Genomic DNA, 72,089 nt, shown 5'->3' on the forward strand with positions numbered 1-72,089 from the left:
GCGGCCCGGGGTAGGCCCGGACCCAAACCCGGGCCGCCCATGGGACGCGAGTCAATTTTACACTCTTATCAATGTAAATGTTAACATGTCAATGTGAATATTCACATTATCAACAGGCCGGGTCGGGCCCGCCTCGGGCCGCCCACGAGCCGTGGACGTGTTTCAAGCAGCCACAGGGCACGGGCTAATGTTACACTCTTATCAAAGTGAATGTTAACATGTCAATGTGAATATTCATGTTGTCAACGGCCCGAGCCCGCGTCGGCCCGGGGCCGGGCTTCGGGCAGCCCACGGGTCACGTGCTAATTTTACACTCTTATCAATGTTAATGTTAATATGTCAATGTGAATATTCACATTGTCAACGAGTCGGGCCGGGCCTGCCCTGGGCAACGGGCGGGCTTCGGGCCGCCCACGGGCCACGGGCCAATTTTACACTCCTATCAATGTGAATGTTAATTAGGGGTGTCCGCGGTTCGGTTTGGGACGGTTTGCGGTTCGGTTTGGACCCGCCCGCATCTATGCGGTTTGGGGAAAAGTCAACCCGCAACCGCCCGCAATGCGGTTTGCGGTTTGTGCGGATAGGGTTGGCGGATGTGCGGGCGGTTGCGGGCGGTTTGCGGATTGAATTTTTTTTCAAAAATTATTTTTAAACCCTTTTTTTTCCTCCCATTTTGTCAATCTTTATTTTGGACATTTTTCCTCATATTTTATAAAATGCTCCAACATTAATAATTAATGAATTAAAACTTATAAAAAACTTACAAAATAAAAAACACAACAAATTCAATTCGAAACCTAAACAAATCACTCAAAATCTACATTCATCATTAACTTACATTCATCCTACATTCATCATTCATAACCCAAATAAAAAAAATGCTACATTGAAAATTCTACATTCAATATTCATCATTCCTAACCTAAATACAAAAAAAAAAAAAAAAAAAAAAAAAAAAATTCTTCATTAACTTACATTCATCCAAAATGCAAAAAAAAATAAAAATTCATTAACTTACATTCATCCAAAACCAAAATGCAATTAAAAAAAAAAAAATTGTTGTTAAACTTCATTCAATACAAACCCATGAAATAAAATAAAAACATTTCAATTCCAATCCTTCATTCACATGTTGTCAAACTTCATTCGCATCCAATCCAACTTTCACAAATTCGAATTCCAATTCCAATTCCAATTCCATGCATTTGGTTGATGAACCCTACACAAAAACAAATTGAAAAAATATAAACTTTAATCTTCAATTAGAGTAAAAAATAAAAAGATAAACAAATGTCTATATATTTCATCTCAATATAGTAACAAAATGTATTGAGTATATGAAAAAATTACCAATGATCAAATGGATATTAGAGATCAATTATAGCATCAACATTATAGGTTGAAGTTGAAGATGAGCTCGACTCCAAAGTACCTAATTAGGAATCAACAAGAGAAGATTAATAAAACTTACATTAGAAAATAATTGGTGTAGATGCAAAACAGGTGTACCAAGCACAAACAAACATAAAGGCACTTAAGTAGCATCTTCGCAAGGCATTAACGCAAATAAAAAACACCCCTTGGATAAGCTTTGCAACTAGGTGGTCCTTGTAATAGAAGAGACATTTAGCAATACGCTTGTGCTTGTTTGGATGTATCATATCATAAATGATTAAAGTAAGTCATTAACAGTACAAGCAAATAATCACAATGTGGCGGGTATAGTTTAGTGGTGAAAGTGTGATTCGTTTTATTAACCCCCTTAATAAAGAAACACTTAGCTATGTTTGAAACCTGGATTTGATAAAGGAAAAGGAAAGAATCAGGGGAAACACGAAAAGGAGAAATAAAATCAGATAAAAAAATTGTTCACTTTTGTTTGGTTGGGATATAACATAAGAAGAAGATGAACATGCTTTTTATTAAAAAATAAATAAAAATAAAAATAAAATTATTTTTCTTATTTGGTTGTTTTCTATGAATTTAATTTCCTTTCTATTCCATTCCATCATCAAAAATCTAGATCAAAACTTATCAAGGTACATGAAATAGAGCAAGTCTTACTAATAAACATTTTTACTAAATAAAGATCATCAATCAAACTACTAAACGCACAAAAATGAAGTAAGTAATATGCTGTGATATAGAATCAGAAAAATATCCTAGAAAAATAATTGTAAGCAGAAAAAATCCAAACAAACAACCATGAGAGAAAAAAAAACCCATGAGATCTGGCAAGGTTAAAACTTGTTAACAAAGATCAAGTAACTTCAGCGAAATAAGAATGTTCAGAGACAGATAACGAATTGAATTGAGAAAGCGAGATGGATTAACCAAATTTAAATCCTAGAAGAAGCATAAATTCTGGATTTTTTTTTTTATTTTATATATTCCAAAACCAGTTCACAACTTTAGGTTTAGAGTCCTGAGATCAATCAAAACACAAAGAACAAGAACAAGAGCCGATCGGTATTTGAACAGACATTCCAGATAATCCCTATTTGAATTGATTCATGAACTGATAATCCCTATTTCTAAACAAACAAACACAAACAGAGATCGGGGCGAGAGAGAGAGAGAGAGAGAGAGAGAGAGAGAGGCTTACCTGTGAGAGAGAGCCGATCGGTGTAGATGCAAAACCAGAGAGTAGGAGACTGTGAGATGAGAGAGTGAGGGAGATGAGATATTGAGAGAGACAGATCAGAGAGAGACAAATCAGAGACAGACAGATCTCAATATGTTCAAAAAAAAACCAAAGATCGGGGAGAGAGAGACATAGACAGAGATCAGAGAGAGGGGCTTTACCTGTGTGCGATGAGGTCGATCGATCGGTCGATCTTGTGAGAGAGAGACTCGATCACTGAGTGCGCAGATCAAAATCGCGAGTGAGAATGAGAGAGAGACCGAGAGGAGGAGAGGAGATACAGTTCTCTGATGAGTGAGTGTGAGTGTGTGAGTTTGATTAGATTAGGGTTTGTCTTGTTTTGGACGATCAGATTTGAAGGAAAAAAAAAAGTGGTTATTTTGAACGGTTAGATCAGATCAGATTAAAAAAAAAAAAAAAAAAGAGTTTTATGCGGGCGGGTTGGGCGGGTGCGGGTCAAACCCGCAACCCGCCCGCAACCCGAAATTTACATAAAATCCAAACCGCACCCTACCCTAATGTGTTTGCGAAACCGCCCATATATGCGCGGTTCGGATCGGGTAGGGCGGTTTGGGCGGTTCGGATGACCCTATGCCCAGCCCTAATGTTAATATGTCAATGTTAATATTCACATTGTCAACGGGCCGAACCGGGCTCACCCCGGGCCGCCCATGGGACGCGAGTCAATTTTATACTCTTATTAATGTGAATGTTAATATGTCAATGTGAATATTCACATTGTCAACAGGCCGGGCCGGGCCGGGCCCGCCCCGGGCCGTCCACGGGCCATGGGCTAGTTTCGGGCAGCCACGGGGCGCGGGCTAATTTTATACTCTTATCAATGTGAATGTTAACATGCCAATGTGAATATTTGCATTATCAACGGGTCGGGCCGGGCCTGCCCAGGGCAACCCACGAGCTGCAGGCGGGTTTCGGGCTGGCCACCGGCCGCGGGCTAATTTTACACTCCTATCAATGTGAATGTTAACATGTCAATGTGAATATTCACATTGTCAACAGGTCGGGCCGGGCCCGCCCCGACTCAGGCCCGGGCCCGGCCTTCGGGCTGCCCACGGGTCATGGACCAATTTTACACTCTTGTCAATGCTAATGTTAATATGTCAATGTGAATATTCATATTGTAAACGGGCCGGCCCGGGCCCGCCCCGGGCGACGGGCTGGTTTCGGGCCGCCCACGGGCCGCAAGCCAATTTTACAGTCCTATCAATGTGAATGTTAACTTGTCAATGTAAGTATTCATATTATCAACGGGTCGGGTCGAGCTTATTTTTTTGGCTTGTGGGCCGGCCCGGCCCGACACGAATTTTTCCGGGCACCCACGAGGATCGACATGAGCCGGGCCCCTACACATTGACGATATAAATATTTATATTGACGATGTGAACATTCACATTAAGGGTATTTTGGTAATTATGTCACCCATAGGACTTATTGAAACATAAGAAAATAATGTGAACTAAATGGAACATAAGTAGATGAAAAGGGTATTTTGATCTTCTTATCTCAAATTAAACCTAATAAAATAGTTAAAAAGAATATGATTTTGATGGAATAAAACTCTTAAAAAATAAATTTATCAAAAAAACTCTCATGAAAACGTCAATGCTTATCTTGAGTGTGACGTGACTATTTTCCGTCTTTTTAGGCAAATTATACTTTATTTGCTGGCAAGTGACCTAACATCTTGACAAAAGGTGGATGCAGATAAATTGAACACGGCATGTTTGAAGAAGACTTTGGCACAACAATTTATTGTACACAAATTCAAGCTTAATAAATAGTTTATTGGCTTAAAATAAAGGGTTTAATTCCTCTTAAATTAAGAAAAATTATTTAGATTTGTAAGTGAAATCACGAATCTCGTTTTAATAATATAAATTATTTATTTTATTAAATTTTTCATGTACATAATCGACGGAAAAAATTAAGTTAAATCAATAATTAAAAACATTTTATTTTATTACATTTATTTTCAAAAACTAACTCGCCTATATTTTAAAAAAACAAGGGGCAAAGAACTTACTCTTATATTCTCATTTCAATTCATTTACAACTATTTAAGCATGTCTAAAAATTATCATATTTAAAATTTTTATTGTGAATTTTTTTTTTAAAAATAATATAAATCAATAAATAAAGAGGTCATCTTCAGCCATGGAAACAAGGTCAAGCCAGACAACATTATTCGCACATTCATAAGCATATCCGTTTGCATCAACCATCTCTTAATATCAAAAACTGTATAGTAAACAAGCAAAAGATGATAAGGGTTTTATGTTTATGAAATAACAATTAAGAAATATGAATGATGCCCTATTTAAGTTAGAGATGGCAATGAATAACTTATCTTGTGAGTATTTATGGAGACCCAATTCAAATACATGAATTTTTCTCTTTTTTCTTGTCCGTCAGGATAGGTAATATTCTTTAAATCTCCACTGGGAATAGGGTGAAGATGAGTATCCACTAATTTCCCCTTGTGTTTTTTTTTTTTTAAGGTACATCGGAAAATAATTTCTCCATATGTTTAGGGATGACAATAGGGGTTAATGGAGTGGATATTAATTCTCGTCTCCATTCCCCTATAATTATTTTTCCCCATTCTGCATTCCCCATAAATACTACCCTCCCCATCTCCTAATGGGTTTGGATTTTTCCCAAACTAACTTGACTTTCTTTCTTTTTTTCTTGTTTTTTTTAAGATTTAAAACCAAAGCTAAATATACATTCAATCTTATTTTATTTTATTTTATTTGGCTCAACAATAAAATCAAATACACATTAATTAACATTGTCACATTATTCTTGTCAAATTTTATATATATTTAGAATTTTTCTAAATATTGTTATTTCTAATTTGGTCGCCTCTAATTTATCTTCGTAATTGATTCTAGTCATCTTTATTCTGTTTAACCTTATCATCTCTTTTCCACTCTGTCAGTAGTCACGCACCTTTCGTCCCGCATCATGTGTAAGTCCTTAGGTTTAGGCAATTAACGGAAATAAGGATTCTTGAAAAGGGTATGAGTGAACACATTGTATGTGAAAATATGGTAAGTTAACCCAGAATTAAGATTTCTGACAATCTTTTATGAATTTAGAAATATGAGTCGATTATTCAGAAGCAACTCTTCAGTTAGCTCTAAATCTACAACATTAGCTCCTATACTTGATAACAATTTACTTATGAACGAAGAAGAACATTAATTTCAAGATGTTAAAATTGATTTAAGTTAGAATATCCCTAAAGTAAAGATTAAAGAAATCTACAAAACTAGTTTTTTACGATCAACCTTTAATGTAGATTTACAAGTCAAAAATGTTGAACAAGTTTATGCTTTAACTAAAATTAGAGAAACTTACCAGTTATTATCCAAACAGTCAATTAAAAAATATATCAAAGATGGTCATAACTCTATTCATCTAAGATTAATTCAAGTTAGAATCAAACCATTAACTCAACAAGGTAAAAATACTTCTGTTCTTTTATACTTAAGAGATGCACGATTTATTAATTATCATGATAGCCTAATGGGTATGATGGAATCAGGCCTTCATAAAGGACCTGTTTACTTTAATTTTTTTCCCGATTTTACTTTAGATCTTAGAGATCCTCATATATTAAAAACATTAACATTAAATATTCAATTTTCTGGCTCATTCACTAATATGTTAGCTAATGTTCATAATATTGCTTTGATTTATCGCATTTATTATAAATGTGTTAAAACCAATCTCAATGGTCAAGATTTAAATAAAAGTCCAAAAAATAAAACATTAGGTAGTACACATGAAACTAATATTTCAGTTCCGAAAATGATTTGTTGGAACGATATTACTTTTCCTGAAGACTGGGTTACAGTTAATGAAAATTAGTCCCAAAATTAACAATCTTCTACTAGTCAAGATATTCAAACTATTCAACAATTTAATGATGGTTCAGTTCATATACGCTTTAATCGCCTTCCTAGTCACTCATCCCGTCATAGTACTTCTAGTATCCCTACCGACTTAGAAGATGATGAAATACTTAACACATCTCTATTTACTCGCAAAGATAGGAAATTTCATCTTTGTGAACATTCAAATAGTAAATTAAAAGGAATAGATAATCCATCTACTTCCCAAATTAGTAAACCAGTTTATTCAACTCACACACATCTCCATGAAGATGAAACCACATCTCAGGATTCACCAACTCAGACTGATTTTGAAGTTGTTCCTCCTGTTAACCCACAATTATTAACCCTTAGTAAACCTTTTACTCTAGATCTTAATAAACTCCATACTGAATTTAAATTTAAAGCTAATAAATCTAAACGACAAACTTATAGAAATAATTATAATGAACACCAACAATCCAAGATTACTAAGAAATAGTATAAATTTATGAACAAAGTAAATACTGAAATTCACTTCTTTGATTATCTTGAAAATTATTATCAAAAGATAAATACTATTACAAAAACTAAATGGAAAACTTCCCCTAATACTTTTGAACACCAACAATCCAAGATTACTAAGAAATGGTATAAATTTATGAACAAAGTAAATACTGAAATTCACTTCTTTGATTATCTTGAAAATTATTATCAAAAGATAAATACCATTACAAAAACTAAATGGAAAACTTCCCCTAATACTTTTATTTCTTCCAGTCATCTCCCCCTAGAAACTATTCTTATTGAACATAAATGTGCTATTGTACATGCTTCTCTCTTTAAAAGTCCTGGTGATGAATCTGAAATCAAAAAAGTAATTGAACAAAATAATTATACCAATCAATATTTAAAATTATTGGTAAACAATTAGATAAAATAGAAACTTCTTTTGAGGATTGCTCCACTAGCCATACATCCACTAGTAAACCTTTAGACAAACCTCTTATTAATCTTCTTAGCACTAGAAAACGGTTAAGCCTAGTTACCCAAGACACTAATACTGTAGAAGCTATTGAACAATTATTTACTAAGATATCTACTACATCTAAAGAAAAATGAATTACTATCCTAACACAACAACCACCTGTTGAATTTAGTAGTGACTCCAACACATCCACAAATGAAATTGATAAATTAACCTAACAATTCCAGACTACTAATCTTAACCGAATCACACATCCCAAAGTTAATCCTACTACTCTTATAAAAAATTGGTATCCTAAACCTACACCTCCCGATCTTCAATTCGAAGAAACGAATATTAGCAATTAATTTTTTGTTTCAGCTAATAAATTATATGAATGGAATATAGATGGTCTTAGTGAAAATCAAATTCTTCAAAAATTAAATCATATGTCTATGTTTGCAAATAGTTACTTTAGTAATTATCCTGATTACACTCAACTTGAAAATAGTCTCTTTACTTACCTCTGGTTTTATTGATATGCTCAAATCTTGGTGGGATAAATATCTCACTTCAGATCTATGTGAATCTATACAATATGCAGTCAAATTAGATGAAAATGATATCCCAATCTTTGATGAAGATATAGGATCATGTAAACCCGATGGTATTAATACTTTAATATTTACTATAATCAAACATTTTATTGGCACACCTTCTAATGTCCGTTCTCGCATTCATGATCAACTTAATAATTTAACTTGTCCTACTTTAAGGGATTTTCGATGGTATAAAGGTGTTTTTACCTCTAGAGTCGTGCTTAGAGATGACTGTACTAAGTCATTTTGGAAAGAAAAATTCATTAATGGATTGCCCAATCTTTTTGCCCATAAAATTCGAGATGTTCTTAGTCAACCTACTAGTATTATAGAATATGATAATTTAACTTATTGTGATATAATTAGTACCATTCAAAAAGAAAGATTAAAAATGTGCATAGACATGAAACTTAATCAAAAAGCTACTAAGGATAAACACAAAACTAAATATGAATTAGAAAATTTATGCGAACAATATGCTTTACCTCCTATTGCACCATCACAACGCAAACATAATAGTAAGAGATCTTCACACAAATACCCTGCTAAATATAAGAAGAAATATTCACCTACCAAATCACCTGATAAGTATTATGCTAAACCAAAAAGAAATATCACACGCAAACTAATCACTTTAAAAATAAGTCAAAATCTACCCAAGATGTTACTTGTTACAATTATGAAAAAAAAGGTTATTATTCTAATAAATGTAAAGTTAAAGAAAAACTTAAGAATAAGCTTAACCAACTACAAATTACTGAAGAATATTAAAGTCAAATATTCGACATATTTAAACTAACTAATACCCCAAATCAATCTCCTGATCATTCTAGTCCATCATCCAGTGACACCACTCCCTTGAGTGATACTTCTACTTATTACTCTCCTAGTGAGAATACTGACGGAGAGATTGAATTAGGATGTAATGATACTTGCTGTAAACAAATCAATATTTTTAGTAAATCACAACAATAAGAAGATTCTTTAATTGAATCAATTAGTAAATTAGAAAATCCTGAATTAAAAAGAAAATACACTGATAAGTTAAAATCTTTACTAATAAATAAAGATAAAAAACCTCAACAAGATAAACCAATTATTAATCTCACTACTTTAGAAAAATTCTGAAAATATAAGCATAAAGAAATCACTTTACTAGATTTACAAAATGAGATTAACCAAATTAAACTGACCATTCAAGAATTAAAAGCTAAAGACAAATCATTGGAAGAAGAAATTGCAATATTAAAAATCAATCAAAATCTTAATAATTTCCAAAATAATAATGATACTTCCTCTGGTGAATCTAGCTCTAGTCCTGATCCTAGCCACGTCATCTTTGATAATCAATCAACTAAATCTTATAATGATAATCACAATGATAGTCATCATTTAAATATTATTAATAGAATTCATATTAAAAAATGAAATTTGAAAGTCAAACTAATTATTAATGATTTTAAAATAGAAGTCATAACCCTTATTGATACCGGCGCTGATTTAATCCCTACAAAATATTATCATAAAAGTAGTGAACAATTAAGTTCTGCTAATGGAAGTCAAATACATATTAAATATAAATTACTCAAAGTACATATTTGTCAAAATAATGTTTCTTTTAAAACATCCTTTGTTCTAGTCCAAAATATGACCGACAAAGTCATCCTAGGAACTCCGTTTATTTTTTTACTATATTCATTTACCACTACTAACCATAGAATAACCGCACAAGCTTTTGGTCCAGCAGTGACTTTTAAAGTCTTGTCTCCTCCTGAAATTAAAGAATTAAATCAATTAAAAAAATATTCTATATCCCAATTTATTAATCGATTAACCAAACAATTCAAATTTCTTAAAGAAGAAGTAAAATACAAAAAAATTGAAACTTAATTGACTAATTCAATTCTTATATCCAAAATTGATAAATTTAAAAACCAATTAAAAAATATTATTTGTTCCACTTTACCTAGTGCTTTCTGGCATAGGAAAAAAACATGTAGTTACACTCCCTTATATTAAAAATTTTAATGAAAGACAAATTCTTATTAAGTCTCGACACTACAACATGTTCTTAGTTTAGTGACACTTGAAAGTGCCACAAAACTATTGGTTTAATGACATTTTTCAGTCTTGTGGCATTTTGAAGAAGTGCCATTTGTATCCATGCCACGGTAGATACTAGTAAGTGCCACTACACCATCATGGCTAAAAACTGTCAATGACATTTTGATGTCATGGTAGATATTATTTGTGGCACTATCAAACGTCATTAAAAAAAGAGTTAGTGACACTTATAAGTGTCATTACACCATCAAGACTAAAACCTTTCAGTAACACTTTAATGTCATGGTAGGCACTATTCGTGACGCTATCAAGTGCCATTCGTGACGATAATTGGTTGTAGAACAATTTGATCCGCTCTTGCGGAGACTTGAACCGCCAACCCCTCCCGCACCATAAACCTTATACACCACACTCTTCCCACTACACCTCTATAGCACTACATGATTATATATGCAACATATATTATTTATATAATACATACATCCATATTAATATAAAAGTATATGTATAAACATAATTATTTTATTGAACATAATTTATGTAAAATAAACTATTTACTAACAAAATAAAAAAGACCACTTTTGGCTACTAATTGTTTTTTAGTTGCTAAAAAACTTAACTTTTGCCGACCAAAATCGGATTTGGTCACCGAAGATGCACTTTCAGCTACCAAAATTTTGGTTGCCAAAAAATTTAATTCCCGCCTTAGGATTTTAGTTCTCCCGCACTAAAAATGACCACTTTTGGAGACTAAACTTATTTTTTAGTCGCCAATTGTAGACTTTTGGCTACTAAAATTTTTTTAATCACCAAAAAGCATTACTTTTGGCTACTAAAATTTTTTTAGTCAGTAAAACCCATATAATTAGCGACCAAACTTATTTTTGGTTGCCAATTGTAGACTTTTGGCTACTAAATTTTTTAGTCACTAAAACCCATATAATCAGCGACCAAACTTAGTTTTAGTCGCCAATTGTAGACTTTTGGCTACTAATGCTGTTTTGGTCAGGAAATTTAGTCGCCGAATGTGCTTTTTCCTGTAGTGTATATTGAGTTTAATTTATTTATTTTTAATCATTTACTACATTTTAAAAATTTAGAAAATATATTGGCATTTTTTGTTTTTTAAAAAAATGCCACTATAAACTTGGAAAGTTTTTGGCTTAGTGACATTTCTCAAAATGCTATAAAATATTTGTTTATGACACTTTTCACCTAAATGCCATAAAAAGTAATTTGCACCTACGTAGTGTCCTGACATTTTTTAAAAAATGCCATTGCTACTAAAGTTTAGTGGCATCTGTTGGTAAATGTCACGAACATAATTTTTTGTGTCATTATTTCATAAAATGCCATAAAATTGATGTGACATTTCTTTATTGAAATGCCACTAGAGCCTTATATGTTTGTGGTTCTGTGACATTTTTCTAAAATATTTAATGCAAATTTTTATTTTTGTGGCATTTTCTAAAAACTTGCCACTAGTGTAGTGTCACTAAAGTGTAAATTTGTTGTAGTGACATTTTTGTTGTAGTGAAGTGACACTTTTTTTAATTGAAATGCCACTAGAGCTTTGTATGTTTGTGGCTCTATGACATTTTTCTAAAAAATGCCACCAAATATTCTTTTTGTGACATTTTTTAAGAATATGCCACTAGTATGGTGTTACCAAAATGTGTTTTTGTTGTAGTGCGACCTATTCAAATGAATCATGAATTAGTGAAAATGTGCCAAAAAAAAAAAAAAAAGAAATTAATGAATTTTAGACATAAGTTAGCCTTGGAAGTAAATTGAAAAAAATTGAAAGATAAAGGACTAAAATGAAGAGAGAAAAAAAAAACTTTAAAGGTTAGATTTGAAAAATAGGAAAATATAGAGGCAAAAGTACAGTTTACTCAAATTTATGAGATGGACCGACATTTATTGAGCATTGAAATTAATACAGCAAAGGCTGAAATTTCAAGCCCCTCCTCAGTCGGGGTGATTCTGTCTGTATCTAAATAGTGTTGGCTTATTTTTCCTACGAAGGAAAATATCATAAATGCGAGCGTGCCAGCAAGGATTGAAAAATCCTTACAGATTAAATTCAAGCCAATTATCAAGCGATTGTGTTGACAGTTCTTTTGCCTCAACGAAGAGGACTTCAAAATTGTCAAGTGTAGAGAAAAGAAAAAGTAAAAGAAGAAAAAGGGGCGGAGAAAGATGATTGAGTGAACAATCGAAGTAATAATTACTTACCTCTACTCCTATGCTTCGAAAAGAAAGTGCATAAAATGCTTCGAAATGGAAATGTTGAAAATAAATGCTTCAAAATATAAATCTATGTTAAACTACTCCTAAGATAAGGAAAATGACAAGAAATATTGAAATCAACTGTCTTTGATTTAAGTTCTGGATCCTTTACAATGTAGCCATTAATGACTATTTATAGAAGAAAAAATACAGCAATAACTACTTAGTAACTACCCATTTCTTCCATCTTCATTCTTGTCTTGCCATGTGTCCTTCCACTCATCCACTTTGTCCTCCCACTCATCCACTTTGTCCTTCATATTCTCCATTATCTCTATAACTTCTTTTAACTTCCAAATGAATAAGAGGATGCCACGTGTCCTGCAATTATATAAATAATAAATAATAATAAAAATTGCAGATTTATGGTGTTAACAAATAGTAACTAACCATGTTGAATTAAAATTTTAAAATTTTAATTTTTGTTATATTTTAATGTAAATTTTCTAATAAAGATAATACATATTAAATTTTAAAATAATTTTTGTTTCTAAAATTTTAATTCTTGTTATATTTTAATGTAAATTTTCTAATAAAGATAATACATATTAAATTTTAAAATAATTTTTGTTTCTTTTCATATTCAAGTTTTTTTTTATTTTCTTTTCCAAATTTTAATTATTTTTTCATTTTTTTTAATTTAAAATTCCATTCAGGGCCGGCCCTGAAAATTTCAGGGGCCCTAGGCGAGCTTATAAATTTGGGCCCCTTGTACATACGCCCAAGAAAAAAAAAATATTTGCTAGTGGCCACTCAAGTTTGCTTGAGTAAATTTGGGCCCTTTGTTTGTTTTTTCAATTGGACTAATTTTTTTTATTTTTTTTTAATATAGGCCTGCAACATGTTTTTATTTGAGCCTTTTATAATGGGCTGTTTTATTTTGAAGGGCTTCTATTTTAGTGGGTTGTTTTGTTTTTGAGTGCTTCTAACAATAATTGGACTTTATTTAAAACTTGATAGTATAATGGATCTTCAAAATTTGAGATCCTATTTTCGGCCATATTTTGGGGGCCCTAGGCACATGCCTTACTCGCCTTAGACCAGGGCCGGCCCTGATTCCATTCTATCTCACCAAAACTCACAATTACTATCATTATTATTGTTTATTATTATTATTATTATTAGGGTGGCCATGACACCTACAGATTATAAAATTGATAACTTCCTCACCAATCACTTTTAACAAAGAGCTTGGGACTTCGTCCATCCACAGCCGTTTATCTTGAATAGCAAACCTACCACCAAAAAAAAAAAAAAAAAAAACAACGAAAATAACCATAATTTGCGGCATACCAACCAAGTTTTAACGTTTGACGTTCAGTCAAAGACCTTTGTTTTTCGAAGACTACATTTGTAGCAGTCCATGCACGTAGTTTCCTTTCTAAGGCCCGTTTGTTTGGGAAGTTAAAGGGGAATTGAGATGGGTAGTAAGGTGAGACCTATTAATATTGTATTTATTTTAAGAAAGGGGGAGGGGATTGGTAGTGAGTTCCTGATTAGGATAGGCCTTCCCAAGAGGATTCGGATGGGCCTCCAGGACTTGATATTAGAAAAATAGTCCGGTAGACTAGAAATTTTTATTTTTTATTTTTTTATTTTTTACATGTCGAGTATTTTTTTTGAACATTAATGTTTAATTTTTTGTATTTTTTGTTAAGTAAAAATCATTATTTTATTTTTATTTTTAAATTTTTTTTACATGTTTGGCATTTTTTTTTAATACATTAATCTTTAATATTTTTTGTATTTTTTTATTTGTTTTATTATTTTATATTTATTTTATATAAAAATAATTTAACAATCCCTACACTAACAACTATCATCAAAACAAACACAATTTTACTTAATCCTCTCACTAATAATCCCTTCACTATCAATCACTTTCATTCCACCTCTGAAAATAAACGGGACCTAAAGGAAAACATTGGATAAAAGCCATCATAAAAGTCCAGAAAATTTTAGATACTCGTTCAACTCTACTGATGTATATTGCGTGATAAAAAAAATTTCTAAATTAAAAAATAATTTGTTCGAGTTTTTAAAATATTCAATCTCAGTTTATTAAGTATTAGACGAGTTTAAAAAATCGAGTTTGAACTCTACCCGTCAAATATTTAAAAAAACTTAGGTTATGTTTGGTTTCATTTTCTGAATTTTTTAAAATTTTTTGGAAAAAATAAAAATTAATTTGACAAAAAGTAAAGAGTAAAAATATTTTTTTAATCTTTCAAATTACTTTTGCCCTTCAAAAAGATAAAATTATATAAAAATGACCGTGCTTTTGATTTTTCATATTTTTTTGATGAAATTGATTTTTAGTTATTTAGAAAAAAATTCAAAATAATTTTCTGAATATCAAACCAAACATAGCCTTAGGCCTCGTTTAGGAACATGCTATTTTCGTAATTTTTTATTTTTTATGAAAAAATGTGTAAAAAAATAAAGAGAGTGATGTGATAATTTATAGTTATTTTTAACTTTTTAACTATTGAAAGCTGACTTGAATTAACTTAAGTACATAAATGAGTTGAGCTCGAGCTCGAGGTCGAGCTCGATCTCGATCTCGATCTTGAGCTCGAGCTCGATCTCGATCTCGATCTTGAGCTTGAATTCAAAGAAAAATTAAATTTGTACTTAAAAAAAAGAAAAGAAAAAAGAAGTGAATATTATGATCCCAAGTGTTGATATGTTAGGCCATTGAAAGTTGTCATATTTAAATAGAGGACTTACGTATAGATTTTAATAGGTGAATTTATTATCTAATAAGTTCTATAATAATTAATGACATTTTTCATCAAATACTATTAAAAAATATCACTAATTGTTAAGTTTGTCAAAAAAAAATGTCACTAATTATAATTTTAGCGACAATTTAAAAAAATCGCTATAAAAAAAGTCACTGATTAAAATTTGTCACAAAAAATGTCACTAATTATAAATTTTAGCGAGAGTTAAAAAAAATTGTCACAAAATATACTAATTCTCAACTATCAGCGATAGTTTAAAAAACTCATTATAGAAAAATATCACTAATTGTAAATTTTAGTGATAATTTATAAAAATCGTGATAAACAAAGTTATTAATTGTCAATTTTTAGAGACATGCAAAAAATCGTCGCGAAAAATTATGTTTAACGACCATTTTACAATAAGATTTTATGAGAATTAAGTTCAATTATTAAGACCTATTGATAACTTATCTATATAATTAAATATGGATAACATAAGCCATGCTAGCTAGGCATATTATTCAAAAGAATAATGCTTTATGAATTAATTAGTATACTAATTAATGTACCAATTACTGATGAGGCACAATTTAAAAGATTTTTGGTATTTGTAATGTGATTAATGAGTCGGGTTAATAATAATATCATAACTAGTGTTAGTACACTAGTTAGAACACTAATTAGTACATGCAATACCACTTTTATTCAAAATTCTATTTTGTTTACCAGTTCACAAAATTACACTATGCTTGGTTATCATTTTTCAAAAACACTTTTCAGAAAATTCTACTTTTTTATTTTCCGTATTTTTTTGTTTTTACTGAATTTTTTAAATATTTTGAGCAATTTTTTTTTAATTTTTAAACATGCCTAACATACACATACCTAAAAAGTAAAAAAAAAAATTGAAAAAAACCTTTTAAAAATTCACTAAATACCAAAAATATAAAAAAATACGAGAATTCAGTACATTTTTTGTATTTTTATGTATTTATTAATTTTAAAAAATATTTTTTCATAAATTTTTTTCTTTTTAGATACATCTAAGTAAGGTGCATCTAAATAAGTAAAAAAAAGTTTAAAATTTTAAAAATATTCACTAAAAACAAAAAAACACAAAAACCAAAAAACTCAGTTTTCAAAAAACCTAATTCAAAAAACTCAAACCCAACACATAGGCTAAAAAAACACAAGTGATTTTAGGCTCCGTTTGGGAAGAAAAAAGCCAGGCTTTTTTGGCTAAAATAGCCACAAAAAACAAAATAGGCTATTTTAGTTACAAAAAACAAAACATCAGATCCAACACATAATCATTACAATTTTATTTCACAAAAAAAGCCAAAAAAGTCAAAAAGTCAAAAAACACTTTCCAAACCGGGTTAAAATAGCTAAAAAGTCAAAAAATTAACCCACTTTCCAAACGTAGGCTTAGGATTCTGAACTAAAAAAACATAAAATAGAGATTAGAAAACAACATTTTTTATGTTTCTTGAAATTGATTCTTTTTAATTGAATTTTATTTTTTATTTTTTGAAAATTATTTCCTTAAAACACAAATCTAATAAATATTTAATTGTTAGGGGCGAAGCCGCCGGCAGTAATCCACTTAAACTTTTTTTTATTTTTATTTTTATATTTTTTTCAGTAGTGATACATCTCCTTGATATAATATTTTCATTTTGACCTCTAATGAGATGGAAGCGAGAAAAAAAATAGAAAAAAATAGAGAGAGGAGTATGGGTCCTCCCTTCACATAGGGGGTGGATTAAAGATACTCAATTAGAGCTCCTAAGCATTTTTTTTTCTCGTGCTATTAAATTTATTAGGTAAATTACATTTTGTCCCCTTTATATTTGTCTTTTTTTACTTTGATCCTTAATTTTTTTTTTTTTGGGACAAATTACAAATAGATGGAATAGTCATAACATAATTACACTACAGACAAGAATATTTTTAGGTTCAACTTTGACTAATAAGAAAGACTTGCACCACTATGAAAATGTAATTATTTATATACAGCTTCACTGAAATACAATTTTTTTTTTCACTTTCACTTTTCACGTTCTAAATTTTTTTCAATTTACTTCTAAAACTAGTTTATGTTCAAAATTAGACCAAGGCTTCGTAAAACTAGTTTATGTTCAGAATTATACTAGTCCCATTTGGGAAGATGGTTTTGGCTATTTTAGCCATAAAAGACAAAATAGGCTATTTTAGCCACAACAAACAAAACATCACATCCAACCCATAATCATTACACTCTTTTCTCACAAAAAAAGTCAAAAAAGTCAAAAAGTCATTCCCAAACCAAGTTTTTTAGCCCAGGTTAAAATAGCAAAAAAGTCAAAAAGCCAACCCACTTCCCAAATGACACCTAAGGCTTCGTTTGGCAATATACTTTTTGACTAAATTAGCCACAAAAAGATAAAATAGGCTAAAAATTAATAAGACAAAATATCACATTCAAATGATAATCATATCACTTTTTTTCTCACAAAAGTCAAAAAAACTAACCCAAACAAACTTTTAGTTCAAAGCTAAAATAGTTAAAAAGTCAACTAAAAAAATCTATTGCCAAACTACAACTGAAAAAGTCATGTTTGTTGCCACATGACATAAAAAATATATATTATTTTATTAAGATTTGAATTTATGTTAGAAGTGTGAGTTATATATAATAAAAAAAAATTATATCACATGACTGTTTATGTGTCATTTTCTTTTTAATTTTAGACATTCGTTAGTTTTTGAAGTAGGGTTTGGCTTCTCTCCAGTCTGTGATCGAACGGTTGTGCTCGTGGAGGCCCACTATAGGTCCCGTTTTAATAATCTGAATCATTCAATGTGTAGAACTCGTCGAGTACTATATATGTGTAAACATACGTGTAAACAATCACGTTGATTGAATATCGATAGCTATGTGATCAAATCAGTTTTGTATAAAAAAAAATGTACAGTGAAAAAATAAACGATTGACAAAAATCTGATCCGATGAAATAACTATCGATATTCGATCAACGCGATTTTTTATAAGTATATAGTACTCGACAAGTCCTACACATTAAACGGTTCAAATTATGGAAACGACACCTGTAGTAGGCCCTACAGGTCCAACAACGCCCTCTAGTCTGATCATGGACTGGAGGAAAGCTAATCCTTTTAAAGTAAATTGAAAAAAAAAAAAATTTTGAAAGATGAAGGGTCAAAATGGGGAGGAAAAAAAAAATTAAAATCAAAGTAGAAAATATAGGGGGAGCAAAGTATAATTTACACAAATTTATGAGATGGGCCGATATTTATTGAGCATTGAAATTAAAACAGCTAAGGCTGAAGTTTCAAGCCCTTCTCAGTTCAGTCCAAATTTTACACTTGGACGTTCCAAATTGATCCACGTAAGTGTTAGTAAGTCAAGTTTCAGTCCATTTTACAAGCAATAACATATGGGCCGAAGTCATACATTTTCTCTTCAAACCCCATTGGGCTTGTGACTAACGGGCTCTGATTGGGCTATCCAACCTCTTTAATACAATGTGACCAAGTTGGGCGGGGTTTGAAAATGGACTTGCACTGAATCATTTCGAACTTCCATCAACTTAGGGGTTGTTTGGGATATTCTAAATAAGTGCACTTTTTAACTTTTTATGAAATATAGGTTGGATTTGAAGTGATGTGGTAAAGATGTGATATGACTTAAATAGGATAGTGACTTTTTGATTTTTAACTTTTTTTGAACATCCCAAACTTAGCCTTAATCCAAACTCCATTTATTTAAGTGATTAAAATTGTTTATTTTGTAAAGTTGGTTAAAAAATTATCTATGTAAAAAGTTAACTAGATATTGGTAATTATATGATCAGATATTAATAACTATTTATTTATTTAAAGACAAATGTGGATTGATATTTAATTTTTTAGTTGAATGATTTTATCAACTAACTTTATAAAATGAACAATTTCAAACATAATGAATGGTGACCACACCTCCTAGAAAAAAAGATGAGTGTAGAAATATTTTTTGGTTGTTTAAAAGTCCTAATATGTAATATCTAGTCTTAAAAAAAATTTAAAAATAAAATATAAAGAATCTTTGTATATGTGACTTACATATATATAAGCCTGGTGAAAAAGATAGATGGCATCATTAAAAAAAAATAATAAAAGGAAAAATTAATTGAGGAAAAATGTTAGAGATCTCAAAATTTCTATTAATTTTTTTTTATCAAACACTCACTTAGTGTGGGTCTTACATCCATATGAGTGTTTTGTAGATTTTTTTTTATATTTCTAGTATACGGGAAAGAAATAAACCTTCTCGTATAATCCTGTTGATCAAGTCTGCGCTCCTCCGTACGACGTCGCTTTACTTCCTGAAAACACAAACGTGGGCTAGCCGGCGGGTGTGTGCCGGATACCTCTCCGATGCCTAAGTTAGCAAAATAGACAAATAGACAAAAGCTCTGTGTATTCGAGAATCAAAGTTGTGTTATCTCTCCATAGGTGATGTTGTGAGCTTTTATAGGTTCCGTGTGGCACAATCCTAGTAAGACTCTTACTCCTCCATGTAGAGTCCTCCTAGGAATCACATTCCTGAAAGATAATGCTTATCTTTCAACATCCCCTCACTGTTTAAACCAAGTGAGATGGTTTTACCTCGGTTGGATGTCAATACGATCGAGATAACATGGCCATGCTAAAGATGCAGATTGGTCCGAGCTCCACCTAGCACGGTTCTTCCTTTCACTGCGTGTACCTCGGTTTAACATGTTCCAACCAGGCTGTTGAGATCATGCTTAACCACACCGAGCTAGGACCGAACTAATCCATAGCATGGTTCTGAGAAAAGCTCAACATACTGGCTCTATATGGTTTGACCGAACTAACTGTTACCGCGCCGACCGTGGCAACCGAGCTAATCCCAAAGCTCTTTCGGACCGGGCTATCTGCAAGGCTCTTCTGGACTGGACTAATTTACAAGGCCCTTTTACTCAGTCCTTCTTACCGTGGCCCACAGAATGGCCCATTACCCAGCTTGGTCCAATTTATATATAAATTACCCTCTCATCTAGCATTGCTCTAATAATAATTTTGTCCATTGGTTGGTGAACAAAATAAAACTCTATCGGGTGGCTTAATAAAGAAATAATAGTGGACAAATCTTTAATAGAATATCTAATTCAAAACTAATAAATATTAGGTGGAGAGGCTCAAATTATATTAATTAATTTTGGATGGCTTAGAAAGATAATATGGAATAAGTTTCTAGCACTTGCTTGCACAAAGAGATGAGATACGAGAGAAATGAACTAAGGTGGAGATTTGATTCACAAAACACCATATAAAATGTAGTTTTCATACCAATTATTAAGAGCATTCAACTAAAAACTAATTAAATTAGGTGGAGAGCTCCTTACATCATGATTAAACAAGTTGAATTCTTTACATTGTATTTGAATAATAAATTTAAATAAAAATTTTAAAATTTAATAATTTATATTTTATTCATATTATTCATATTATTTCTTTTTTTATTGTTGTTTTAAAAGACAATAATATAAGACGAATCTATAACAAAGTCTTTTTAATAGAAGTGATGTGAGCACTAAGAATATTTGGCACCAATTCTCCACATATGTATATCACATGATACCACAAAATCTCAACTTATGTTAAATCCCTACAATTTCATTTTTGACTTTATCCGCATAAATCTTAAGCCGCCTCACTTATTTTATAAAGCTTGTTCCATTATTAATAATAACAATACTTGTCAAGTTATTTATTTACATAAAGCCAAAAGCCGCCCACCCCCTATATAAACCTCACTACCTCCTAGTACCAAAAATAAACTCAAAACACATCATAACTTCATATTATTATCATTCCACCAACATGGGCTACTTAGCAAATGCCCTTCCTCTCCTTCTCCTCTTGAGCCTCTTCATCACCACTGATGCAGCTGTCTTCACAATCAGCAACAACTGCCCCTACACGGTCTGGGCAGCTGCCACACCAGGTGGCGGTGTCCAACTTGACCCCGGCCAAGCATGGACCATAAACGTGGCTCCAGGCACAGCCATGGCCCGCATTTGGGGTAGGACCAATTGCAACTTCGATGGTAGCGGTAGCGGTAGTTGCGAAACCGGTGACTGTGGTGGTGTCCTCCAATGCACCGGTTGGGGAGTCCCACCCAACACTCTAGCCGAATATGCCCTAAATCAATTTGATAACCTAGATTTCTTCGACATCTCTCTAGTTGATGGATTTAATATTCCTATCCAGTTTAGTCCCACCAGGGACCCTATTGATCAATGCCATCCGATTTCATGCACGGCCGACATTAACGGGCAATGCCCGGATGTGTTGAGAGCCCCGGGTGGGTGCAATAATCCTTGCACAGTTTTCCAGACACCGGAATATTGTTGTACCAATGGGCCGTGTGAGCCAACAAATTATTCAATATTTTTCAAGAACAACTGTCCAGACGCATATAGTTATCCTGACGATAATGCATCAAGCACATTTACTTGCCCCGGTGGGACTACTGACTATGATGTTGTGTTTTGCCCATTAGGTTCTCCACATTTCTCTTTGGCAATGAATGGAAACAGTAATAATGTAGAGTGAGAGACTCAAGAGTTCAAACTAGGTAAAATAAATGTGTGTATGAACCTCTAATTTAATAATAACTAGAGAGAGAAAGACTCTAGTTGTGTACTGGTGTATGGTTTACTTGTTTGAAAATTATTATTAAGAAATTAATAGAATTAAATGTTATCTTATCATATATTAAACGATGAAAAAGACAGATGATATATAATAGTTATCGGCATAAAAATACATTATTTGCACATTATTTTGATGAGTTTTTTTCCTTTTTTATTATTTTTATTTTTTTTATTTATGCGTTGGTACAATGAATTCAATCACTTTGAAATATCAAAAGACCAAAAACAAAAAATAAAAAATTATCCTAACACAATACAGTCCCGTTTTGTAGCTCGAATTTCATTTGGCTCGAGTGGCCTGACTGCCTAAAACGACGTCGTTTTTTTTTTTTTTTTTTTTTTTTTTAAAGAAGAAGAAGACGGAGGAGGAGGATGAGGAGGAGAAGAAGAGAAGAGAAGAGGGAGCTGAGAGCATATCATCATCATCATCATCAACATATCATCATCAACAACAACAACAACAAATAGAACAGAGAGAGAGACAAATAGATCTATACACATCATCATTAACACAGAGAGAAAAAGAGATAGATCTATACACACACAGAGAACAGAGAGAAAGAGAGAGATCTATGCACAGAGAGAGAGAGAGATCGATACACATACACACACAGAGAAATACATACACAGATCTGTTGATGATGGCGCCGGTGATGGTAGTGATGGCGTCTCGCCTTTTCTCTCTTCCTCTTCTTTTCTTCTCCTTCTCTCTTCCTCTTTTCTCCTTCTCTCTCTCTTTTTTGTCTCTCTGTATTCGAAAAGCAAGAAAAAGAAGGAAAAAAAAAAAAAAAAAGAAATCCAAAATGACATCGTTTTAGATTTCGAACCAATTCGAGCCACCGAATTTCGAACTACAAAGGATTATTCACATTCTAAGGGCTGGTTTGGGGTGTCCTAAAAAAGTGCACTTTTTATCTTTTTGGACTAAAAAAGTTGAGAAAAAAATATGAAGGTTCGGGTTAACTTTTTGACTTTTTATAGAAAAATGTGTATTAAAAAATTGTATAAAAAAAGTGTGTAAGAGATGATTAGAGAGGGGTGGGCCCCAGCCGTACAACCGGCTGAGTGAATTGGGATTGGAAATTATTGGCTAATTTTTGTACAAAGCACTGGACAGTTTTGTTTGGCCCGTGGGGGTCATCACGGGTCCCATTTTAATAATCTGAACCGTTCAATGTGTGTAACTCGTCGAACACTATGTACCTATAAAAAATCACGTTTATCGGATATCGATAGCTAGGGGTGGGCAACGGTTTATCCGAACCGCTCAAACCGCCCAATCCGCCCAACCCGCATATAAATGGGCGGTTTCGCAAACATAATGCGGGCGGATGCGGTTTGAAATATGACAAATTTGCGGGTTACGGGCGGGTCGCGGTTTAAACCCGCAACCCGCAAAAACCGCCCGCACTTTAATTGTTATTATTATTATTATTTTTTATATACCAACTTTGTAACTTTTACAGGAGCACCATTATATTCTCTATGACACTAGGATCCTTATTTTTAAGTATTTCTCAACTTTCTTAATGCCGTAGAATTATCAAGTCCTAAACTTGGTTTCTTATATGATTTTCATTGATGATTCATCCACTTTTTCCTAATAAAATTTTCCTTCTAATGGTCGATAGAACTTATAGTTTGATTATTGATTACTGAACTGGCAATTATAATTGAGTACAACCTTTAATGCATTGATATACATTTTTTTCATGGCAAAAATGCTAGTGTAGGGTCTCTTTGTTTTGGGTACTTTCATTTAATGCATTGATATTCAATTTTTATTTGTAAACTCATCAAAAAATTGTTATCACAAATATATAAAATGAATCTGATGCCTAAATTCGCTGGGAAAAAAAAACTCGAAAATTAATTTTTAAAGAAAAAACTGTAAACCGCAAACCGCCCGCAACCGCCCGCACATTTGCAAACCCTATCCGCACAAACCGCAAACCGCACTGCGGGCGGTTGCGGGTTGACTTTTTCCCAAACCGCATAGATGCGGGCGGGTCAAAACCGAACCGCAAACCGCATAAAACCGATCCGCGAACACCCCTATCGATAGCTATCTGATCAGATTTATTTATTTTTCAATCATTAATTATAACACCATCCATTTGTTGTACATAACTGATTTGATCATATAGTTATCGATATCCGATCAATGTAATTTTTTGCAGACATATAGTACTTGACGATTTCTACACATTAAACGGTTCAGATTATCAAAACGGGACCCGTGATGACCTCCATGGGATGAACAACGGTGTGTGTAAAAACCACACCCAATCATTTCTTTTTCCTCCACTGCCGCACACAACACTGCCGCACACATCAATTCGGTGAATAGTGATTTTGAAGAAAATTGATTTTTTAATTTTTTTTTTTGGTGAATAGTGATATCTTTTTGGATTTTTTGGTGAATAGTGATATCTTTTTGAATTTTGAAGTAATTTTTTGACTTTTTGGCTTATATAGGATAAGCCAAACCAGCCCTAAATATGTCAATTTTAATCTTGAGCAGTGTGACTATTTTTCCGTCTTTTTAGGCAATTATACTTATTTGTTGGAACAAAGATCTTCTAGAGTTTTTTTTTTTCTAAAATTTCTTAGAGTGGTGTGTTGTATGATTGAGATTTAATGACAAGTCACATCAATTTTTTAGCATTAAATCTCACCCATACAACACACCACTTTAAAAAATTTTAAAAAAAAAAAACTCTAAAAGATCCTTGGTGATTTGGTGACGAGTGACCAAACTTCTTGACAAAAGGTAAATGTAGATTTAAATTGAACACGGCATGTTTGAAGAAGACTTTGGCACAACAATTTCTTGCACACAAATTCAAGCAACTAAATAATTAGTTTATTGGCTTAAAATAAAGGGTTTAAGCTTGGGAGAATTATTTAGGCTTGTAAGTTAAATCAGGGTCCTATTTCAATAATATATATTATTTATTTTGTTAAATTTTTCATGTATATAATCAATGAAAAAAATTGAATTAAACCAATAATTATAAATATTTTTTTTTATTGTATGTCTTCAAAATTTAGCTCGCCTATTTAAAAAAAAACCAACGGGTGAAGGACTCTCTTATGTTCTCATTTCAATTCATTTACAACTATTTAAGTATGTCTAAAATTATCATATTTTAAATTTTTCACACGATCTAATAATTGTAATTTTTTTTTTAAATAATATAAATCAATAAACAAAGAGGTCATCTTCAGCCATGGAAACAAGGTCTTGCCAGATGGTAGCTAATTCTTCAACATTATTCGCACATTCAAAAGCATATCCGCTTGCATCAACCATCTCCTAATATCGAAAAAGATAGAATAAACAAACAAAAGATGATAAGGGTTTTATGTTTATGAAATAACAAATAGGAAATATGAATGATGCTCTATTTAAGTCTCTTCCTTGACCCAAAGAGGGCAAAAAACAACAATAACAACAACAATAAAGTTGTGACATTGAATATATGCATTTTTGAATGTCAATAATTTACAGTCTAATAAACTTAAATAAATCTTATTGCCAAATGGTATGATCTAAGCTATGTCCACTTCGTCACGATATCGACTTTCCTTAAAATAAGTTTTGTTAAGAGAATAAGAGTGCATTGTGAGCAAGCCCTAAGAAAAGTCAAAAGGGTGTGTAGTATATCAGTTGCTCCTCCCCCATAAGCGAAGGCGAGCGAGTAGAAAAAAAGAAGCCATCCTCATCAACTAGCTAATTGTCAAATTTTATACAAATTGGAGTGCTAATACGAGAAAAGCTACTGCTAACTTTTGTGAATAGATGTATAATAGGCTCATCGAGTAAAAATTCAACATTCTGACACATAATATTATCATTCAATAATAAACTACTACTTAAGATTAATGAACCCTACTATTTAAATATATGATTACCTCCAATACAATCTAATAACCAACACATTTACATAACAAAGTTTACTGTACTCGCATAATAATTCATTATTGAAATTACATGAATGTCACCATTACATTTAATCACTCTCCCTATTCGCCCTCAATTAAACCATTCACTAACCCTTAGTCTCTCAAGTCCGATTATATATCATCTAATTAAGCATCCTATGAAGATCTTATTGCCGAAATTTCGCATCATAAATCAGTAAGTTCAAATCACAGAGATTAAAGATCATCTCTTTCTTTCATTTCACTTCATTGAATCACAATTGATTTGAATTAATTGATCACATCATGTGGTCTCTCAATTTTTTTGGGTTGTTAGTCTTTTTGCTATTTTTAAAAGACAAGGAAAAAATCAATTGTGATCATCACACAAACCACACTTCTCGAGAGAGGCACCCAAGTCCAACTACCGAACAAATACTGAGTGCAATGGTGACATCATCCTAACCATCCTACATGCTGTCACCGATCAATCAAAAATTATCAAACGACACCCTCTCATCCCTTGGTGGGCTCGAATTTTATGGCACAAGTCGATGATAAATATTAAAAGATACATTCACTCGGTGATTATGTTTAGTCATCTACGCAAAATACAGTGTCTAAAGATAAGCAGTACTCACTCACAGTTATGTTTCAGGAGTTCACTTTTGTTTCATGTTCCTGGTTTCTATCCAAGCTAGGTTGCTGAGGTGCATTACTGCTACAAGTTGGTAAGCCGACATTTCCGGGGGGAAGGATCATAGGATTCGCTGGCACCTGTGGTACAGACATCGGTGTCCCTGTTGCATCAAAATCAGATGAAATATCGCTTTGGAAAAAGTTGGGAAAGGTGAACTCTGGAAGTGCCAAGCAAGAATGTGTCTGAGTACGAGAGGTGTCATCTTCTTGGTGCTCAAAGTAACCCTGTATAGAAAAATTGTCCTCAATGGGTATTGCCCCTGTAAGTGTCTTGAATGCGAATTCTAAGCATGGATCGGACCAAGAATCTGCAAATGGATAGAGGAGCTGTGATTCTAGGTTTTCCTCATCTTTTTTCTCAGTTTCCTGCCTCACCAGTTGGTCTTCTGCAACAGTTTGGTCCTCCAGCGGTTGCTTGGTTCTGTTTGACAGCTCGATATTTGATGGAGCTTCTGTGCAGGTTAAAGCATGGTGTGCGATCTCCATCTCTGAAAGAGTCTCAAACGGCGGAGAGATGACATGAGGCACATTATGAGGGACAGCAGGAGATGGGTTGGCTTCACTTTCACCAGGCTTTCTGGCTGCAACTCTAAGATTGTGTTCACTTAATGCCAAGTTGACTTGCATCTCGGGTTTGGACCCCGCTAGTCGTTTTGAAGACCTACAAGGCAAACTACTTGCTTTTCTCTTCTTGGACTTGCTGGAGTCGATCTTCATTTTTCTGTTCTTATTCTCTCCCATGCAATTCTCTGCCAATTTTGCCTCTTGCAATATCTCAGTAGAGGGAGTGGAAATATTCCCATTTTCACTATCACCTCGATTACCATTAGACCCTTCAGTTCTTGGCAGTGGTGAGCTGCTAGGATGATTAATTTCCTTCATTTCAGCACACCCTACAATCGCATTATCAATTGAATTCTTCACTTCCAAAATCCCAGCAGTAGTAGTCGCTGTAATCATGGCATCAGCTGATACACTCATGCATTGCCTTTTCTGCAAACTTTCAGCATCTGCTGTTTCTAAGTTGCTTGTTGTGACACTGTTTTCCAGACCCTGAATCACAAGATTATCCTCGATGGGAATTGCCCCTGTAAGAGTCTTAAATGCAAATTCTAGACATGGATCCGACCAAGAATCCCCAAATGGATAGAGGATCTGTGATTCTATATTTTCCTCATCTTTCTTTTCAGTTTCCTGCCTCATTGGTTGGTCTTCTGGAACGTCTTGGACCTCCATAGGCTTGTCACTTCTGGTTGACAGCTCAACATTTAATGGAGGTTCTGTGCCTGTGAAAGCATGTTGTGCAATCTCTGTATCAGAAACAGTCTCAAATGGCTGAGAGCCACTAGGAGCCACATCATCAAGTGCCCTTGGAAATGGTTTGGCTTCACTTACACCAGAATTTCTAGCTGCAGCTCTAAGAACATGTTCGCTTAATGCCAAGTTGACCACCATCTCGGGTTTGTGCCCTGCAAGTCGTTTCGAAGATCTACAAGGCAAACTACGTGCTTCTTTTTTCTTGGAATTGCTGCAGTCAATCTTCATTTTGCTGTTCCTATTCTCTCCCATGCTATTCTCTGCCAAATTATTCTCTCGCACCATCTCATATGAGGGAGTGGAAATAGTCCCATTTTCGGCACAATCCCTCTTGCCTTGTTTACTCTCTTCAGTCCTTGGCAGAGTTGAGCCGCTTGGATCATTATATTCCTTCATTTTAGCACACTCTTCAATCATATTATTAAGCGGATGCCTCACTTCCAGAATCGTAGCTGTAGAAGTAGACATAATTATAGTATCAGTAGATACACTCGTGCATTGCCTTTTCTGCAAGTCCTCAACATATGCTGTTTCTAAATTGCTTGTGACTCTGTTTTCCATACCCTGAATCGCAAAATTATCCTCGATGGGAATTGCCCCTGTAAGAGTCTTAATTGCAAATTCTAGGCATGGATCAGCCCAAGAATCCCCAAATGGATAGAGAAGCTGTGATTCTATATTTTCATCTTTCTTCTCAGTATCCTGCCTCCCTGGTTGGTGTTCTGGAAAAGCTTGGTCCTCTAGAGGCTTCTTGCTCTTTGACAGCTCAACATTTGATTGAGTTTCTTTGCCTGTGACAGCATGATGTGCATTCTGTGTATCTGAAAGAGTCTTGAATGGCAGAGGGGCATTATGAGCCACATTGTCAAGGTCCCCCAGAGAAGGTTTGACTTCACTTTCACCAGACTTTCTGGCTTCAGCTCTAAGAATGTGTTCACTCAATGCCAAGTTGACCTCCATCTCGGGTTTGGACCCTGCAAGTCGTTTCGAAGACCTACAAGGCAAACTACGTGCATCTTTTTTCTTGGATTTGCTGTAGTCAATCTGCACTTTTCTGTTCCTATTCTCTCCCATGCCATTCTCTGGCAATTTCTCTTCTCGAACCATCCCAGTTGAGGGAGTGGGAACAGTCCCATTTTCGGCACAAACCCTCTGGCCTCGTTTTCTCTTGGAGCCTTCAGTTCTTGGCAGAGGATCATTACGTACTTTCAATTTAGCACTCCCTTCAATTGCATTATCAACCGAATGCTTTCCTTTCAGAATCTCAGTTGTGGAAGTTGAAGTATTCATAGAATCATCAGATACACTCGTGCATTGCCTTTTCTGTAAGACCTCAGCATTTGTCGTTTCTAAGCTTCTTGCAACACTGTTTTCCAAACTCTGAATCGCCAGATTTTCCTTGCTGAGAATTGACCCTGTAAGAGTCTTAACTACAAAATCTAGTGATGGGTCTGACCAAGAATCCCCAAATGGAGAGAGCAGCTGTGATTCTATATTTTCCTCATCTTTCTTATCAGTTTCCTGCTTCACTGATTGGTTATCTGGAACAATTTGGTCCTCCAGAGGCATCTTGCTTCTGTTTGACAGCTCAACATTTGATGGAAAGCTATGAGACAAATTATCAGGAGGAGATGGTTTGGCTTCACTTTCACCAGACTTTCTAGCTGCAGCTCTAAGAACTTGTTCACTTAATTCCAAGTTGACTGCCACCTCGGGTTTGAGCCCTGCAAGTCGTTTTGAAGACCTAAAACGCGAATTAACTGTTTTGTTCTTGGATTTGCTGTAGTCAATCTGCACTTTTGTGTTCCTATTCTCTCCCATATCATTCTCTGCCAATTTCTCCTCTCGTGCCATCTCAGTCGAGGAAGTCAAAACAGTTCCATTTTCAGCACAAGCCCTCTCACCTCGTTTTCTCTGAGAACCTTCTGACTTTGGCGGTAGTGAGCTGATAGGATCATTACTTTTCTTCATTTCAACATTCTCTTCTGTCGCATTATCAAGTGAATGCTTCCCCACCAGAATCTCAGTTGCAGGAGCTGAAGTAATCGTGGCATCAGCAGATACACCCAAACCTGCAGCAGGAATTTTACCTGAGAAACATGGTGTAATTGTTTTGGCTACTCAATCATGCCTTTGACTTGTTCTGAATTAGACACAGCTAATCACAACCAGAGATACAAGTATATCACTCATCGATCTCTCACCTGAAAATAGTTGTCGTCTGGTTGTATGGTGCCCTAAGTCCTGCATGCTAGGCGCAGATGGAACCTGTTGATCAACAAAAACAGGAAAAGAGAGATATTCTCATGCAGTCAGAACTTCTCATACATCATAATGCCTCAATGATACTAGAAAGCAAAACTGAATTATAAATAGGTGGCAACATACATCTAATAATGGTTCAGTACATGAAAAATCAGGCCATATAAATGAATATTTGGTTCTCAAAAAAAAAAAAAAAAAAAAAATGCGATCAAGTTCAGAAAATTGAGGATAAGATGTTGCCCTTGTGGAGGTTAAAACAGTATCAGGTAACAATGGCGCAAGGAGATTAAGTCTTAAATAGGGGAAATTCTCTCATCTTCTGGCCACTTCATATGCAGAAAGCAAGTGTGTTTATAGCTGACCACCATCAGGGAACCCACTAACAGACCTTGTTTTGGTTAAGCATTTTACAACCTAAAAAAATTAATATTACAATGAGAGTCAAAACACATATTCGAAAGTACACACAACCCCAAAGGGCACCCTCTCATCAGCAGAGAAACAGAGATGAAAACAAGTCTAGCCTGACAGAGAAGTTTTGTTGGAGGTGACTATGGGCATACCAAATTTTACAACAATTCTGAATTTCACCAGAAATGCATACATTCACTGACATTGTATTCCTTTAGTTTAACTAGCACTTCCAGAAATGTGTTACATGATGGAAAACACCAATCACCAGTCATAGTTTTGATTGCAAGTAGTTAAGGTTCTGAAAAGCGGTCGCGGTCGTTGTAACGGTGGCGGTGGCGCGGTTGCGGGGTGTAAAGGCCGTAGCGTAACGGTTGCGGTAACCGGAACCGTGAATTTTTTTATTTTTCGCATAATTTGAAAAAAAACTTACCGATACGCATATTTTTTTCCCATGATCATATTTATTGGGTTAAAAATAAATATTGATCAATTTTTATAAATTTTTAAGTATGATCCAATATATTTCATATTTTTAAATCACTGTAAACTCAGTTTTTTACATTTTATTTTAATAATTAATGACTTTATATTATACAAAAAATCAATCACTAACTATTATATATAAGATAAACAATGACAAAAGTAAGATAATAAATAAGAGTCTAAATATATATATATATATATATGTACATATTTTAACAAAGCCAAATAGATAATGACCACACTTATTATTATTATTATTATTATTATTATTATTGTTATTATTTTCAAACAATATATAGATAGACACGCATAAACAAAATGATTGAGTAATAGCAGCTAGATAGAATAGCATAGGTCTTACAGCTTCAACAAATCAATAACATGTTCTTCATTTTCCCTCCTCTCTCTCTATCTCTTGCTCCTCTATTTTCTCTCTTTATCTTCCCTCTTCTCTCTATCCCTCTTCCTCCATTTTCAGCTTTTTTTTGTGTGTTTTTTCAAAAGAAACAGTTTGAAACCGTTACATAACGGGGCGTAACAGGCCGTTACGGCTATTACGGCGCCGTTACGGCAATTACGGCGCCGTTACGGCAATTACGGCACCGTTACGACCACTATGGCAGCCGCTACGGCTGACACACTTGTGAATCTCAATCACACTACAAAAGCGGCCGTAACGGGTGGCGGTAACCTCCAAAACCGTTACATAACGGCGTTACGTAACGGTTGCGGCCGCTTTTTAAAACCTTGCAAGTAGTACATCTGAGAAATCAAGACTAAAAGCTGAAAAGAATCAACAAATATAGAGCAATGACAAAAAAAAAACTATTAACTGAAGTACCAAGCAAGATGTACACTTACAGAAGTCTCTTCATTTAAAAATTCCAGCTCGCCCCTCTTCTTTGGTTTGATAGCACACCTATTTAAGTCTCCAGTTTCCAGATAGCGCAAAGCATCTTTCACGGAGAGGAATGCATATCCACTTACAGGATCCGTGTAATACTGTAGTAATTAGATCACCAACAAGATTCACTTATAGTTTCAAATTTTGGAAGGACTGAGTATAGAACTCAAAAATGCCAATTAATTGCAAATACAACCAAATAAAGTTTTGTGAAGATGCATTATCTATAACAACACGTTGTGCATGTATGGAGGAAGGGAGGGATGGAGAGAGGAAACAAGCAATACTAAAATAAAACTGGATCAAAGTATGGAAGAAGAAATTTGTTACCGAGTCTTTTCTGATCCCATTTCCCTTCTTTTCAATTTTGATTTCTTTTATCCACCCTGGAGGTAGCCCATCAGGTGCAACTCTCTCAATCACAACCTGGATATCACTTGAAGAGTCAGAGTTAGATATCTAACTAAGCAAACTAAATAATATGCAATCTATCAAAATTATCTTGGGTGTATGGAGCCAACCTTTTTTACAGACTGTTTGCTAGAAACTATTTGCTTTTGTTCAGATGCTAAACTCGTACCCTTCAGAGTTTTCATTTGAGACTCCTCTAGTGTCAGAGAGGTTTTGCCTCCAGTTAATTCATCCATGTTAGGCTGTAAGGAAAGCACATTTAATAGAAATTTTGATAAATGTGTTAACCCCATTTCATAGAAATTATGAATTTCCTCAAACATTATGAAGCATTAATTCCATAATTGTCAAAATCAAGAGCCGATTTTCTCAGTTAGCTACTTTATTAGTAATTTCTAGTATATATAAACACAAGACGGTAGATTTCGTAAAGGTAATACCAAAATATGCTTTCTTTTTACCCATTGCATGCAAATATAAAAAAAGCGTTTGGTGAATTGGACTGATCTTGCTAATTATTAAAACTTGAGTGTTTAATCTAACACCCTATGAAGCAGGGTTACTCCAAAAATGTTGCCGTATTCGTACCGGGTACTAGTACTCGTACCGATATGGTTGCATGCGTACCGAGTACTCAAAATACATATCGGGTACTTTTTATACATTCTTTAACAATTGGGTACTCCTTGAGTACTTCATAGGTACATCGGGAGTACACCAAGCTATGGGACATTGGTGGGGATACGTTTAATTTATTAGAAAGTTCTTATTTACTTGAAATTGCAAATCCTTTATTTGATGCGCTAGATATGAAAAATATATTATTCAATGATGAAATTGATGGAAGTGAAAACTAAAGTTTTAAGATTTTAAACTTTATTTTGTAATTTTTACTATTTAATGGCATGAAGTATTGGTTTGATAAACATTTTGGGCTAAATAATCACAAAATGACCAAAAAAAATTACAAAATCATAAAATGCCAAAACACTTGAGTTGGGATGCAAAATTACCAAACTGACCCATATACAAACAAGAAGTCAAAAAAGCATCATTTCCAAGTGGAGGGCAATTTTGTCATTTTAATGCAAAAAAGCCAAACAAGAAAACCAAACAAACAAAAAAGTCTCAGGCTAAAAAAGTCAAAAAAACCAAAAAGCCAACTAAAAAAATCATTACCAAACGAACCCTAAAATAGTTTATAGACTTTGCTTTGGTATTATTATTGTTGAATTATCATTTCTTTTTTGGTATTGTAATTTCTCCTTTTAATTTTGGTATTGAACTTTGATTTGTAGAATGGATCTCAAAGTATACGTTATAAAAATAAAAAATTTATTGACGTATCCCAGCCGTACTCGTATCCTATTTTTTTTTAGGTCTTGTGTATTGGCGTACCCGTATCGTACCCATACGGGCATCCGTACCCGCACCCGTGTTTCATAACACCTCGTAATATCACTTAGCAGTACATGATTTTCTTAGAATCGAGATTGGACCTCATAAATAAATATTAACTCGCTATTAAAATTGAATATTTGATATGTAATACAAATATAATGCTATAAATCCACATATGCATGATGTCAAAAAACTATAACTTGAAGATATTGTGAACAAACATTGTTAACAGGGCCAATTTCCATTTTCTTTTGTTGGGATGTGCGGCTGTTACGCTTTGCAGTTCTGAGATATTCAGACACCTCTGGCTTCGAATAGAATTTGGATCCAGTCAGTGGATCAATATAGCACTGCAATAAACTAGAAATAATAAGAAAATCAAGAAATTTTTTTCAATACCAATGCAAGGCGTATCAAAGATGCCTCTTGCCAAATAACATGTAAATTTGCATTAAAAGGACAACAATTATTTTTCCACAACATCCCTCAAGATTTTGCAAAGTACACACATCTATGTTACGTATCATATATCATGCATGCCTCTTGTTAAATAACATGTAAATTTTCACTTGTTATTCCATTTGATACCCATATGCAGAGTACAAACATAAGTAGTACATCACAACAATGTAGTTCACCATTATAAATTGTTGGTCGACCTGAAAGCCTTTGGCTCATTATCTTTATAGATGTTTCAAGTTGATTAGATCACATAAGTATAAGAAATGGACATACCTAACCAGGACCAGTAAGACATGAAACATAAACAAGAATAAAACAAGAAACGAAATCAAGCACACAAGAATTAAGTAATGTATGTGCTGCCTTTATGTGTGTTCCCTTCAGTGTACAAACAAAGCAGCTCACCACATGAACAACATAAGGGGTATAACTATATAAGGGAAATTATGAGAAAAATAAATAAGTCTCCTCACAAGTTTTGGTAAATCACAATATCAAAAATCAAGCACTATAGTCATCCTCCTCAAACCGTGAAACGTTCAATGAAAGAATTCTTGGTGAAACACCCACTTAAGGGATAATTTTCAATGTTCTTAAAAAGCCTAAAACACTCATTCATAGCTAAAGAAAACTACTTTTTAACGTAAGAAGCATTGTAACTTTCACCAATATGAATTTACAGTTGTCAACCCAAAATGCACACTCGCACATTTTATGCCCATGTCAATGTGAAGGTAGCATACTACTATGCCAGAGCGCATTGGAAGTTGCAGGTACAACACACAAATATAACCGTCTGCATCCTCTATTTCCAAATCAGTAACCATTGTAGATTTCAAATTCTCCAAAAAAAGCAACCCAATATTAACTAAATTAATGTATTAAAAACCAAAGAAAAATAGAAAATGGCAACAAAACATGGAGACAAGTATCAAAAACATTACAAGATTTGTTTCTTGAGGTACCTTGTATGTTCTACCAATCCGTGGACCTCTGTTTCGAGTTTTCAACTCCATGATCCACCCAGGAGGTAACCATTCAGGAATTTCATTTGTTTCCGTTGCCAGCTGCCAACAGTGGATATAACCAAGCAAATAAAACGCAGAAATATATGTGGGAGAAAGAATCAAAGCAATAAACAATGTTCAGATTTCAAACTTACAGGCATTGGTTTGCTTTTCGAACACCTATTGTTATGCTTACTTTTTTGTTGAAGTTGGCCACGGCAAGGATTTCCCGTCTCCAAATAGCGAATGATTTCTTGTTTAGAATAAAACTTTTTTCCAGTTTCCATGTTTGAGTAGTACTACAAGACCAAATACCGAATACAATAACTTCCAGTTCAGAAATATACAGTAGTAGCAAACCATCCATGTAAGTGCAACAAGATTTATATAAGATTTCCAAATCTTTTTAAGCAATCCATTACATGTTAGTACTGAACAGCAAAAACGAATGCACAATAGAATCAATATCACAGGTTGCGACGCAATTGGGGGAGAAAATGTAAAAAAATAAATCAGAGGGTGAGAAAAGAAAAGAGATGATTGTGTTTTCTCACTATCATGTTTGGATGGGTGGAAAAGTAAAGCATGTGAGAAAGGAATATGAGTGAGATTTCTTTTTCTTCCTTTGTATTTTAAAGGGTAATCTCGGTATTATAAATATTTTACAACCAACCAACTTGTTTCTCATTTTTGGTTGAGAAATGAAATAGGAGAATCCTCTTTCTCACCATTTTTCACTTAACTCATATACTAAAGATGAGAAAAGAGTTCACTTTCTCATCCTTTCTCACCAAATCACTCCATCCAAACGGAGTGTAATCCATGTTATATCATTCTGGTTTAACATACAATAATCCAAAATTTTCATAAAAAAAGAACCCAAATTTCTTCAATTATACATTGCATTAACTAAATCAATCTTGTATTTATGTGTTTCTGAACTCAAATCCATACATTTCCCTAGCATGCAGCTCGTGTCCACTACTTCAATCACCACACACCACTTTAAACAAACAAACAAACAAATCAACTTAATTCACAATATTCAGATCAATCTAGTCAAATCCTCAACCACCAATCGCAATAACTTCAATTTATGCAATTTCAACTAAAAACCCTAAAAGTTCGATATGTACGAATACCTTGAGCTTTCGGCCGTTCTTGACTTCGACATGCTCGGTCCAGCCGGGGGGAAGACAGTCCATCGACTTTCCGGCCACCATTTTGCCGGAATCTGACGGCTCCGGCGGCGAAGAACCGGAAAAGGTGACACCTTTTTCGACTAACAGCCCTATCTGATCTCAATTTGTATATAGAAACACGTGTATGTATGGATCGTTTGCTCTCTCTGACACGAATTTGTTAGATTGTAGTTGGAAAATGGAAGTGGATCGTTGAAAATTTGGGGATTTATTTTTTCACGTTGGGAACATGGAGGGTTTCGATGAAATTAGGAGAGAGTATAAGAAAAGAACACGTGTTTTCTACTTGCAATTTGCCAAGTGAAATGCCCATACATACATAAGCATAGGGGTAGATTCTCTTTGTTGCCCTCCTTTATTCTTTGTGCAAAATTAGTGATAGTGCCCTGTTTGGTTTAGTCCAAAAATTTGATGACTCCCATGTAAATAAATTATGTTTATTTTAGAATAATGTTATGAGATTGGAAAGTAAGGAGTGGGTGTTTTAATTGAAAATGAGAAGGGTATGATGTTAACTTATTTTGTATAAAAATTATATGCGTAAATTTGTTATTTGTATATCATCTATGAGATTGTGAATTCTCACCAAGAACATTTATTGGGTTTTATAATCTAGTCTTATGAGATTATAAATCAAGGGGTTTGATGGCAGGAAATTATCTTAGCTATTATACTTAAGTTATTAGGTTCAATTCTTTTTAAGATCAGTTATTTGTGCGACGGTACATAAAGTTGGTAAAATGAATCTTCTAAGTCCGAGTGAATTGTACCTAATTTAAAAAATGTAGATTCGATTTCCCGTCTATAGAGCTGCAAATAAATAGAGCTATTCGTAAATAGGTGCGAGCTTGACTCAATAAAAGTTCGTTCAAATTCGGTTCGTTAATTTTTTTTTGCGTTCGATCTTCAGCTTGTTAAATTTTTTAATAAATAAATCCAAATATTCTAAAATTTTGCTCGTTTAGTATTTATTATATATATATATTAAATAATGTAAAAATATGTATAAAAAATAAGATAAATATGTTATTTATATATTTAAAAAATATAAATGTAAATAATAGTTAATTATAGATAGTATATTTATATAATAGTGGTAGTAGATATTATTATTTTAGTAAAATATTGACTTTTTTTTTTTAGAATATTATATATAATTGTACAATCAAAATTGTAATTGTAATTTTAGTATCATACGCAAGTATGAATTTATAAATTTTTTGGCTCATTAAAACTCGTCAATATGTTTGAACTCGAGTCAAGTCTAAGCCACCTTAGCTCAAACTTGGTTCATTAAATTTTATTGAGCTCGATCTTAAACTCGAGTTCGTTAAAATCTTAATAAATAAGTTCAAATATACTACAACTCGATTCGTTTACAACCTTACACTTATATGCCGGTTCACGATTTATTGTTACATGATTAAATGGCCATGTTATGTGGCATCCAAAATGTCATTTGAAGCTTTGGTTCAGTAGTTAAGGTCCAACCCATAAATCACCTCTCTATGATTAGGCCCATGAGATTAGAGATGAAAACACCATCATACACATACTTTACAAAAATAGAAAATTAACATTTATTATATTGAGAATTTTACATAAATTGAAGTATTTAATCCTTGCTGAATTATTGCTAAAAAATGTAAGTGTTATATGTTTAATTTCAATTTTCTGAATTTAATTTTTTAAAAATTAATTTTTTTATTTTTTGTGTCTTTTTTATTTTAATGAATATTTTTATAATTTTAAGTAATTTTTTTTACTTTTTTAAATATACTTTACTTAGATGTATCTAAAGAGTAAAATATTTTAAAAATCAATAAATACACCAAAATACAAAAAAATATTGAATTATCATATTTTTTTTTGTATTTTTGATATTTAGTGAATTTTCTAAAGTTTTTTTCACAAATACTATACTTTTTAAGTGTATTTATATTAGGTGTATTTAAAAAATTTTAAAAATTACTTAGAATATTAAAAAAATTCAGTAAAAATAAAAAAATACAGAAAATAAAAAAAAATTAATTTTCTAAAAAATGTATCTTGAAAATCTAAATCAAACAAACTGAATATAAATTTATATTAAAATTGTGAGGGACTTGTATTTCTTTCAAATCTCTTGGGAGATTAGTGTAATTATGAAATTTTAATTTGCAACAAACTAAATCAGGCAGCCCTATATACAAGGAAAATTATACATATGTCCAATCTGGATTTGAGCCCCTCTCTCATCTTTCTTCATTCTTGAAGGACTTAGAGAGAGTAGGAACCCAAATCTATTGGGCAAGGTTTGTTTGTGCTCCCTTTTTTTTTTAGTTCTGTTTTCCATACATGGTTCAAGTGTTTATTGCGTGTATATATATCATGCTCTTGATGGATTATGCTTTGCCTAAAATCGATTTGATCGTAATTACGCCGAGGGTTTGGTTTGTGATCAATTGTGCTTTGTAAAAAAATTCAGAAATTTGTTTGGATACTCGGAATTCAGAGAGAACATGTATGGAATTTTCGATCGGTATTGTATGCTCTGCATTTTGATTGAGAATTACTGATTTCTATATGTGATTGCTACTTGTTTTGGGTTAATTTTGCTGTGATGTTCTCAAATCAATTGCTTCTTTTTATTCAGACAATTGTGCTATTTTCCAATTGTTTCAATGGAAAGTATTTAGGGCTCAAGATGATTAATTTTTTTTTTTTTTTTTGGTTTCAACAGCAAGAATATATCAAACCCTAAAAAAAAATCAAATGGGTGACATTACAGACTCACACCTGCAACTGATAATAAGTTACTGGAACTATAGCCAAGAACTCGGCAACTTATGATACCCAGTTGATACAAGAGCAAGTGAATGTAAAAGAACACAAAAAGTAAATGTAAAAGAACTAGCCTTCCAATTTATTATTGTTGATAGATTGGAGGAAGAAATGAAGAAATCAAGGCTGTTTCATTGTGGTGTATGATGGGAACTACATGGGGCAAGATGGTTTGTTGAAACATATATGCAAGCTAGTGGTACATACTTATAATGTTATATTGTGAATTTAAGGGTTTGATCCCTCTCCATTTGGTGGCTTTTATGAGTTGTGACTTTAACTTATCTCTTACACTTGGATGAAGTTAGTTTAAAGAGTCTTTAGCCGTTCATGGTTTACAAGTCAGTTGGATTTTGCATTAGACACATAATCATAGATCACATTTGTAATCTAAGCTACAATTTGGTTGTCATTTTAGATGTACTTGCGTAGTTTTGAGAGCAAAAAATAAAAAAATTTCTTTTTCCCAGATTAAAAATTATTATTTTTAAAGTGCTGTAGATGTCCCTTCTTACAAGATGAAAAAAAGTTTTAGTATTATATTGAGCATGCCTGTTTCTGTCTTTCTTAGCTTCTTCTAAAATTCTGTCACCAAAGTTTTCCTTAAGTATTCTCTTCTCCATAAGCCTCATGCTTTAGTAACTGCACATCATGATCATGGGTATAATGTGAATATTTTGTAGATTCGAATGGAATTTATGCTGTGCCTATTTTATTTATTTATTTATTTTTATGGAAAACAAATAGTGGAGAGATTTATTTATGGAAACAATGATGCTGCATACACTGGGATTGAAATTACTGGATGTTATAAATTTTTCATCAAATGAGCTGTATGTATGTTTTATTTAGCCTATTTCTGGGGATAGTACCCTAAAAATTAAAGCAAAAGCTTCCAGTTACAAATTTTTTGAGGAAGTGAAGAACCGTGGCCATTGGCAGATAGCAATTAAGAATCATCATACATACTAGTATTAGCAATGCATCCTTCCAGTATGGTTTTATGTGGTTTATTTAGAATGATGTTGCCATGGAACCATACTTGCTGCAAATACAAATGCATCTGCAATTATGTTGTATGTAATATCTATGACATTAATGTTCATTCCTTCTTAGTGATTCATATGTAGACATGATTATTCTAGTTTTATAGTCATGAGGGGAGACTGAGTATTACTAATGCCCACATTTCTCATCGGGGACTTGGAAACTTTTTGTTTTTTGGTTGCCATTTTAAGTTATTGAGGTTTGATATCAAATAAACATTGTTTTGTTCAGATGGCATCATTGCATGAAAGTTTAAATAAATTTAAGAAGCAGCAGGAGAAGTGCCAGTCTACCCTTTCAAGCATTGCAGCCAAAGCAGGATCTTCTAAGGCAACAACGAATCACAGGGCTGCATCTGCAGGCACATCTTCTTCAACCAATACAAAACCACCAGCCCCAGCAGTCAAATTTTCAAATGATACAGAGAGACTTCAACACATTAATAGCATACGTAAAGGCCCTGTAGGAGCTCAGATTAAACGTGTTATAGACTTACTGTTTGAGGTACAAACCCAACCTTCCCTTTCTTGCTTTTCCTTTCCTTTATTGGATAATTTTATTTTCTCGAGAGCAAATCACTGTTTAATTTTTATAGTCTTTCCATAATCTCAACGGCTAATGACATTGGACTATTAGTCATGCATGGTTTACTGCCATTAAGAGTGTGCATGAAACATTATGTCTCGTGGGTCATGGCTACTGAGCTAGTCCGGTTCTCTGGAAATGAGCAAAGGAGACAATTTATATTATGCAGAAGATGTAGATGAAAATCTCTTATCTTGTGACCCAAAATGAAATATCACTTCTTACTTCTTAGCAATTAAGCACACTAGAAGAACATTTCTATCTTGCTCTTTGGAAGTAAGATGAACATAAGGGGCTTGGTTTACTTGTACTATTGTTCAATAATATTGTACTATTAAAAATAGCATATGCACTGAATGTTGAAACATTAGAGTTATTAATCTAAGTTGAATGAGAATTTTCTTGTGAGTTGAAGTTATTGGCTGTTACTTAGTAGAGGTCTCACCTTGTTTTGCTTAATTGTTATCACCACCATTAATCCATGTGCATGCCCAGACATGGTCCATTGTTTTATGTTATAGGTAGGAATTTATGTGGGGATGAGGGCCAATTGTTCTTATTGAAGTGCATTTCTCGGTCAGCTTTTATTTCAGAGGCAAATACTAATCATTTTTGCCTACTTCCAAGTTAATTAAGATTTTAAATATGTAGTGTCATTTTAAGGCATGTTATGTATATAGCATAATAATTATCATCCCATATGCTCAGTGAATCATAATCAGTGAATCATAATACCAAATATCTATATTTTTTTAAATACTTAAATATTTTTGACATCTATTGGTTTTGACACCTTCTGTAGAAATTTTTTTTTTTTCTTTTTTTTCTGCCTCATTATCTAATTGCATTGAAATCTATTAATTGAGCAGTTTTTGCAGTCTTGGCTTCTTTTACCTTTGGGTAATTTTGCATACTAGGTATTTTACAGTGTTCCACACGCATGCTTAAGCTTCTCACGCGTGGTTATGTAATGCATTCTATTTTTAAAATGTTGACTTACATATGATCGAAACTCATCAAAATTTTCTGCAAAATAAATTAATGGAAGTCCATCAGCCTTTATTTGTTTATCTTGATCTTGGTTTAAAGATGTTTTTGCTTTCAGTTCAATAACTTCAGCCTCCATCACTTCAACATCATTTCAAAGTCTGGATATCTCTTCTTTTCCCTTTTGTAGGTGCTCTTTCATACCACTTCTTATGAGCATTCTGCCTCTTTGTGAGAACATTCACGGATACGTTGTAACTAAATCTATCACGGGGGGATGGATAAGTAGAAAGTGCTTGAAAATATTGATTTTATACAAGTTCTTTCCTGCGAAGTCGAAAATTTCTATATTTACCTTTGATGTTTTGGACATGTTAGATGAAAACTATCAGTTTCATCAATAAGGAGGCAAAGTGCTTAGTCACATAACATAACAGTTGTTAGCAATGATATTGGCTAAGAGGAAACTGGTTATGGTTCCCAACACTGACAAGTCTGACACAACTTGTTACACTGATTTCTCTGGGGCTCTTTACATATTGAACATTATTTATCTCTCAAGATTTTTCATCCAGCTGGGGGTTGGATAATGTGAGATTTCTTTGGGTAGATCTACAGTGTTCAAATATAGAGGTTATGTTATAGACTTAGCAAAAAAATATAGAGGTTGTAGAAGTTTTATAGTTCCTCCAATACTTCTTATGCTGTGAGCCTTGAACTTATTCCTGCTGCTGATACTTGCTGCACAACCCACCTACCCCTGCAGGATGCCAGTGTGCGAGGCAGGGGCATGTGGGAAGTCATTGGTTGATTTGTCCTCTCATTTTTTGTAGGCTCACTTGAAAGGGATTAATTACACCTTAATTATTTATGTTTCTTGTTCTGCAGACAAGGCAAGCCTTTACACCAGAGCAAATAAATGAAGCATGTTATGTTGACATTAATTCCAACAAGGCTGTCTTTGACAGTTTGAGGAATAACCCAAAAGTGAACTATGATGGGAGGTGCTTCGCTTACAAGGTAAATCCTAATCTTTTCACCTGGAACCCTGGCAGACAATTGAACTTCTCTGTCTTCCCCAAGAGTTCATAGATTGTTACAGGTGCCTGCCCAAAAAGCTTCGAAAAAAAGTTGTCTTTGTGCTGAGAATTTACTTGGTCTTTATTTGATTACAGTCCAAACATGCTCTGAAGGACAAGAATCAACTACTTATCCTAATACGTAAATTTCCAGAGGGCATTGCTGTTATTGATCTCAAGGATGCATACCCAACTGTCATGGAGGATCTACAGGTTTGTGTTACCGCCTAAAATAATAACCAAATACTTGCATGGACTTTGCATTATAACCTTCAATTTTCGTTTTTCTTGGAGTTTTAGAGCAAAATTTGTATTTTTTTCATAGGCTTTGAAAGCTGCTGGTCAAATCTGGCTGTTGTCGAACTTCGACTCGCAAGAGGACATAGCCTATCCAAATGACCCTCGAGTGCCAATCAAGGTTGATGACGACCTGAAACTGCTATTCCGGGGAATTGAACTACCACGTGATATGATTGACATTGAGAAGGATCTTCAAAAGAATGGGATGAAGCCCGCCACAAACACTGCAAAGAGGAGGGCCATGGCTCAGGTTCACGGCATTGGTTCCAAGTCCAAGACCAAGAAGAAGAAGAATGAAATCAGCAAGAGGACTAAACTGACCAATTCCCACCTTCCAGAGCTATTCAAGAAACTTAGTGCTCCTGATTCTTGATGGTGGATCAAGCTGTTTGGGACTCACCATGACGCATATGTAATCTTGTTTGGCCAGGATGCTTTTTTGCACAAATGGCCCGGGGTTTTCTAGATTTGTGCTTGATGTAGATAGAAAGCATCATAGCACTTCAGATTGAACCCTCTTCATCCACATGAAGATAGGGTTATTCTTATATTTCTCTACTATATTAAAGAGCTCTTCAGAATGGGTAGAGTCTGTAGCCGGGCTCCTTATTGTGGGTGTGATAGTGATTTCAGTTGCTAGAAATCATGCAATTTAAGGTGTGGAGTATGTGATCAAATTTTCTATTTTGTTGTTGAGACCTGTGACATATTAAAGCCACAATTCTAACGTCATTTATTTGGATAACTGGCTTTGCTCTGACTAATCCCCGAGGCTTTGTATTTAAGATTCTTTGTGACTTCATTGTATTAATTTCAGGCTATTCCTAAATTGAGAGTCATTTTGCATATGCTTATTATATGTGGTTGGGATTAAGTTCTTCACGGCTAAGCCGTAACAAAAATGCTAGAGGTCCCAAAAATTTTACCAAAAGTTTTACCAAATGTCTCACATGGGTGTGGGACCCACATGAGACCCACATTGTGTGGGTCTCACACCCATGTGAGACATTTGGTAAAACTTTTGGTAGAATATTTGGGGTCTCTAGTATTACTCAAGCCGTAAAGCCTTTGTATTACGGCACCCAATCCTGTTTTGCCACGTTTATCATTTTGGTCTAATATTCTCGTATGATCTCAAGCTGTAAAGCACTGGATACATACCCTTCAATTTTCCCATTCCTCATTCTTCCTCTCCGTGTCCAGCATGTTTGAAGACGCAAGATGAATACATAAGTCTAACGAACCGTTATTGGTTCACATCACAAAATGTAACCAATTGTTAACTTACAATCATTAAATAAACTTCAGATCAACTGTGAAGATTAGTTTTGGAATTTATACAATATTTTTTCTACACTATACCCTTCTAGTGGTCACTGGCACTCAGCAGACCTACCACCGGCATCTACCTTGACCCCCTTCCTATATCCCTCACCAAACCCTTCATATTTCTACATCCTTTAGGAAGTTGAATCTGTTAGATCTAAGTTCCTTGTGTTTTTGAGTTACAACTGGTTGAAAAAAAAAAAATTGGTGACGTGTCAGGCAAGCAGTGGCACTCCGTAAAACCACTCCTTTACGGGTAGACTGTGTATACTCTTATGTGGTTAGGTCAGGTGTATAACTTATTTTCATATTTACTGCCCTTGTGAAATTGACAAAGGAAAAGAGAGGACAATAAAAAAAGAACATACGCTCTCTAAGGTCATTGCCTGGTAGGACTGCAGGTTTCTTTGAACTTTCTTTTCTTAAATCCTCAGTTAATCTAAGATTTCTGTGCAACTTTTCAAAAGTTGGCTTGACATTTGTTGTTGTTCTTGTCGAAACTGATCAACAATTCCCCAAAGTTTCTTTAGAATACAAGAAACTACATATGAACTTAAACGGGAATTTTGAAAATATTGTGAAGGCTTAACCAAAACCAGTTATTGGAATTTTTTCTTTTTTTTTGAATTAAAACCATTTTTTCAATCTTATCAGTAGTTCTATCTTTTTTCTTCAGGAAGAGATTATTAATGATTGGCGTCTGAAATAGCTTTGAATTTTTGAAAGTTGCTTTTTCATTCATTTAATAGATTTCCATGACTTATGAGTGTATGTCTTCTAGCTCCTTTTACGCTAAAGGTAACAAACATACTATACATTACATTATATATATATTTTTGGATGGAAATACAAGAATCTTATATTCTGCATGAATTGATGGCATTGGTTTTGAAAAGGGCAATCCTGCTCTGGGCAGGTCTGCTTTTGTGAGACAATCAGGGCAGGTAAAGCAACAACAATTTTAACAAAATCTTTTTCCCTTCATGTTTTCTTTCTTTATTTAAAACCATTATATATACAATTTTTTATTTATTTATTTATTTATTTCAGTGGAATTGCTTTTCCATCTTTTCTATAGTGGGTATAAACCAAAAAATGTAAATGTAAATGTTTATGTCACCTTGTGCCATTAGGTAGTCGATATTTAGGGATTGTTTGAGATGTTTTAAATACTCTCTCCGTCCCAAAATATTGGTTCCTTTTGGGAAATTTAACTTTTTTTGGTAGTACAATTATTGCATTTGAAAAAAGTTGATTTTCCAAAATTACCCTTTTGATAGTACATTTTTTGAGAATATCAATGTCATAATTGTACTTTTTATATTGTTCATTAATTTAAAAGAAGGGCAAAATAAAAAATTTACATTGTTTTTGTACTTGATTTTTGAAGAAGGACTAATATTTTGGGACAATGAAAAATGAAATAAGGGACTAATATTTTGGGACGGAGGGAGTAAGTGTATTTTTTGATTTTTTACGAAATATGAGTTGGGTTTAAAGTGATATGGTAGATGGGTGATGTGACTTAAATAAGATGATGTGTCTTAAATATGACGGTGACTATTTGACTTTTTAACTTTTTTAAGAAATACCAAACCTAACCTTAGTTTGGAGTTAGAGGTTGATAGTTAGACTGATTCTTTTTTTGTTTTTTTAATCGGACTAAATGACATAATAGTCAAATTGGCCAGATGGTTCGCCAAGTCAACAAAAGGATCATATGAAAGGTTGTTTTTCTTTTGTTTATTTAGTCAGTTGCCCATGTTGTTATGTTAGATCTTGTGGGAAAGCAACATGGTTTTTTAACTTTTGAATGATTCAAAACATTCTAATAATAAATCTCATACTAAGTTGAGTCGTCTCCACCCTCACCCCCTCCTCACTACGCGTTCGGATACATATTAAAAAATTAAAAATGAATTGATTCATTGGATCAAAGCTAATTTTTTGGAATATGGTTTGCAACAAACCATTGAGGTGATCTCTCTTGCTGATCTGTCTGCATTTATGCTACTGCACTTGTCAGACCGACTTGCCAGCCTTAATTCTTCCATATTTTCCTATTGAGGCACTGAAAGTTGAGTAAAAAGATTAAAGTTGTTTATGCATTTTGGTATTGCTTGCATGCGTACATTTCAAGTCCTCATGCCCCCTTTTGAATTGCTATCTTCCTATTAGGTCATTGAAAGGAAATAGGGGAATTCTATACACCCAGAAAGAGAAGAAAAAAAAAAAAAAAGACTAGCTAGAAACATATGCAGTGAGTCCCACCTTTATTTGGTTTTATTCCAATGTATGACGGAGAATTTTCTGAAGATTTTCTATATACCAAAAAAGTATATAGAATAAATCAATGAAATCATGAGGAATCCCAGATACCTAATGAAGATAAGTGATACAAAACACAGAAAAGAACAAATGCATAAGAAAGATAAATCACTTGCACATAAAAAGAACACAAGATTTACATTATTCATCCCAAATTAGGGTTACTTCTACAACTACTACGATTTTTATTATGATCAAAAAATTTATAAAAAATTACAGAGATAGCAGCCTCTCACAATAAATACATTGAAAATTAAGACAACGGATTACAAGTGTGAAAACATCAAAATACCCTTACTTTAAAATTCAGATAAGGATCAAGCCTACCGAATCCCCTCCCACAATCAAGTAATTAATGTCTATCACTACTTATCAAAGTCCAAACAACCAACAGTAATAATGGTTTGTGCAAAATAATCATTATTTGTTTTCTTGTTTGTGCATTTTGGTAATGCTTGCATGGGTACATTTCAAGTCTGTCTTTCAAGAAAGTTACATCTGGGGAATCCTTCCAAAATGCATTGTCGACTGCTCTCAGGGATAGAAAAACTAAGCCTATATGCTACCATTAGTACACTGTTTCTATATATTTTGCAACTTTTTTGAAGTTAACAGAAATAAATAGCCAAAATTATGCCCCCACCATTCAGCCTAGTAGCATCAAAATAATAGACTACTGTATTATTTTTTTTTTTTAAATTTAATTTGCTTTATTATACTACTTTGCGATCCACTACATTTCTTTACGTGTTTACCTTTTAGTCGGTGTCTAAACCCAATTTGATTGGTCATTGGTTGTACTTCAATGCCATTTTTTTTTTTTTTTTGATGCTTTTTTTTTGGGGGGCAAAAACTCCCTGATTTTCATAAACTTCTGACCTTTTTGTTCTGACTTTTTTGTTTTGTATTTTAGGAAGATAGTTAAAAATTAATTTTTTTTTTTTTTTTGACTGTTTTAGTTTTTTTTAGTATTTTATGTAAGAAAGTGATATAACTCAAAATGGATTAAAAGTTAATTTTTGATTTTTAACCAACGTTCCCAAATGACTGGGGTCTTTTGGGAAGTTGCCAAAAAAATCAACTTTTTAACTTTTTTAAGTAAAACAGTCATATTTTTTACCCAAAACAACCCAACTTTTTGTTAAAAAAGTTAAAAAAACTAAAAAGTCAGTTTTTTACTAACTTTTAAAACACCACTTAAGGCCTCGTTTGGGAACAGACTAATTTAGTAATTTTTTGGCTATTTGACTAAAATATGAGCTAAAAAAAATTAGTATGTTTGGGATGACTTTTTGATTTTTTACGAAAAGATGTACAAAAAGTATAGAAAAAATAGAATCTTTGATTTTTTGGTATGAATTGTTAGCTTTTTGACTAATTTAATAATTTTTTGACTTTTTAGCTAAAAAGTTCAGTTGCCAAAGGAATCCTTAGTGCAAAATTTTACTATTCATCTTCATCCAATCATATGGCCAAATTTTTTTTTTTTTAAATGTGGGAATCTTTAACCACCTGATTCTCTGAACGTGATCGGAAAGAGAAACTCCGGCGACATAGATAATTAACTTCTTGTTTTCAGACAACTGAGTGTATAAATATATATATATATATATATATATTACTCTTAATTATTCAATCTAAGTACAATTATAATTTTTCAACTCACTAAAAACTGATATTCTATTTCAGCTGTGTATCAATTATACATCCTTTTAACTAACAAAGAGAGAGAGAAAAAAAATATTTATAAAAAAAGAAAAAGAAAAAAGAACAAGAAAAAGAAAGAGAAAGAAAGAACAATAGCAAAATTTACACTATAATCTGCAAAACTCAGTATGACTAGAACTGATCATATAATCTTGAAGAAGCTTAATTTAATTGTGAAGTGGGTTGGGTCCCCCTGGAACGGTTCGGTGCGACACTTGGTAAACTGGGTCAGCTTCATTATTTCTTGATTCCTCAGGAGCTTCTGCAGAGAAATGCTGCGAAAACTTAAAATTGAATTTGTCTGTGGATGATTCTTCAGTGGTGATTCTGTGGATGTGGCGGCCATTTGAAATCTGGCTGATCGCAAGCATCATCACGATCAGAATAGGAACGCCGGGATGTTGAATTCGCATATCGCTCTGTTTGGTTTCGTTTTCAGAACCTGTTTTATGAGGAAGAAAAAAAAATACTAAAAACTAGTTTTCTGCTGAGAATAGAAGCAGAGAAAGCAGTTTCATTTGAGTTTGTTTTGTTGGGGGAGTGCTTATATGGGTACCCAAGTAAGCTGTGGTCAGGATGAGAGCCAAAAGTCTCGGGTCTTGGTGCAGTGAAATGACCGAAACGTCCTTTTGTTTTTGTGAAATTTGCAGCAATGTCGGCATTTTGGCTACCTAAAATGCCCAAACTTATATCTATGTCAATTATTTGGTAGTGATTTTTAGCTTTATGTGGTGTGTACCTAATTTATCTTTGCAATTGTTCTGTTGGTTTTGATCATTGGTATGCAGGTCATTTCTTGAGGTTCATAGATTAGGGGTGCTCGCGATTCGGTTGCGGTTAGGGAACCATCAATCCGCCATCCGTCCACCGAATTGACAGATTGCAAAAAAATCAATTCGCATTTGCCTGTCGGATTAACATATGCGAATTGAGGATTGACGGATGGATGCGAATCAATTTGGAAGTTTAAATTTTTACAAATTTTGAACATAATACAATTTATGATTTTTTTTTTTTTAAATAACAATTCAACTCAACATAACCAAAAGGTTATCAAGTAAATACATATAAGAAAATTATACATTATCAAAACTATTTCATTACCTTTTTTTCTATTAAAAAACTATTTAAGTTGATTTTTTTTTAAATGACTATTAAGCCTTATATTTTCCACACAAAAATATCAAATATCAACATTTGTTCTTTGATAAAAAAAATTTCAAATTGAAAATAAATTGAAAACACAACAGAATATCTAAACCCTTTTTAATTGAAAACAAAAACAAAATATTTAAACAAATTGCAAATACAAAGTTTTACAAATTATTAGAGGTGCTTGCAGTTTGGCGGTTCGGTTGCGGTCAAAGGAATTTCAAATTTACCATCTGTCCAAAACTAGGCGGATTGAAAAAAATCAATCTGCAACCGTTCACTCGTCATCACACTTCCGTCCAAAATGCGGACAATTGGTTCGATTCGATTGATTTAGGTGGATCAAAATATCCACTAAACACCTCAACCATATATGCTGTCATCAACTTTCCAAAGATTTTATGATTGATGAAAGCATAACTAGTTTCGCCTTTGTTTATGAAGACTGACAATGATTTGTACCAAACTTTTCTAAGTTGAGGATCACCTACCTCTCAATTGAAGTGCATAATGGAGGAGATTGGAAGTGTGTATTGTAGAGTTCATATGTAAAATGAATTTGGACCATATCGATGTTCCTAGGTCATTTTTTGTATTTATAGTATTATTGATTTCAAATCTTCTTTCTATTAAGCTTGAGAGAGCTGCTCGTGGGATAGAGAGAAAATTTCAAATGGAATAAAGAAGAATGTTAGGATAGCGTGGATTTTATTGAATACAATCCGATCATGGATCCATCTCAAATTCGAAATAAGGATATTTATAATATTTCACACTTATAATTTGTTGCCCTAACTTTATGCATTTAGTTGAAAGAGGTGACTATTTGTATATCTCTTGCAATCTTTTTAATAACAGTCTAACCGCAACAATCATTTTTGTGTGTATGTGTCATTTACAATTCTAGTGTAATTATTATTATTTTTACTTTTTTTTTTTTTTTTATGTCACATTGATTTGGATGAGGTGTTATAGATTCAATTAGAAAAGGGAAAGATGGGTCATTTTTTTTATGAATATGAAAGGGGTACGGAGGCTAACAGGGTCATTGTGCTTGTTATAGAGTGCTATAATTTTGAATATAACTGTTTGCTGAAAGGGTGTGAGAGAGTTGACTTACTACATCAATAGCTATATAGGTTTGGTTAAATTATTAGTATTGTTCTTATTATATATGTACTGGTGGAGAGTTTGAGGTACAGAGTCACAGACAAACACGTGCCATGACACCAAGGCTAGTAAGGGTTTGCACATGTTTCTTTATTAACCGTCCAATGTGGTGATTTTGACTGATGATTGTAGGTAGAGAATGTACATCAGGGGACCCCTCACATGATCAGTCGGCTAGGATTTTCCAGCGAGGTTTCACCTGTTATCAGATTACTTTAGATTTGCATAATTTAAAGGTAATGGTGGGCTCTATGTTTCACGTTTACTTCCCATTGATACTTAAAAACTTAGGGTTGTAACTCGGATAAACGGGTACAGAGTATTGTATAGATTTGTCTAAACTCGACCTAGAATCTGAGTTTATCTATTCAAATTTGGGGTCTTTTTTATTTTTTATTAATATATATTTTTTGAAAAAATTATAAATGACATCAAAACAAATAACTTGAAATAATAACAAAATAAACAATTTTTTCAAAATAACATAACAACATAACAATAACAATATACAATGATAGAATATATATTTTGATTAGAGTAGAGACGAAGAACTGAAAGAATTGAATTGTGAATGAGAAAAAAGAGATTAGGGGCTTATATATGTGATACATGAGATTATTATGACGTAAAATATGTTCTTACTTTGAGAACTGTGAATTCAATTAATAAATTAGTCAAAAACTTATATTTGAGGAAGGTATATTTTAGGGTGATGGTAATAAATAATGTGGTTTTATTTTGTGAAATTTTTTCTATATGCATCAGTATTTCTATATGCATCACATGATTATTGAGAGATGGCGTGTTTGGATAAGGAGAAATCTATGCAAAAAAATAATAATTTAAAAAAATAAAAAAATGTCTTTTTGTGGGATTTTCTTCACAAGAAAGTTGGTCTTGCATGCATGGACCCATTAACATTGTAGCCTAATGTCATAGTTTTAAAAATGGACGCCAATGAAACTTTTTCAGATAAGCTTTCATGTCTAAAATGATGCTATTCTAGTCTCAAAAGCTCAAGCACGCAACCAAATCATATTGGTTTGTGTAATAAAAATTAATTAAAAATAGGCAGAAAATTGTTAAAACATATGTAAGGAAGTTTTTAATTTATGCGTTTTAAAGTATTAATTTGACTATATACGAAAGCTTAATAAGACATTTTCACGCGATTAACACCAACAACTACAACATCAATACAAGAAAAAGCCAGAGCAAGAGTCATCGGTGCAATGAAAAAAATCAGACCCTTAGGGATTAACAGGCAAACTCGTCACCTATAGTTCAAGTTATGGGATCCCCTGACCTCAAATAAAAAAAAAAAAAAATTAAAAAAAAAGTCACATAATAAATAAGAAATGTATAATCTTTATTTTTAATAAAAATTGACCTGACCACTTAGTTGAGAGTGTACAAAAATATCTAATTAAAGTAGTCTCAATTGGTTATATTGATTTCATGTTACACCAAGTTAATAATAAAGATTGTTGATTCTTATGCTAAATAAAGTTAGTTGGTGTATCCTTGTGTAAAATCAACATAAGCTTCAATCATAAAGTGAGATTAAAAATAAATAAAAAAAAGTGATAGCAAATGAATTTGTGAGAAAAATGGAGTTCAATTTTGTCATGTGAATGAATTAGGACAGAGCTTAAATAATCTTCAATTAAAAAGGTGGATTCAAATGGGGTTTTGGATTATTTTTTGGGTTTAGATTATTATACAATTATGTACATGCTTGAATAATTGGTGTTTATGAAGTTTACATTAGCTTATCTTCTTATCTATCTGTGGGAGGTCAAACTATTAGGTGCTTCATAATTTAATAATTCGAAATAGGGCATAATTTAATTCTGAATTAAGAAGGTGGACCAAAGTATATTTGATTAGGAAAACGATATGCTTATTAAATTTATATATAGAATTTATGATAAGCATAATGTGATAATGACATTTGTAAAATTATGAAGATAATAGTGAGTATCTTCCTTGAAGCCACATTATTTATATGAAAATTTTGTATAAAAATTCTGTTTATATATCAATACTCTCATTTGAAAATTTTCATTGAATCCTTGTTAAATGTAATATTAATAATTTTTCTCTTATTATGAGATTTTTTTGTTGTACTGTTCATTTCTTTCTCATTATGAGCTTCTTTCTTAAATTGGTTGGTTGTTGGGTTTTCTGCAACAGGCCATGTTTATTAACAAGCAAATAAAAATAAAAAATATATTTATAATTTTAATATACTTTCTACAAATTTTTAAACACTTTTGTAAATTTCAAAACACTTTTCATGTATATAGCGTATGTCTGTACCTGAAAGCATGGTGTAAATAATGTTAAAATTAGAATATCATTGTAATTCTAACACTACTTAATTTTATTTTTCAAATGATAAAATCACAAATTTATTATAAAATTTTGGACTTCTCACAAAACTCCTCACGAAAACTCGTTTTTGCTTATATAATATATAACCAGATAGATAGATGTGTCTGGCATACATACAATTTCTACGGACATACATACAATATTGTTTTTGCTTATATAATTATATGAAAATTGTATGCATGTCGTAATGTTCTAATGTATTACGCGTATACATACATTGTATGGAAATATGTGTAAAATATATTGAACAAAAATGAGAAAATAAAAAAAATAAACAAATAGAGAGAAAAATCAAAACGGGATAAAATAAAAAAATAAAAAGAAAAAAGGGAGGAAGGTGGGATCATGGAAAGATGGGTGAGAAAAGAAAAAAGTAAGAGAGAGAAGCGAGAAAGTATAAAATGCACATGTAGGACATTTTTTGAAAAATGTATCTCAGCCGTTGTTTTATAATTTGAACAGATCTGGGTTATCCAAATGTCCTAATAGGACAAAAATATGTTAAAGATTCAAAAATTGTTCTACTTTATTGTAAAGATATTTCTTATACATATATTAAGGTTTTTTTTTTCTTCAAATGGGATACATATATTAAGGTTAATGACAACTCTTAGAACTGTCTGTAACATTTTTCTTCAGTAATTACTATGATTGTTTGGATGAAATCCTCTCCTTATTGTAAATAATTTCCTACTAATTAAAAAAAAATTAAAAAATTACGGTATTGGTCAAACTATAGTATTATTGGTAATCACTATTAGAGAATGGTTATATATTTGTTTAAGTCATTAAAAGTCATGCAGTCATTTTCTGCCTCATGAAACAACTCCTAACTTTGACAATTCTTAATAAACATATCATTGCTTCAACGTCTTCTTGTCTATGTTACTACGTAATCCAAAATTAAATCATTTTATTTTTTTAATTAAAAAAAATAGTAACTGATATGAATTGTTATTTTATAATAATAATAAAAAATTAAAAGGAAAAGAAAGAAGAAATTTGATGACATCAGATGAGGATGAAAATCAAAACTATGATTATTCCAATTGAATCCGAATTTTTGCAATGTGAATACGGTTAGAGATATGATTAAATGTTGCTTCATGACTATGCTTAGTAGACTTTTTAATTAATGTTTTGAATGATTCGAAATGTTATCATTGTTTTTTCTTTTTTTTGGTGGAAAATGCTTTTGATATTATTATGATGGTTTGATCGATCAGGATGATAATTTTACCTAGTTCCCACTGTGAGTTAAAAAGATATTTCTTGGGAATTAGTGGTTAGGGTAGAAAGTACCATGAAAACACTATCAAATTGTCCTCAATATACTTTAAGAAATCAAGTTTTGAAAGTACCTTTCATATCATCTAAAACTTTTGGCTGTTAAATAGGGTTAAATTCCACAAAAGTCGAAGTGGGGCAAGGGAGGGTAGGGTTTGCAACGCTAGATATATGGATAATGGGAGATTCTATTTACAACCAAAAAATTATGGGTATTTACATACAAGTTCTAATTTATAAACTTATACTTTTTTAAGTTTTAATTAAGATTTTTTAGATTTTCAAGTCTCATTAAATTTTTAATAGTTAGAATTGCCTTTCAAATAATAATTGTATATCATTTATGATTATTTATAAAGGAACATAATAATTTGACATTTATTTTGATTTTTAAAATTTTAAAATATCAACTTTAAAATTGAAAAAACTCTTTAAAAAAAATTTTGTGTGCAAAAAAAAAAAAAAAAAGGAAAAAAGTTTTTTTTTTTTTTTTTTTTTTTTTTTTAAGAACCTACAAATTTTGTGTCTATAAAAGGAGCATGATGGTGGAACATTGATGTGCAAAACTGAAAAAAAAAAAATGAAAAAACTAATGTTTTCAATTTTATTGGATAGTTGAATTAAACAAATAAGTAGAAGGGCAAAAAGGTTTAATCTCTCTGTTTTTTTTTCCCCCTTACTGAAACAATTATACGTAACATTACTATGCAAAATTGATAATGTTTTTAGTTTTAAAAATTAGGAAAAACTGATAATATTCTCAGTTTACTAAATAGGACTTATTGGTTCAAAAAATCTTAGATAAGACCTGAGCTACCATAACATTTGTAAATAGGACATTTTGGTAATTATATAGCGATTCCAGTTTTGACCCGACCTTTGTTGTATTTCGGACTTGGGTTTTATGGTTTAATATTGTTATGTATGTCTTTCCTAATTTTCCTCCTTGAATTTGAGTTTTCGAATGTCTTTGGTGTGTTTAGAACAGGTTGGTTGCCAGTTAGTCTAGAATGTTGTTGCCCAGAATTTTGGTCTTACGCTCGGGTGGGGTTTGCAAGCATGCAGTACTTTGCACGTCTGCAAAATACTGGAGGGGTGTTTTCCACACTCGAGCGGTATTACCTACGCTCGAGCGGGTGGGCGCTCGAGCAACTTTTCTTACGCTCGAGTGATTTGTTTGTTGTCTGCCAAAATACTGGAGGTGTACATTCTGCACTCGAGCGGGGCTTTTTGCTTTCGAGCGGAACAAAATTTTGTGTCTTCTGTTCGAGCGTCAACTATTCCGCTCGAGTGGACTGTTCGTATATCAGATCATGAAAGTGATGTTTTCTATCACTTTTTCATTTCTTTCTCTCTCTAAAACTTTCCAAAAACCTAGATTTGGACATTCTCTTTCTAAAATACACATTCTCTCTACATTTTGGCTTAGATCTAGTGATCTCTCCACCCTACTCCGTTTGATGAAAAGTCAGAGCATCCCGTGGGCTTCCATTTAATCCGAATAAAGCCAAGTTTAGGCGTCTTTGAGATTTCTCCACTTCTCCTTTGAACTTTTACACTTTAGGTAGGGATATTCTACACTTTGTTTTGATTTTTAGCCTAACTATTTATTGTTATGTATAAATGGTGAGATTTGGGAATATTTTGAGTAAACTTAGGGTTTGGATTCAAATTGAAAAGAGGGGTTTCCATGTTGGGCTACATAAATGACTATGGGGTTTTGGATATGAGGTTATTTTGTGTTAGAATAATGGATTTTAACCTTTGGGTTAATATTTGAAAAAGGGAGAAATTTGCCTTAACATGTCTTGAATAATTATTTTATATAAATAACATAATTGGTATGAGAAATGTGAAATTGGGAAAAGGTATAAATGAATGGTGTAGTTGGATTTGTTTAATCACTCACTTATGGAAATTTAATGAATTATCTGTTATAAAGATTGTATGTCTGTTTAGAAATATCTGTATTGGGTTATCGGTGGAGGATAGTTATGATTGTTATAGAAATTGCATGAGGATTAGGTGAATTGAAACTAATCATTTAAATTGTGTCATTGAATATGACGGTATGATTAAGGCATTGAATATGTGTTGTGGATAGTCATTGAATATGACGATACTTTAAATACATTGTATATGTATAGCGTTTTAGGAGGAGATAGGGGATGGACTCCATTCAAAAATCTTATATATACATGGGTGCCGATCCTGCGGACGAAATTTCCGTACAATGATAAAGTTGAAATGCTTGTATGGTAGTTATGTTGATTGAGAACCACTAAGTTGTAGTCTCGGTTGGATTATTTGGAAAATTATACATTTGGTATATGACTTGAATGAAATGAATTAACTTGAAATGAATAAATAGAAATGGATTAAGATGCGAGTATCAGTACTGAAGGGACATGGGAAGAATGTAAATTGGTCATAAATAATGAATGTTTATCTGACACTTATATATTAGTTAAACCTCATATATTGTGTTAGGATTATTTCTACTGGGTTTTGGCTCACCCTACTTGGGAAACCATTTTCAAGTACCGGTGAAATGCTTCCTCCAAGGACGTAGCTTGGGAGGACCTAGGAGTTGGAGGCTTCATTTTGTTGTTTAAATGTTTATTCAAGCCAAGGGCTTTATATGTGCAAAGCATATGACTCTCTTTTATTGTAACTAACTGATATCTTGGAAAGATATAAGCTCATAGGGCATTTATTTTGTCATTATTAACTGGTGTTACATGCTATAGGTTCAAGATGCACATTTATGAATGTATATTGCATGTATTATCTTTTGTAATCGAACTCTGATGAATAAAAGGATATCAATTCTATTATGCTCACTTCTCTTATGAGTTGGATTATTTGTATTTTTTTGGGGGGTATTACAAATTAGCTCAAAAATTATTAAGTACTCAGTACATCTTGTTCAATTATTTAGGATTTTATGTTACCCTCGATACACTATAATTTTTTCTAAATTATCTTTCAAGGTACATATACTCAAATAAAAACAAAGTCACCATGTTCAGATTTACAATGCTGAACAATACATTTGGTTTGGACTTTCATATCTAAACATGTTAACTTTGTTTGGCATTGTACTACCAAATAAAGTGAATTTGTTCAGATCGGAAAATCCAAATAACAATGATGTTTGATATTTATGTGAATACTTTCTTCTTCTCCTTTTATTGACAAAAACAAGTATATTGATGAACCAACACAAATACAATTAAAAGGATACATCAAGCGCTTAAGAAAGAGACATGGAATTTGAGTTATGAAACAGAATCATGAATCAATTTAAAACAAGCACAAAAAGATAGAAGGCAAGGAACGAATCTAAAACACTAAAAATAATACAAAAAATTAGAATAAGAAAAACTGCATAATACTCCCAAAAAATTCAATCTCGATCGAGAGTAAAGTGACAAGATGAAACAGTCAGGTCAAGAAGGATGAAAGGTTCATCTTTTGGATTTGATCTTTGATAGGTTGTTTCATAAAGTGATTTTCATTATTATTCTCATTCATTGTTTGATTTTATTCAATTTTTTTTCTATTTGCAAGGATAAGAAATAATGATATTGATGATAATAATGAATTTTGGTGGGGTGATTTGAAGTTTTGTAGTGAAAGAAGAAGAAGAAGAAGAAGAAGAAACAAGAAGAAGAAACAATTGAAATTTAGGGGAAAAAAATGAAGAATATGCATATGTGATTTAGAAGTACAATTAAGATATAATAAAAATTAAAATTTTTAATTTTTAATTAAGCCTACTTAATATTTTTTTAGATATAAATAGAATCTCGCATGAATAATGCCTAAATTAAAACTAAGGGCCCGACACTAGATAATGTCCAAAACTTTAGTGAAAATACCAACAACCAAAAAACAAAATCATTAACGCCACTGACTAAAATTATTGGGCCTTTAGTTTATATAAAGACGCTGTTTGGGAAGGGCAATTGGAGGCTATTATAGTCTCAAATGAAAAATAAGCCAAAAAGTCTCACTATTCACCCATTTTATTAAAAAAAAAAAAAAAGTAGTCTCAACTGCTGTAATAGTGTAGGCACAGCCTACACTGTCAAAGTGTCAATTTGTTACTTCACTTGAGAAATTACAATTTTGCCCCTTTACATCAATTTAAAAAATTATAATATTAGGGACAAATTAGTCATTTTAAATTCAAATATCATTTCAACACACTTTTCAATACAACAACTCAAATAAAAATCAATCTCATCTTCCCAAATACAAAAAATAAAATAACCTACTAAAATAACTAAAAAATTTCTAAAATATTCACTTCTCAAACGAGACCAAAGTAAGTTTTTTTTGTTCTTGTTTATTGAACATGATATAAAGTAAGATTAGGCCCTATTTTTAGATACAAATATTAAAAGGGCTTTAATATTGGAGGCCCTATTTTTATTCAAAATGGGAAGGCCCAAGCTACCTGCTTTGCGCCCTGCCCTTAACTAAGACGGTTTATCACATGAGTCAGTTTGCAATATGTATTACTCATTTTTTCTCAAAATATCAGTTTTTATTTTATTTTTTATTATCTTAAAATATTAGTCTTTTTTAAAAAATAAAGGGCAAAAATAATATAATTTTTCTATTTTTTCCTCCTTTTAAATTCATTAACATTAGTATTTTTAAAGTGTAATAATTGTACTATCAAAAAATAATTTTAAAAAGCTAATATTTTTGAAACGTAATAATTGCACTACCAAAAAAAAGTTCAATTTTTCAAAAAAAATAATATTTTGAGATAGAGAAGTTCATAGCTGATTCATTTATGATCGATGTACAGTTAATACAATCAATTCAAATTTTATAAAACTTTTTTATTAATCTTTTTTAACAACCATTACTTAAAACTTTCCTGCAGGCTTTATAATAAAAATAAACATAAAACAAGTCCAAAGTTTTTTTTTGTTTTTTTTGAAAAAAAAAAATTAAACAGAAGCTAGCTGCAGCTAGCCCACAAAATGAAAATGTTTGAAGCTAAACTTATTACACTTAGGCTAAGTTTGGCATTGTTAGAAATTGGGCGCCCATGTGGCATGACCCTTAGAACCTTTTGAACCTCATCCAAATAGGTTTTGAATTTAAATTCAAACCTATTTGGATGAGCCACTCAGGATATATATCTATCATATCATGATATGGATAGATGATATAGATATCAGATATTATCTCATTTAACCAATGGATAAATGAGATAAATATAATATATATCTGATATATGGTTATGGGTAACCAAGAGAGAAACAACGTAGGTTTTGTTTCAACCCATAAACTGACTCTCTCCCAAAAATAACGATCAAAGTCATTTTGCACTGTGGTTTGTGTGGGTGATATTCACCATTGTAATATCACCCCACTGCTGGGATTGATTGATTGAGTATGGAAGCACGTGATTTATCCGCGAGGTTTTAGATCAAATGAGGTATGATCTAAACACTTTATTCTGCTGCATGTTTTGTGTTTTGATTTACATTGGTATCAGAGCCATTAATGGATATTTTCGTGCTTTCTTTTATCATATGTATATTTATAAAAGATAGTGAGATCCAAAATATTTCATTTTTATGATCATTAATGTCATTTTTAAGAGCATAAATGATTTTATTTTGGAAAAAGGAGTCCGAAAGTACAAAAATCGGACCAGTCAGTACCCTGGAAGGCGGTGCGTGGCATTCACGCGCCACCACGCCGCAGCCACGCGCGCCCACGCGCTGTCACGCGCTGTCACGCGCCATCACGCGCGCGTCGGCGGCGCTGTCCACGCACGCGCGCCGTCCGCGCCCGCACGCGCGCCGCGTGCTGGAGCCGAGCGCCGAGCCGATGGCTGGAGCCGAGCGCCGAGCCGCGGCTGAGCCGCGCGACGAGCCGCTCCTTGAGCCGAGTTGCGCTGAGCCGCGAGCCGAGCCGAGCTGTTTTTCCCGCCTGGCTTGGCTCTAAGGCTCTGTTTGTTTGTTTTTTAATTCTGAATTGCGTTAATTGGCCATAATTTATTCGTTATAGCTTTGTTTTAAGCATGGTTGGTACCCTTAGACTCAGAATTAATTTTTCTACATTCTATAAAATTTTGAAAATTTTACGAAAATAAAAAATATTTTTTCTGTGTTAATAATTCATTTTTTATGCTTTAAAATGATGCTGGTATTGCATAAATAATTTTCTGGGGTTGAAATTTTTATTGTGGACTTCTGAAATGTTTTAATATCTACTGGTAATATTGTCTCATTTTATCAGTTTCTGGATTTTTTATTTCTAATTTTATGTGTATTTATTAGTCATTTAAAATTCCAGAATATTTCAGAAAAATTTCAGAATATTTCAGAACAATGTACATTTTAATTATGGCATAATCAGAATATTGTTTCTGTTTACTAGTTCCTGGATTTTTTATTTCTAATTTTATGTGTGTTTAATTAGTTATTTAAAATTCCAGAAAATACCAGAAAATTCCAGAAAATTTCAGGATGATGTACTTTCTGTTATGACATAATTTAAATATTGAATATAGCATATTTTTTTTGGGTTTGTAATATGTTGTAATTAGAAGAGCATGATTATTTATTTATTTATTAGAATTCCATTATTAAATAAATATAGCATGAGTTATTTGTAGATTTACATTAAAATGCTATTGTATGGAATTTATCATACTTTGTATATGCCATAGTCAGTGGGAGGTTATTCGGTTGAGAGAAATCTTTGTAGATTAACTCCCGAAAACCAATATTTTGTGCATAAATTAAACTAAATTTTGGATAATTGTCACTTGTGGCGCAAGAGATGATTACGAGCATAGCGGATTTTCGATCTTACGACTTGTGTAATATTGTCACTATTTAATTTAGATTTTTGCGGCAAAATTATATTATGCTAATCAAATTAATCCCAATGCGAATTTCTCTCTAAATTGATTTAGCTTATGGAAGTTAATTTGGTTGACCTAGACTTAGTAGAGATGTTCAAATGTGAACAAACTAATCCCATTCTTTAGATGAGAAAAAGTCTTGGAGACTTTAGGTCAAACCTTAATTGAGCCAAAGTAAGGAAACATGACTCAAAGTCGCCGTGTTTTTGTTGCCTTGTTTGGCACAATAAAAACTAATGTGTGCGCTATAGTTAGCGGCACGCTACATAGTTTTGGTTGGCGAGTTTTGGAGTTATGAAATTAGTAAGCCCTCAATAGATCTGTATATGATCTTGACTAATGAGCTGCGCGGATTGACTTTGTAATTTGACTTGTAAATAATGTTACATCATTGGATGAAGTAACATTCAAGAGTCACGTCATCCAAGAAATGCGAGCTTAAATAAATTAGTCATTAAGTGTAAGACGAGTAGCCAGTACGAGCAGTGTTTTGCTCTCTACCCAATTATTGGGAGTGGATTGAGCGAAATTTCATGCACTATAATAGTGTGCGTTGAAATATCACGTGAAGTTAAAAGATTAGCGCTTAGAAGCTGCAAAATCTATTAACACTGAGTGAAAAGATTGGCGCTTAGTGGCTGCAAAATCTATTAGCATTGCCAACTTGTCTAAGTGTGGACACTTACTGTTTCCACACTTGAGTGTGAAACATGGATGAGGTGCTTCTTTGTGTGATTCCTTTACTAGGCTAACGTTTTGAATAACATTTACCACTAAGCGCAAACGTTGCAGCATAGTAATGAAAAGGTTAAGGCTGACAAGGTTGTTATGACTCTAAGAATTTAACGCATCGCTTGTAAGAGCATTGTGTTGAATTAGACTCTTTAGCCTAATTCACGCTTAAGTTACTTCAGGAGCTATCATAGTTGATAGCTTATTCTCTCCTTCTTGTGGATAGTAGAATTAATTGCAAGTAACTATGAAGCGAGAAATAGAGATGGCAACAGGAGTATCGTCATCTTTCAACTAGATGTATTAAAGTGTATGGAGAATAAAATTGACTTGAAGGTGCAGGGGATTAGCACTTACTAGTTAAATTTGCGACTTAGGCGCAGTTGATATCTCTATGACATCCTTTTTTTATGATCTAGTGAATATGACTTAGTCGTGAGTCATTACCTAGTTGGGCCTAAACCTTTAAAACTTGTCTTCGAGAACTCACACATTAAGATGATTGGAATTAGTTTATGACATTGGTCATGAACCAGTGGCTTATTATACTTAATCACATTAATGAGATGATGACACGATGGTTTGAGTAGGCCTTCTCGGGCCCACTCGCTTATGACATCCTGCTCTCATGTGAATGTGTAACTTTGTTCGCAATGGGTGCGCACAAGTAAGTAGGAAAGCCGCAGAAGGTCATTTGTTTTGGCACATTTAGTCCACTATGATATTTTGTGACTAGATATGTGTGAGGGTATGATACCTAAGCCTCAATCTCGACACATTTATAGATTACGATACACATCTGAGTCAAGACTATTTGATCTCCCATAAGTCAAAAGTTTTGAGATGATTTTTGACATTGCACATATGAGGTCGAGATCAATTAGATAAGAGTTTTTTTTGTGCTTTTAGTTTTGATCAAGGTGGCGAGTATCTATTTGAGTTATTTTTCAGAAAAACTCTGTGAAGAGAGATGGATGCTTAGAAAATTGATCATTCCTAGTACTCAACAACACACTGGTGTAGTAGAGATAAGGAATTAAATATTGTTAATGTTAGGTAGATAATGGCGCAAAATGTTTCCCAATTGGGAATTGCACTAGTTTGTTGCCTATATCCCTAACTAAGTGCCCTCCATATCAGATTTTACACTCCATTTTGAGTAATGGGTTAGCAGAGAGCCATCTATGGGCGATCTGTAACCATTAAGCAGCTTATCTTTATTCTACTTCTCATAAGATTGCGAAGTTAAGACCTAGGGTTCTATAGCGCATTATTGTATGCTGTCTTGTAAACACAAAGGGTCGTGTGGCGCATTATTGTATGCGGTCATGCAAACCCTCCGGGTCATGTGCATATAGGTAAGCAGCTTTGTGGTAGTGTAACTAAGTCACATAAAGTTTTATTAGTAAAGGTGACGTGAATAGAGTTTTCGGAACTCTATAAGATGGAGAATTCCAAGCATAGCGCTCTATGTAGCCTAGTTGAGAATGGAAAGAAATTTCCAATATCCTAGGGACAGTGGGAGCGATGTGTCTACTAATGGATTAATCCATTAGAGCAGAATACTCTACATTCTTAGTTGCGTGGTAGCAAATGTGAAAATTTTCCACGTCATCACTGGGTGATTGAGAGGGAAACATTCATGATTGCTCCGCAAGATGATAAAGAGCCTAGGATAATGCCAAAGGCTCTAGTCTCCTGTTTTTAGAAAGTGGATCAATGTTGCGCAGTTTAAGACAAAGTCTTTGAGGATTAACCATTTTTATAATTTGGTTGACTTTCCATTATGACGCAAAACTGTTATAAAGTTATGCGTAATTTGGATAGTCATTGTTGAGGCATAAGGCTCGCTAGATACCGAATGGTCGCACCATTGAGGAAAGTGTAGACCATGAGAAGACTTCCTCCTGGGGAGTGAGGTTATTTTGACTTAGGCTATAATTGACATAAGTTCGGAACATTGATTTGTGGACATTGTGACCCGATTTCTCATTAGAGAATTGGATAAGTAGATCCGTAGGGATTTACCTTCTGCTTTTATGGTGAAAAGTTAGGAGCGCAAAAAGGTTGCTAGTTCCAATAAATCTTTTACAGCCTAAAGCAGTTATCCAAACAGTGGTTCTTAGATTTCGTCAAGCCATGATAGGGCAACGATGATCGATGAAGACCACTGAGGCATGATCAATGGTCCAAAAGAAGTTTTCCTTACTTAGTCATTATGAGCCAAGAATTTATAAGGTTGTCGCCACCTAGGGTGGGCAGTCCTCTATTTTAGATATGATGGACATAGGTGATGTAATTTATATGCTCGGATGTACGATCCTTAGGGATTGTTTTAGGAAAATTCTCGGTCTGTCTTCGATGACTTACATAGAGAATATCTTAGAATGATTCTAGATGCAAAATTGCAAATCCATTGACTTACCTATCGGTAAAAGCCAGAGCCTTAGCTATTGAGTGAATCCTCAGATTGTCTTTGGGAGAAACAGATGACCTATATTCCTTGATCTTTTCTTTGTTGTGGGAGCCTAAAGTACGCTATGTGGGCGTATTCGGCATGATAAGTGTTATCTTTGATAAATGGTTAATTGAGTTGTTTAGACATTGACCTTGCTCATTAGACTGTGGATAAAATGCTTTTTTAGAAGCATATTAATTTGCTCATTGTAAAATTCAATGCGCTGGTTGGGCGCATCTGCGCTAGTTGGGCGCATTAAGAATGAACGCAAATTGGTCACCAAAAATATCTTTAGAGAGGTTATTGCGCAAGAGGTAGTGATCTTAAATCATTTCATGTGAGGCGCACATGGTGGATTCCGTTGTATATACTTATCGCAAGAGGTGCTGATAAGGCTTATGTTTGGAATCTATAATTGCGCAAGTTGTGGTCAATTTTTTTTTAAATCGATCACTTATTTTGAGATGATGGGATGTTGACACTATTATGGTTTGTGTCATAATGATTAGCAAATGATGATGTCAGCAGGCAAGATTGACTCACTCACACGAGCAATCGCCCTTGGCGCTTGGGAGCGAGCAAGGATGAGACTGGTGGTTTATTTTTATTCGGAGCCAAGAGAGGCTTAAATCATCCACTATGTATGTCGCCTTGGTTATAACCAAGATGAGGTCGTGTTAAGGACCAAACATGGATGTTAGTACCCACTTTCCATGTTGTGCCTGTTATGATTAGCCAGATTCGAGATCTCATTTGGCGCCTAGAAGGCGAGCAAATAGAGAATTCGGGTTAGGCGCTAGAAAGCGACTAGACTAATATCTGTACGGTGTATCGAGTATGACGTCACTCTTTATGGAAGAGTTACTCCACCGTAACATATATTCATACTATATGTGCTTAGCGACCGAGTAATGAGGTGAGAGAATGGATCCCTGCTTCCTCACCGTGTGAGTCTTACGAGTCATTATTGATATGACTTTCATTTATGTACCCTTTTGTGACTTTTGACTATGTCATAAGGTAAGGGATTGATGTTCTGCTACTTTGGTATGTTGCCTGCGGTCATGCATGATTCGGCCTTAAGGGACATCACTGGGAAAGCGGTCAATCCTAAACTAAATGGCATGAGTGCAAAGGGAAGATCATCTAGTATTACACCACTGTTGTATATTCACTGCCGGCAACTCACATCGCTCTGTATGAGAGGCGAATTGAGTGTGAATATATTGCAAGAATTGAGAGGGTCAAACATGCTCTTTTTGAGGGATTAGAGATGTTTTTTGGACCGGTGTAATTAGATGGGTCTGGGGTATATGAGACACTATTTCTATTCTTTTTGGGTTGATGTCTCTATGTTGGCTCATTTTGAGTTTCTAGTATAGAGCTCCCACATGCAGGTGTTCTCAGCAGTCGCACGGTGCAGTGGCTAGTATGAGATTGTTTATTTTTGGGGAGATTGAGATTGAGACGTGGCAGTGTCATGCCAACTCATGTCCGAGTGGGAGATGTTAGAAATTGGGCGCCCATGTGGCATGACCCTTAGAACCTTTTGAACCTCATCCAAATGGGTTTTGAATTTAAATTCAAACCTATTTGGATGAGCCACTCAGGATATATATCTATCATATCATGATATGGATAGATGATATAGATATCAGATATTATCTCATTTAACCAATGGATAAATGAGATAAATATAATATATATCTGATATATGGTTATGGGTAACCAAGAGAGAAACAACGTAGGTTTTGTTTCAACCCATAAACTGACTCTCTCCCAAAAATAACGATCAAAGTCATTTTGCACTGTGGTTTGTGTGGGTGATATTCACCATTGTAATATCACCCCACTGCTGGGATTGATTGATTGAGTATGGAAGCACGTGATTTATCCACGAGGTTTTAGATCAAACGAGGTATGATCTAAACACTTTATTCCGCTGCATGTTTTGTGTTTTGATTTACAGGCATATTATAAAAAAAACTAAAAAGTTAAAAAGTTACTTAAAAAGTTAAAAAGTTAACGCTATTCATCACAAGTCAACAATTACGGCTGCACAACTCTCAATCCTAATTTTTCCCTACGAATCAATTTTTATAATTTTTTATTACATATTTTTTCATAAAAAGTTAAAAAGTTAACCCAAACATTCATATTTTTTTCCTCAATTTTTTAGTCCAAAAAGACAAAAAGTACACTTATTTAAGATACTCCAAATAACCCCTTAATAAAAGGATGCCCTCCCATATAGAAAGCTCCAACACACCTTCCCATGATACTAATGAAGTTTCAATAACGCTAAAAATACAAAAATCAAATACAGAATCAGATAATTCAATTTTGTGTTTAGTTTATGTATTTCTAAACATATTAACGAAGTTTCAATGTAATTCTTTTATTTATACAAAAATCAATAACAAAATCGAACACAACTTTCTTACACATTTCTATTACATCATATGAAAGTATTGTATTGGATATTTTGTTATTGATTTTTGTTCCTAGTAGGCAAGAGAACTAATCTCATCCATTCTCAACAAACTCTCTTCATAGGCATGCCACGTCAGCATCCCATCACTAAAAAACTCTCTTTGGCACAAGCTGCACGTGTCCCTCTGACAAGCATGGAACTCACGAAGCCTCGAAACCTTTGCCAGAATCGAATCGTTAAGATGCCAATACACCGACACGGGTCCATCACCAATAACGATATTGCCTTTCGCAATGAGACAGTGAGTTATGTTTAGCACCTCCAGATGTTTCATGTTGTTCAGTATGTAATCCAATGCATCCTTGTAGACGATCGAACCTCGGAGGCTCAGAACCTGTTTTAATATTTTTAATATTTTCAACATCTTTAACTTAATTTTGCAAAATAATTCGCATTAAGTGTGCAATTATATATACAATACAATGAAGGCCCATATATATAGGCAAGAAAAAGAAAGAGAATCCTAATCCTACTATATAATGTAATTCTAATCCTATTATATAATGTAAATCCTAATCCAATATATATTACTAACAATCCCTCCTCAAACTCAAGATGGTTTCAAAGAGACTAACTGGAGTTTGGAAAGTAACTCATGAAAACCACCAGGAAGATAAGTTTTAGTAAACAGATTAGCAACTTGAGCAACGGAAGAAACAGATTGGAGCTTGTTAATGCCATTATTGACATGCTGACGAATAAAATGACAGTCAATCTCGATGTATTTGGTGCGATCATGAAAAATATCATTGTAAGCAATTTGAATGGCACTACGATTGTCACAATGAATAGTAGTAGCAGTGGGATGAAGTACACCCCATGTTCTTAAGTAACCAACGAAGCCATAAAAGTTCCTGAGTGGTGTCAGCAAGAGCATGATATTCTACCTCAGTACTGGACCTAGAGACAACAGTTTGTTTCTTACTTAGCTAAGAAATCAATGAACTTCCAAGAAAGAAACAACAACCAGTAGTAGAGTGACGATCAGTGAGATCACCGGCCTAGTCAGCATTAGAATATGCACATAACTCAAGGGAAGTGTGAGCAGAGTAATGAAATCCATGAAACAAAGTGCCCTTCACATAGCGGAGAATACGAAGAACGGCAGCATAATGAATAGATCGTGGAGTAGACAAAAATTAACTGACAATGTGAACTGCATGAGAGATATCAGGCCGAGTGACAGACAGACAGACAGATAGACCAGACTACCAACTAATTGTCGATATAGAGTGGCATCAGAAAGGAGAATGCCCTCTAAAGAGGTAAGATGAGCATTGTACTCAAACGGGGTAGGAGTAGTCTTACTATCCGTGAGACCAGCACGAGATAAGAGATTAGATGCGTATTTGGCTTGAGTGAAATACAAGCCACTTGGAGCAGAAGAAATCTCAAGACCAAGAAAATAACTAAGAGAGCCCAGATCTTTCATCTCAAAATAAGAGCTGAGAAAATGTTTCAGCTCATGAATGCCATCAAAATCATCACCAGTAATAATTATATCATTAACATAAAGCAATAGAAGAGTAATGCCACGGGCCGTTTTGCAAATAAAAAGAGCAGAATCATAGGAACTTGAAGAGAACCCAAACTGAGTAATGATAGTACTGAACTTGGAAAACCAAGCACGAGGAGCCTGCTTGAGGCCCTAGAGAGCACGACAAAGGCAACAAACAGTATCTAGGGGATGCTCATAGCCTGGAGGAGGTTGAATTTCTTTAGTCAGGTCACCATTGAGAAATGCATTCTTGACATCCATCTGAAATAAACCCTATTGACGTGAGACAACAATAATAAGTAAACTACGAATAGATGCAAGATGAGCAACAGGAGCAAAGGTCTCCTCATAATCAATACCATACTTTTGAGTGTAGCGTTTAGCAACCAGATGTGCTTTGTAATGTTCAATTGTACTATCAAAATGAGTTTTGATTTTATAGACCCATTTACAACCAATAGGAGTTTTGCCAGAAGAAAGAGCAACCATATCCCATGCATGTGTCTTATGTAAAGCTTGTAACTCATCTGCCATTGCTTGCTGCCAAAGAGGATTAGTGCAAGCTCCATGATAGGTATGAGGTTCATGGTGAGTTAGAATGGTAGAAAAACAATGATAATCTTGTAAATAACTTGGTTACCCATTTCAAAAGAAAGACAACAGAAGGAGCTTCAAGAGAGTCACTGTTAGAAGAGAGAGGAGACTCTGAAGAACGGGTAATATCAGTACTCTCAGAGGATGGTAACAGAACAGGATCGACAGGCAGAACAAGAGCATCAGGAATAGTTGGAGAACCACTGGATAGAGAGGCATCTATAGGAGCATCATCAGGAAAAAAATCAATGGAAAGATCAGTGAAATATGAGATGGTGGAAGCTGAAGGAAGAGAGAATTTGGAGAGGGAGGAGAACATTTGGTGTTCCCAAAAAACGACATGATGAGAGATATGAAGATGGTGAGAGACAGGATCCCAACATCGAAACCCTTTATATTCTATGCCATAGCCTATGAAGCAACACAATCGCGACTGTGGTTATAATTTGTTGCGTTCATAGGGAGGAAGGATAACAAAACAAGCACTCCCAAAGACTCGGAGTTCTGTGTAGGAAGCAAATGTACCATGGAGACGTTTATAAAGGATTTGATTGTTAATGATAGAAGATAGGATACAATTAATAGTGTAAACAACCGTAAGGGTAGTTTCACCCAAAAAACGCTCAGGACAAGAAGAAGAGATGAGAAGAGCTCTGACCGTATCAAGAATGTGCCTAGCTTGCATTGAGCACGACCATTTTGCTAGGAGTTGTGAGGACAAGAGTGATGGGAAAGTGTACCATACTCACGAAGAAGTTTTAAAAAACTAGTCTCTTTATATTCTTGAGCATTGTTAGATCGGAAAACTTTGATAGAATAACCAAATTAAGTTTTAATCATTTTAACAAAATCACAATAAGTTTGAGGTAACTCTGAACGTTGTTTTAAAATATAAATCCAAATAAATCGAGAATAATCATCCACAAAAATGACAAAGTATCTAGAGCCCCCCATTGTGGTATTGAGAAAAGGTCCCCAAACATTAGAATGAACTAAATCAAATGGAGAGTTTGAAACTGAATCACTTGTATTAAAAGATAAAGCTGCCTATTTAGCAAGTTGACAAAATTGACAATCATTATTATAATTAGAAGAAACAAAGCCTAAATTGCCACTAGATACTAAAGTACGTAGCCGACCAAGAGAAACATGTCCTAATCTAGAATGCCAAAGATCAAGAGAGGGAATGGATGCGACATGCTGGGGAGTAGGTGTAGAAAACAGTAGACGAAGATTAATGAGCTCAAACAGACATCCAGTTTTACGCCTTATCCTAATAGTCTATCCAGTACGTGGCTCTTGAACCTGACAACCAAAGGAGGAGAAGAGAACAGTTAAACCAAGTTCACAAAGTTGATTAACAGAGATAAGATTTAGAATGAAAGCAGGAATATGATAAGCATCAGAGAGAGACACAGTGGAGGTAGAGACACTACCAATATGACTAACAGACATGTGAGTGCCATCAACAGTATGAATAATAGGTAAGGTACTAGAAGAAGTAAAAGAGGAAAAAGCAGTGGAATCTGATGTCATGTGATTACAACATGCAGAATTAAAAAACCAAAAAGTGCTACCTGGGGTGACGGATAAGGTAGTGTTATGAGAGGTACTAGAATGTGCTTGTTAAAGCATGGCCTCCATATCATTCTAAGAATAATATGGAGCAGATGGATCTATAAGAGGAGTGGAATCCTCAGTAGTAGCAGCAGCAGTAAATCGAGAGGCAGGCTTATACCGAGACCCTTGTTTATGGTGACCCCCTCTTGAGTTCCCAGAGGAGTGGTTATTCCGAGATTGTTTCTGAGGATAGTGATGCTCAAAGTGACCAGGTCCCACTACAAGGATCCTTGTTTGTGACAAGTATAACAATCCCGAACTGGACAATGAAGAAGATAATTACTAAAATTGAGACCTCGATTCTGACAATACTGACAAATCTAGGTGAAGGAACCAGAAGGAGTTTGTGTGTGAGAAACAACAAGAACAGAGTCAGTAATGGGCTTCAGAATACCAAGACTAGTCTCCTCAAACAAGAATTTAGTCATAGCTTGTTCTAGAGTGGGTAAAGGATCCCAATATAATAGAGAAACTCGGATAGGCTCAAAAACAAGAGTGAGAGCCATAAGAAACTCAACCAAGCAGTCCTCATCATGATAATCAGCAAAAGTCTCGGCATCTTTGTCATCAACCCAAACAGGCTCACAAATGGAAAACTGATCCCATAAACTATACATGGATAATAATAAATCATTAATGGATTAACCTGGTGCCTGACGTTGACCATGAAGACTAGTGTGAATCTGATATCGATGGGAAAGTCCAGTTGTACGATATCGGTCTTTGAGAAAGTCCCATATAGATTTAGCAGGAGTAGGGTTGGTATCAGTTTGAAATCGCCCAAATTGGAGATGAATTGAAGTGGTAGAGGTGTCTCGAAACCAAGTAATAATATGATAATTTTTTTCCATTCCATGCATCCAAGCAGTCAAGAAATTTGGTTTTAGTTTCATCTGTAGCTTGGATTGGATTTGTCAGTTCATCAGTAATAACTCGTCATAATTGTCGACCTTTGAGAAAGGCAGACATAGCTTGAGACTAGAGAAGATAATTGGTGCCATCAAGAACCACACAAATTGGTTGAGCAGAGTCGGAGTGATCCATTTATGGAGAAAATATAAAAAACAATGCAGAAAAAAGCTGAATCCGAAAAAATAGAGGGCACTATTGTAACAGCCCTCATACTGTTTACCGATTAATGACTGCTTGATTACCGATAACCATCGATTACCGTTTAACTGAATTGATTA

The 72,089-nt window shown here is 33.5% G+C and overlaps 3 protein-coding genes across 16 annotated transcripts; 2 read left to right on the plus strand and 1 right to left on the minus strand.

The window, feature by feature from the left end:
- The first annotated feature begins 20,969 nt into the window (after positions 1–20,969).
- Positions 20,970–21,978, plus strand: LOC114283481 (protein P21-like). The gene has a single exon (XM_028226304.2). It carries the CDS (start codon positions 21,084–21,086, stop codon positions 21,816–21,818), a length of 735 nt encoding a protein of 244 aa, XP_028082105.2. The 5' UTR covers positions 20,970–21,083; the 3' UTR covers positions 21,819–21,978.
- A 4,086-nt stretch (positions 21,979–26,064) lies between these two features.
- LOC114283479 (uncharacterized) lies at positions 26,065–36,752 on the minus strand. 10 transcript variants are annotated; one of them, XM_082896085.1, is made up of 9 exons: positions 36,352–36,752; positions 35,406–35,508; positions 35,168–35,269; positions 33,962–34,090; positions 32,450–32,581; positions 32,259–32,354; positions 31,886–32,026; positions 30,067–30,130; positions 26,065–29,934 (listed from the first exon to the last, which is right to left on the minus strand). In XM_082896085.1, the coding sequence occupies exons 1-9, from the start codon at positions 36,381–36,383 to the stop codon at positions 26,501–26,503; spliced, it is 4,233 nt and encodes a 1,410-aa protein (XP_082752211.1). In that variant the 5' UTR covers positions 36,384–36,752; the 3' UTR covers positions 26,065–26,500. The 10 variants fall into 10 exon arrangements, with proteins under 10 accessions (XP_082752211.1, XP_082752210.1, XP_082752209.1 ...); XM_082896084.1 differs by having other exon boundaries at positions 26,065–29,952; XM_082896083.1 differs by having other exon boundaries at positions 35,365–35,508.
- Positions 36,753–38,475: 1,723 nt separating this feature from the next.
- LOC114283478 (transcription initiation factor IIE subunit beta) lies at positions 38,476–44,078 on the plus strand. 5 transcript variants are annotated; one of them, XM_082896093.1, is made up of 6 exons: positions 38,581–38,914; positions 39,134–39,433; positions 40,513–40,785; positions 42,742–42,873; positions 43,029–43,145; positions 43,258–44,078. In XM_082896093.1, the coding sequence occupies exons 2-6, from the start codon at positions 39,392–39,394 to the stop codon at positions 43,603–43,605; spliced, it is 912 nt and encodes a 303-aa protein (XP_082752219.1). In that variant the 5' UTR covers positions 38,581–38,914; positions 39,134–39,391; the 3' UTR covers positions 43,606–44,078. The 5 variants fall into 5 exon arrangements, with proteins under 5 accessions (XP_028082099.1, XP_028082100.1, XP_082752219.1 ...); XM_028226297.2 differs by having other exon boundaries at positions 38,605–38,705; XM_082896094.1 differs by having other exon boundaries at positions 38,629–38,937.
- The last annotated feature ends 28,011 nt before the right edge of the window (positions 44,079–72,089 follow it).

The sequence above is a fragment of the Camellia sinensis genome, chromosome 11 (assembly GCF_055761805.1).
Source record: "Camellia sinensis isolate YWXY chromosome 11, ASM5576180v1, whole genome shotgun sequence".
NCBI lineage: Eukaryota > Viridiplantae > Streptophyta > Magnoliopsida > Ericales > Theaceae > Camellia > Camellia sinensis.

Bases quoted from the DNA above. Each gene is read 5' to 3' on its own strand.
- LOC114283478 (XM_082896093.1), top strand. From the start codon at position 39,392: ATGGGGCAAGATGGTTTGTTGAAACATATATGCAAGCTAGTG. The intron at 39,434-40,512 runs GTACATACTTAT...TGTTTTGTTCAG, and splicing joins AACATATATGCAAGCTAGTG to ATGGCATCATTGCATGAAAG. The intron at 40,786-42,741 runs GTACAAACCCAA...CTTGTTCTGCAG, and splicing joins TTATAGACTTACTGTTTGAG to ACAAGGCAAGCCTTTACACC.
- LOC114283479 (XM_082896082.1), bottom strand. From the start codon at position 36,432: ATGGTGGCCGGAAAGTCGATGGACTGTCTTCCCCCCGGCTGGACCGAG. The intron at 35,270-35,364 runs GTAAGTTTGAAA...CACTGTTGGCAG, and splicing joins CGAAAAGCAAACCAATGCCT to CTGGCAACGGAAACAAATGA. The intron at 32,355-32,449 runs GTTGGCTCCATA...AGTGATATCCAG, and splicing joins GCAAACAGTCTGTAAAAAAG to GTTGTGATTGAGAGAGTTGC.
- LOC114283481 (XM_028226304.2), top strand. From the start codon at position 21,084: ATGGGCTACTTAGCAAATGCCCTTCCTCTCCTTCTCCTCTTGAGCCTC.